The sequence below is a fragment of the Neoarius graeffei genome, chromosome 2 (assembly GCF_027579695.1).
Source record: "Neoarius graeffei isolate fNeoGra1 chromosome 2, fNeoGra1.pri, whole genome shotgun sequence".
NCBI classification, from domain to species: domain Eukaryota; kingdom Metazoa; phylum Chordata; class Actinopteri; order Siluriformes; family Ariidae; genus Neoarius; species Neoarius graeffei.
Window position 1 is genome coordinate 15,664,966 of NC_083570.1, and position 72,089 is coordinate 15,737,054.

Genomic DNA, 72,089 nt, shown 5'->3' on the forward strand with positions numbered 1-72,089 from the left:
GATAGTGAGAACTGGCAGCCTGGACTTTTCCATTGGCTAGCGCACTCGACTCCCAATCCAATGTTGCTTTGGTCGGCCAAAGTTATGAGGTTGCTGTGGGGCACTAAGACTAGACTAAATAACAAAATTAAATGATTCAGACATCCCTAGTCTCCCGGACGCTCTGGGAGTCTCCTCGGGAGCATGTAGACAGAGACAGGAAAGGCAGGAGAAACTTGATCTAAGTCCTATTTGGAAAGTTGTAAATTAAATTGTAATGACTAGCTATTGCTGATATGTGGTTTGATGTTGTGACATGTAAGTAAGTTTAGCAAACAAGTGATTTGATTGATGTAGATTTATGGTGTGAGATGTGAAGAACTATTGTTAATATGTGAATTGATGGTGTGAGATGTAAACAAGTAATGCAAATAATAGAGTAGATTGATGAGATGTAAATAAATATTGCTAATATGTGAATTGGTTGTGTATATTGTGAATAAGTTTTACAAATTACAGTGTGGGGTGGCACGGTGGTGTAGTGGTTAGCGCTGTCGCCTCACAGCAAGAAGGTCCGGGGTCAAGCCCCGTGGCTGGCGAGGGCCTTTCTGTGTGGAGTTTGCATGTCGTCCACGTGGGTTTCCTCCGGGTGCTCCGGTTTCCCCCACAGTCCAAAGATATGCTGGTTAGGTTAACTGCTGACTCTAAATTGACCGTGAGTGTGAATGGTTGTCTGTGTCTACGTATGTGTCAGCCCTGTGATGACCTGGTGTTAATGCATGTGATCTCATATGTCATGCGCACTACATGCCTATTAGTATAAATGCGCTGGTACCAATAAAGAAGTCCCTTTTTTCTGGTCTACGAGAAACCGATGTGAGCAGTGTGATTATTTCCTCCGTACAAAATGATATAATTTATTCCTACATAAGCATACAGAAAATGGCTGCGTCAATAGGTTATGGGCCCAGGCCGAGAGATGTAGGAAGTAGGTGGTATAGGTTGTGCTTTGACGGAGATGAGAAGAATTACGAACTTTGGGAGACCAAGTTTTTAGGCCATCTGTGCCTGCTAGGATTGAAGGATACCATCCTGAATGAGCCCGCCTCAGACGATGAGGACGACGAAGAATTTGAAAATGACAAAAAGAAAAATTAAGAGGTATATGCAGAAATGATTTAGTTTTTGGACGATAAAAGCCTCTCGTTAGTTATGAGAGATGCAATGGATGACAGCAGAAAAGCTCTTCGGATATTGAGAGATTATTACGCAGGAAAAGGGAAACCTAGAGTGATTAGCCTGTACACAGAGTTAACGTCTCTCCAGAAAAGTGCAGATGAAAGTGTTACGGATTATATTATTTGGGCAGAAATGGCAATTACAGCATTTAGGAAAGCTGAAGAAAGACTGAGTGATGGACTTTTGATTGCAATGATTCTGAAAGGTTTGCCAGAGTCATTTAAGGCATTTGTTATCCATGTTACGCAAGGCGACGAGAATTTGACTTTTGCTGAATTTAAGACAAAACTGAGAAGCTTTGAAGAGACTGAGAAATATCATGCCAGCTCGGATGATAACGTGATGAAGGCCAGTGCTACGTCTCGAAGGAGAGAGATCGCTACAGGCCCCGACATTGTCTGTTACAACTGCGGAGTGAAGGGACACAAGGCTCGGGCATGTCCAAGCGAACGACAGAAAAGGCAATGGTGCTCATACTGCAAAAGCTCGACACACACAGATGCACTTTGCTGACGTAAAAGTAAGGACATTGCAAAACACGTAGCTGATGAGGAAGAATGCGAACACGCATATGCATTCAGGGCCAGCCATCTTCAGCCAAGCGGACTGACACACAGAGACCTGATGGTCAATACCCGAGCAACGTCGCACATTATCACAGACATTGGGAAGTTTAAGAAGTTTGATCGCACGTTTCAGCCAGAGAAACACTTCATCGAATTGGCCGACGGCACCAGGGCAAACGGTGTTGCGCTGAAAAGAGGCGACGCGGAGGTGAACCTGATGAGCCGCGAGGGAGAAAGAGTCAAGGCTACACTGAGAGATGCGCTGTTCATCCCGACGTATCCACAGGACATATTCTCGGTGAAAGCAGCGACGACCAACGGAGCTTCAATCAAGTTCGAGCAGGGACATGATGAACTCGTCCATGAGAACGGTACAAGGTTTGAGATAAAAGAATATAATAGACTGTATTACTTGGACACTGTGAATGAAAGTGACAGTAATGATACCAGTGATTTTTGTAATGGTTGTTACGATATTCAAACTTGCCATGAAATACTAGGTCACTGCAATTATGATAATGTTTCCAGGTTGCAGGAAGTAGTAGAGGGAATGCAGGTTAAGGGAAAGTTTGACAAGTCCAAATTGAATTGTGAGATATGCACACAAGGTAAATTTGTGCAGAGCAGAAACAGAGAAGCAGATGCTCGTGCAAAAGCAGCACTTGAACTTGTTCATACTGATTTGGCCGGTCCTATAGACCCAATAGCAAAAGATAGATTTAGGTATACTCTTGCTTTTACAGATGACTACTCGGGTACAGTGTTTGTATATTTCCTGAAAGTTTAGAGTGATACAGTACTGCAAAAGCCACAGAAAGATTTCTTGCTGATGTAACCCCTTATGGGAGAGTGAAGTGCATTAGGTCAGATAATGGCACTGAATTCACAGGACAGGAATTTCAGTCCTTGCTTACCAAGAATAGCATTAGACATGAGTCCTCTGCACCATATTCGCCACATCAAAATGGCACAGCAGAAAGGAATTGGCGTACACTATTTGACATGGCGAGGGGCATGTTGATTGAGAGTAACCTACCAAAAGAGTTGTGGACGTATGCTGTAATGACAACTGCTGTGATATGCAACAGATGCTTTAATAGTAGAACAAAGCAAACGCCCTACTACATGCTTACAGGCAAGAAACCCAACTTGCCTAGGATGAGAGTATTTGGATCTGTGTGCTACGCATACAAGCATGACAAAAAGAAGTTAGACTCAAGATGTGATAAGGGACTTTTCGTAGGTTATGACAAAAATAGCCCGGCATATCTTGTGTACTACCCTGACACAAAGAAAGTTCTGAAACACCGACTGGTGAGGTTTGTCACGAAGAATGTATGTGAGAAAGAAACTCAGACAGACCCAATGATTATTGATGATTTTCTTGAGAAAAGATATGCGTCACCTAGACCAAGCGTAACTGTAAATAACCAGAAGGAAGGGAAGACAAATGAACCACAGGGAACTTCTGATAGCCAGGATATGACTGATACAGCTCAGATTGAGGAAATTGAGCCTCGTTACCCCAAGAGAGATAGGAGAGCCCCACAGTACCTCTCTGAGTATGTCACTAATACAAAGTCTAATGATCAGGCATTAATTAGCATTGACTATTGTTATAGGATGTGTGATGTGCCACAAACATTCAAAGAAGCTATGAGCTCACCTAAGGCAGAGATTTGGGCTAAAGCTATGAAAGAGGAGATGAATTCTCTTCAGGAGAATGATACATTTACACTGACTACCCTACCAGAGGGCAAACATGAAGTGGGGGGTAGATAGGTCTATGCCATCAAAAGTGATGCAGATCAGACAGAAACCTATAAGGCCAGATATGTTGCCAAAGGTTATAGTCAGGTGATTGGAGTCGACTACCAGGAGACTTTCTCTCCAACTGCCAATCTCGCCTCAATACGTGTTCTAATGCAAATCGCAGCACAATATGATCTTGATTTACACCAGCTAGATGTCAAGACGGCATATTTGCATGCACCTATTGATTATGATGTGTATATGGAACAGCCAGAGGGATTTGAGGTGAAATCTGACACAGGTGAAAAGTTAGTCTGTAAACTGAACAAGTCACTTTATGGTCTCAAGCAATCCGGTAGAAACTGGAACAAAATGCTTAGTGATTATTTGACTAAAAATGATTTTGTACAAAACCCTGCAAATCATTGTGTCTATACAAAAGAAATCGGAAATGAGAGAGCAATACTTGTAATTTGGGTTGATGATTTACTTATTGCTGCTAGCAATGATGATTTGTTGAATGATGTGAAGAAGACACTTGCTGTAAAATTTAAGATGAAGGATCTTGGAAAACTGAGACATTTTATTCGGATTGATTTTGAGCAGGATAATGGGAGTGTAAAAATGAGTCAGAAAAAGTACATAACAAAGTACTGGAAAGATTTGGCATGTTAGATTGCAAACTAAGGTCAACCCCATGTGAGCAAAAGATAGAGTTCAACAGTGATGCTGACCCTGTTGATGTTCAGACTTACCGTGAGGTCGTAGGAAGTCTGATTTATGTCATGACATGTACTAGGCCTGACCTAAGCTGGATTGTGAGTAAATTGTCTCAGTATATGTCTGAACCAAATGAACAATATTGGTTAACAGCTAAGCATGTGATGAGGTATCTGAAAGGTACAATTGATCATGAGTTATGCTACAGAAAAAGTGAAACGGATCTGAAACTTGTAGCATACAGCGATTCTGATTGGGCAGCTGATTTGAATGACAGACGAAGCACCACAGGATATTGCTTTAGTCTTACTGAAGAGGGTCCACTGATTTCATGGAAGTCCAAAAAGCAGGCCACAGTTGCTTTATCAACATGTGAAGCTGAATACATGGCGCTAGCCGCAACCACACAGGAGAGTTTGTATCTTATACAACTGATGAATGGGATGGAGAAACACTGTCAGTATGCACCAGTGAAAATCTTTGAGGACAATCAAGGTACAATAGTGTTGTCGAAAGATCCAGTTTGCCGCCAAAGATGTAAGCACATTGATATTAGGTATCATTTTATTCGTTCAGCAGTTACTGATGGGAAAATTCTGATTGAGTACTGTCCTACAGTGGATATGGTGGCAGATGTCATGACTAAGCCCATGACTAAGGCTACATCCACACAACAACGGCAACGAGATTTTTTTTTTAAATATCGCGTCCACATGGGCAACGGATCAGTAAAATATCAGGTTCATATGGCAATGCAACGCTTGCTGAAAACGATGCAATACACATGCCACACCTCTACGTGCGCTGTAAGATGGTCCCATCGGAGACACCAGAACAATAGAAGAAGAAGTAGGACGCATGTGCATGTAACGGGTTTATTTTTTTCCACTTGCCATTGTGTGTAGTGGTGGGGAAATTCTGCGCTGGCCCTTTAAGAGCGCAGGTAGTTATGGGAACGAGGCGCTGGCCTCTTTCAGTTCGTTTTGGAAATGTAAGCGCCAATGCCACTGGACGTTTGCAGCCCATCCTCAGCAGTGTATTTGTGTCTCATTTCTTCAGAATAAAAAGACTGGTGAACAACACAATGCAACGTCTGTTACACGCATAAACCCCTTCTTCTACCCGGTGTGAAGCACTCACAGGAACAAACACACAACAACAAGAAGAAGATGGCTGCGACTACACGAGGAAATTGTGCCTTCTGTGTGTACAAATTAGTTTTATTAGTGTGCATAGTTTTATATAATTTAATTTTCTTATTGTGTGTGAACATTTTGAAAAGCATTTTTATATAATTTATATAACTTTTTATATTGTGTGTGAGGTGGCACGGTGGTGTAGTGGTTAGTGCTGTTACCTCACAGCAAGAAGGTCCGGGTTCGAGCCCCGTGGCCGGCGAGAACCTTTCTGTGCGGAGTTTGCATGCTCTCCCCGTGTCCGCGTGGGTTTCCTCCGGGTGCTCCGGTTTCCCTCACAGTCCAAAGACATGCAGGTTAGGTTAACTGGTGACTCTAAATTGACCGTAGGTGTGAGTGTGAATGGTTGTCTGTGTCTATGTGTCAGCCCTGTGATGACCTGGCGACTTGTCCAGGGTGTACCCCGCCTTTCGTCCTTAGTCAGCTGGGATAGGCTCCAGCTTGTCTGCGACCCTGTAGAAGGATAAAGCGGCTAGAGATAATGAGATGAGATGAGATATTGTGTGTGAACATTTTGAAAAGCAGTCTTATCCAATAAAAAAAAAGAAATTCAATAAATGGTTCAGTTACTTGTTTATTTAAAAGAAAAGCTGTATACAAAAGTGAATGCAGTGCAGTGGTTCATACAAAACAGTCTGTTGAAGGGTCTTCTGACCCTTTTCCCCTCTGCCTCCCTTAGGTAACTGTTGCTTTGTGTGGAAGGCTGTACTTTCTGTTCATCAAAGCAGGTGTAAATTGTCTGTCTGGCAGGTCAGTCAGGTTAATGTGTAAACAATTTCAATTTCTGTTGTTACGAATGATGCACGCGAGAGTGCTGCTTGTTCTAGTCATGTGGTTGTGACGTCATCATAAACAAATCCGTTCTACTCATCCAAACGACTTTGCAATGGCACCGTTGCCAGATTTTTTCACTCTGGAACCCGTTCTCAAAAGATTTCGTTTTGGGGCACCCAAAACGCCGGTGCCGTGTGGACGCCGGGCCGAAACGATAAACAATTTTATCAGATTCACCTGAATCCGTTGCCGTGTGGACAGGGCCTAAGTTTAAGATGGAGAAATTTGTGAAATTTATGTTTGGTGTGTAACAGGTAAACTCCACCCAGATATGAGATAAGAATGTGTCTGTTAGACTGTTACAGTAGTAAGTATGCTGTGTTGTATGAGTTTGATGTTTATGATCTGAATTGTATGAGATCAAGTGGGGGTGTTAATGCATGTGATCTCATACGTCATGAGCACTACATGTCTATTAGTATAAATGTGCCGGTACCAATAAAGAAGTACCTTTTTTCCAGTCTACAAGAAACCGATGTGAGCAGTGTGATTATTTCCTCCGTACAAAATGAGATAATTTATCCCTACATAAGCATACAGAAAATGGCTGCTTCAACACCTAGCGACTTGTCCAGGGTGTACCCCGCCTTTCGCCCTTAGTCAGCTGGGATAGGCTCCAGCTTGCCTGCGACCCTGTAGTAGAGCCCTGCACTCCCGCGGGAGTCCCGCGGGACTCGTGGGACCCGCCGCCGCAAAGCAGTGCGGCACGGGACAAATTTTGAAAGCTCATTGCGGGTGCGGGCGGGACCGGAAGTGCACATATGCGCACGCGGGCGGGAGCGCACATATGTGGCGCGGGTGGGAGCGGGAGCGCACATATGTGGCGCGGGTGGGAGCGGGAGCGCACATATGTGGCGCGGGTGGGAGCGGGAGCGCACATATGTGGCGCGGGTGGGAGCGGGAGCGCACATATGTGGCGCGGGTGGGAGCGGGAGCGCACATATGTGGCGCGGGTGGGAGCGGGAGCGCACATATGTGGCGCGGGTGGGAGCGGGAGCGCACATATGTGGCGCGGGTGGGAGCGGGAGCGCACATATGTGGCGCGGGTGGGAGCGGGAGCGCACATATGTGGCGCGGGTGGGAGCGGGAGCGCACATATGTGGCGCGGGTGGGAGCGGGAGCGCACATATGTGGCGCGGGTGGGAGCGGGAGCGCACATATGTGGCGCGGGTGGGAGCGGGAGTGCACATATGTGGCGCGGGTGGGAGCGGGAGTGCACATATGTGGCGCGGGTGGGAGCGGGAGTGCACATATGTGGCGCGGGTGGGAGCGGGAGTGCACATATGTGGCGCGGGTGGGAGTGGTGATAAGCTGCAGTCCCGCTAACTAAAAACCTGCTTGAAATAAAATTTATAAATTATTAATTTAGGTTTATCATATATAATTTGTGTTGAATATTTTATTTGACATTAATAAAAACATTTTAAGATGCCTAAATTTGCAGAAAAAGTCAGATTGCATGAGACATAACATCTTAAACTTACCATTGATCATTCTAATGACTCACAGTTCACACCCAGCTAGCAAGAGAACCATGAGTGAATTGATTTACTTGTTGCGTTAGTCTACAACTTTAATCAGAGAGACAGGTTACACAGTGACGGTAGGATTGACTCAATGCTATCCCAGAAATCCTTCCTGTAATATGCAAATTTGGCTGTCCAATCAGAGGCGGCCAAATTTGCATATTACAGGAAGGATTTCTGGGATAGCATTGAGTCAAGCCTACCGTCACTGTGTAACATGTCTCTCTGATTAAAGTTGTAGACTAATGCAAGCAGTAAATCAATTCACTTCTTTTACTAGCTCTGCTTTGCAATAATAAAAAAAAAACAACACACACACACACACACACACACACACAACACAACACAACACAACACAACACCCTTGGTATAAAGCAAGCCCATTCACTTTTTTATGCTGATCAGAGAATTACAATGGTTTTTCATGTGATAAAAATATGCAATTTGTGATTAAATATTTTAATCATTTGACAGCACTAATTATTATTATTAGAGATACTATATGCTGAATTCAGAAACAACGTAAACAATAACAAACGTGAGCTGTAGATATTTATGCTCAAATCCACTCAAAGTAGGGGGCGGGGCACCATCACGCTGAGTCAAGACAAGAACTTTACTGAGAAATAACGCGAACGTCTGCATCATGCGGGATTTGCGGGCGGGATTTGCGGGCGGGGCGGGGCGGGGCGGGGGCGGGGCGGGGGCGGGAGCGGGACTGAAAAATCCAACCCGCGCAGACCTCTACCCTGTAGAACAGGATAAAGCGGCTAGAGATAATGAGATTTTATATATATATATATATATATATATATAAACAAAAAAACCCCTAAATTCTTCTTGCTAATTGTGTTTCCCTTAAATACTGCATTAGAGTTTAATTATTTTAAACTTAGATTTACCAACCCATACTTCAACCACAATCACTTCAATTCCTTTATTTATGTTTAGAGCCCTATAATTAAGACCTTGTTGAATAAATGTGGCTACCCTCCCCCTATTCCTGGGTTTCTATCCTTGCGTACTGCTATATATCCATAAATAATAAAATCAAGTGATGGTTTTAACCAGGTTTCTTGAACACAAATAATGTTTGGTTTAACATACTGCTTTTGAGTAAAATGTTAAAATTCTTGTCCATTAGCGATTAAGCTCCTGGCATTCCACTGTAATATGGACAGTACCATCAAACTCCACCACCACATGATTGCTGACTTTCAGACATCCCTGCTATTAATACTGCATTGATTGACTCAAATGATAGTTCCTCTATCTCAAGGTACTTTTCTGCTGCTTTTGTGATGATCTTGATTCTCTCTGTTCTGCTGTCTGTCTGTGCTGAGCAATTAATAACTTCCACTATAAAAGCAACAAATTTCTTCTTCTCTACAATCAAGGTATCTTCAGAGATTTTGCAGTTAAAAGGTTGTGCAACTATTTGAGCTGAAGGTTGAGACACAGAAACTGCTTTAGCATTAGGGCGTTCTTTACTATCTCTAACTTTTTGATTGCATCAGCATAGGTAAGTTTCTCCTTCACCCTTACATTTTGAATCTGCACTGCTCTTTTATGCGCCTCACATCCTTTATAAGCAGGAGTGTGTTCCCCTCCACAGTTACAACACTTTATTTTAGTTCCTTTGGTGCATTTGCCATAATCATGCTCCCCTCTGGACTTAGCACACCAGGCTTTAGCCCTACAGGCTGCAGCAATATGCCCAAACCTTTGGCATTTAAAACACCTTGTTGGTGGAGGAATGTATGGCCGTACTAAGTAACTCATCTCATCTCTAGCTGCTTTATCCTGTTCTACAGGGTCGCAGGCAAGCTGCAGCCTATCCCAGCTGACTAAGGGTGAAAGGCGGGGTACACCCTGGACAAGTCGCCAGGTCATCACAGGGCTGACACATAGACACAGACAACCATTCACACACACATTCACACCACCGGTCAATTTAGAGTCACCAGTTAACCTAACTTGCACGTCTTTGGACTGTGGGGGAAACCGGAGCACCCGGAGGAAACCCACGCGGACACGGGGAGAACCTGCAAACTCCGCACAGAAAGGCCCTCGCTGGCCACGGGGCTCGAACCCAGACCTTCTTGCTGTGAGGCAACAGCGCAAACCACTACACCACCATGCTGCCCCCTGCTAATATCTATTCAGTTAAATATAAGGTTTTCCCCCCTTCATTTCAAACCTTCAAAGCATAAAGTCATGCACTGATCTTTTGACGAAGATGATGATGAATTTCCATTAGCGATGGAAATGTAAAGTGCACACTGAACTACTGAAATCATTTATTTCATTTTTTTACATTAAAAAATCAGATACAAACACGAGAAAACAGTCATGTGACTTTGATAGAACTTCTCATCTCATCTCATTATCTCTAGCTGCTTTATCCTATTCTACAGGGTTGCAGGCAAGCTGGAGCCTATCCCAGCTGACTACGGGCGAAAGGCGGGGGACACCCTGGACAAGTCGCCAGGTCATCACAGGGCTGACACATAGACACAGACAACCATTCACACTCACATTCACACCTACGGTCAATTTAGAGTCACCAGTTAACCTAACCTGCATGTCTTTGGACTGTGGGGGAAACCGGTGTGGGTGCATTTGGGTAATTGAGTGATCAATTTCATTAAATCAGTCTCATATTAAATTTGAAGGTTAATAATTAAATTGAATCAGTCTCATTTGAATCGTTTAAATTGAATCATTTAAATTGAATCATTCAAGTGAATCATTCAAGTGAATCACTTAAATTATTATGATCACTTACCGTATTACATAACTTATATGCACCTTTCTGAATTCTTTGGGAGATTGGGTGACTTCAAGTATATTAAGCTCAACAAATAAATACACACAGTTTCAATAATAAATGAATTTATTATAACAAAGATAAAAATGGATAATAGCAGATGGAATATATACAAACAGTGAGGTGTGTGTGTGTGTGTGTGTCTGTGTGGGTATGAGAGGCCTTGTGTGGGTGTGGCCCACACAAGAGAATTAGCTTTGTGTAGCTAACTCCACGTGTGTTTGTGGGGGAGGAGTTGACCAGGATGTCTTGTATTCTGGTAGTACTGTAGTACTGTTTTAGTCACCAAGTATTTGTCAAAAAGAGATGAAAATTTGAGTACTGAGCCATTAAAAACAACAATAAAAAGTCATGTCCATATTTTGAACACATATTGTTCATGTATGACAATCTACCCTAAAAAGTAGTATACCACTGGAAAGAGCAGGTCATATTTATCATAGGCACACAATATGAAGTTTGTATCTTCAAGCAAAGTAAATTTATTACGGGATCAAATATACCTTGTTTTACTACAGACAGAAATGTAAACTAGAGGCACACTGCTTATAATACAATCACAAAACTATATCAGAGAACTAATATGTATTTTATGTCTAAATATTCAATTTCTTTATTCTGTTATCACCAGGACTAAAATTTACACAGATTACAGTGTCAGCAAAACCAAAACCTTTATGAAATCGTGTCTGCTTGAAGAGTTTGAACAACACGCTGATTTGCTTTTCCACATCAGATGGAAGTTTATGCTGCTTGACAGCTGATGTAAGTGGGGCATCAATGATCTTCAAGATATGTACAAGAGGAACCTGACATATAGGGATAACTGTAAATCTTAGCGGGACCATGAGGATGTGTGAATGTTATCTGTACATCTTGTTCCTCCTGTGATGGTGCATGAACATTGCCGATCCACCAAACGACATATTTCTCAGGAACTGTATCTCTAAGAGAGACTGTTGATTTCACAGCAGTTTGATTCATTACTCATGGACGATCCACACTCAGATCCACAATGAAGCTCAGACCACCTGACATTTGTTTTAAATTTATTATTGATCTGATAGTTTTGTGAATGTATTATAAGAAGTCTGTCTCTGTTGTACATTTCTGGAAGATCTTTGAAAGTATGAAGCAAATCTGTTATGGTCAGGCAGGAACATTTTCTGAAATCTGGTGATTTGAGGTGGATTTTCCCAACACTCAGTCATCACTTTCACTTGAAGAAATATGAGAAACATTTTATTTTTTTCTGCTGTTATTGGCTGCATCACAAGCTTTGAAACAATTTTGCCTGTCTGAGTAGAAACATCATTTGACGAAACCACAGAACTCGAACTGTGTGCTGTGCACTTACCACCATACTGCACAATTATTAAACAGTAGCTGTGCAGGATGCAGTGTGTTGCTCTGTTGGAAGCATTTAAAATAGCCTTTAAAAATAACATACAACTGCACAACTCTTTCACTTTGACTGTCCAGTTGGGGTGTCCAGTGAATATTAGAAAGTTATTACATTTTGTGACTCATGGACTTCAGTGAGTGGTAGATGTTAGTGAGTTGTAGAGTTCCAGGTTGTCTGTAGTTCTGTAGAGTTGCTGCAGATGGTGAACTGCTCATTAACACATCATTAACTGCTGTGTTCCTACAGGCTGCAGTCTGGAAGGAAATGAATACTTAATAGAAATCACTGCATCCACAGGAGACTCAGTACTGCTGCCCTGCTCCTGCACTGACCTCCACACCACACCTGAGACATTCACATGGAAGAAACACATAACAAATGAAAATGATTGGGTAAAGATATCTCCTGAGAGTGAACAGTACAAAGAGAGATTTCAGCTGGTTAATGATCGCTCTTCAGGAAATCTCTCTCTGCTCATATCAAACCTGACTGAAGAGGATGGAGGATGGTACAGGTGTAGTGTTAAAGGGAGTCAATACAGAGACATCAGCCTCACTGTTAAAGGTAAGGCCATCCTTAAAAAAATCTGTTTTCTGTCCACCGGGTGAGCAAAAAAAATTTCAGTAGGGAGGGAGGGATTTTTTTTTAATGGATGGATAAGAAATCACAATGCTGTGTTTGTTTTTTCTTTCAGTACTTTTTTATTACAAAAGCAGACACATTTAATAAAATGACAGTTTAATCAACTGAAACTTGTACAAAAACTTTAAGTTAGCATTTTAAATGCTGACTGCAACATTTGCAACAAAGGCACTTAAAATGTCCAACACACGGACTTTTTGTAGTTCTAAATCGACCGTTAGGCCTAGTTCGGATGAAATTACACTATTAAAATGATGACTGAATGATTTGTTTTTCTGAATCTTTACTATTTTATTGTTTGCTAGAATACCATTTTGCGATTTCACACTTAAGCAAATGTTTGAAAACTCCGGATCTCCTTCCTTCATGGTGGCTGCCATTTTTTTGTGCTGCACGGCGCATGCGCAGAGCTGATTCAGTTCTATATTCTGCGCGGAATGCAGGGCTTTCCACAAGCGCCGGCTGCTGGCCACACAGCCGACTACACAATTAAGTCCAGCCGGCTACTTTAATGACTATTATTTTTGTAGCCCACAGGCTCTAAATATTAATTTTCGATTTTAATAAAATTAAATGTTTATCTAACGGACTGACAATAATGTCAAACTGAACCGCAATCATTTAAGTTGTGATTCGCGCTGTTTGTACCGATAATAACCACAAATTCCCTGCCGACTTCGTTGATCAAGGGAGAGTAACTCATCTGCGGCCCCTACATGCGGTGTATGCACGCGCACTCGGCGGAGGCAGTAGTGTGTCGGGGCCGTCGGAGGCGACATCGGAGGGAACAGAAGCAGAGATAACGCTTATTTTGTCTCCGGTAAACCAGTCTTCTCTCGTTCAATTACGTGCTGGAATCAAAAGACACCGTTGGTTGTAAATGAAACCAAACTGAGTCGTTGGAGTGTATTTTCATACACAAATGGAGAAATGTTCGCTGAGTGTTTGTGTAGCCACCACTGCAGACCGTTGTCGTTGTTAATTCATAGCATGCTCAGTTGCGTGAATGTGTCATGCTCCGAAAATAAGAGATTTACAAGCCAGGAACGCCTCATGATGCAATACGCAAGAAAAGAAAGATGATTTACTGTCACGGAACAGACAAGAGAGGAGATCAAATGCGCTCAAACCACAGTTTATTAATAATAGGGGAAAGGGGAGTTGGAAGAATGTGTGTGAAGTCCGGTGGCAGGAAAACTGAGAGGCAGGGATGGCTGGTGGTGACGTCTGAGGTCTCCCATCCAAGTACTGACCAGGCCCAACCCTGCTTAGCTTCCAAGATGAGACAGGACCAGGAGTAGTCAGAGAGGTGTGGCTGTAGGGCTGAGTGAGCTGGAGATCAGGCAAAGGTACAGGAGGAGCAGGCAAGAGGCAGAGTCAACAGAACAGAAGGCAGATCAGGTTACCGGGGCTGGAGAGCAGACAGAGTCAGACAGAACAGGGGATCTTCAGGAGTCAGAGTAGTAGGAACACAGAGCAGGTTATCAGGCTGAGAGTTGCAGACGATCTGACACTGAGGCTAGGGAGAACTGCAGCTTAAATACACCCAGAGGGAAGCAGGTGATCGGCAACAGCCAATGACAGTCACAAAAAGTTAATAAGAGGAAGAGAGTGCGGGCGTGGCCGGTAATGCTGAGTGGAGATGTTACCTGATGAGAGAAGCCCACAGGTAGGACCATGACAGAACCCCCCCCCAAGGGACGGCTCCAGAAGTCCCTAGCCACAGATCACCAAAGACGGGCGGGAGGAGGGGGAATACCGGTGGAGGGCCAGAACTCCTCAGACCGGTCGGAGTCCAAGGCCTCAGGATCTGATTCAGACTCAGGGACAGTAGCAGTGGGTGCATCGTCATTCCGACAATGCCCCTTTTGTCGACCCCTCCGGTTGGCCGGCTGGTTCGGATGCAGGCGAGGAGGAGGAGGAGAAGGTGCAGCTGGGACCAGCGGGCTCTCGTGCACTGGCTTAATCTTTGAGATGTGGAAGGTGGGGTGCACTCCCATAGACTTGGGCAGTCGGAGCCGGACAGCAGACTGGCCGATTATCCTCTGGATCAGGAATGGTCTGACGAACCGAGGTGCCAGCTTACGAGACTCCACCTGGAGGGGCAGGTCCTTGGCAGACAACCACAACTTCTGGCCCACCCAGTAAGTGGGCACAGGCTTCCTCGGCTGGTTGGATGGCTTATTTTGATTACAGGGGTAAGGTAGGACGGGAGCCGGAGCCTTGGAGGGGGCAGGGCTGGCAGGTGGAGTAAGGGGGGGTAGAGTGGCGGCTCGTAAGCAGGTCCGGTGGCAGTCCTTGTCCCATCCTCTTATCGCTCCAGTGGCCTAGTCGAGGTGAGGACTGTGCTGGCGGAGCCATGGATAGCCCAGGATAAGGGGTTGGCCGGGGGAACGGAGCAGGTGAAACTGGATGGTTTCGTGGTGGTTGCCTGACAGAGTCATCGGGACAGGGGCAGTGAGATACAAACTCAGTCATCCATCATCATACATGGAGATGTTACCTAACGAGAGAAGCCCACAGGTAGGACCATGACAATTTACTGCCATTTTACTTTGTATTTGAGTAAAGTGAATAAATAAATGGTCTGTGGAAAATACATTTAATCCTGGGAACTGCGTGCACAGGAGTTTATTATTAGTGATGCAGTGCTATGCATTGCAAACTATTGACTCCCATATAGGGAGTCAATAGTTTGCAGTGCAAAGCACAGCAAAATCTTGTTCTTCCGTTTTTCATCTTCCATACAAATTTCGATTTCGAATAACCCAATAACCGTACATCGCACACAGACAAACATCAAAACGTGCAGCTCGATCGGACTCGCTATGCTATTACTTTGTTCAGCATTCTACGATTTTTTTCACGACGTATTCGCGAAAAAAATCACACAAAATTTCCCATTCATTTTCTATGGAATTAATTGAAAAAATCGCACATTTTCATGGTTTTTCAAACATCCGCTGCTCTGGCATGCTTTCACCTAGAGACATGATTCAAACTTTAAAACGGAGACAAAATTCTCCTGTGTGGATCTGGCATTCAACTTTTTTTGCTAGGTTCTATACTTTTTGATCAGTCACAGATCAAACACCATGAGCAAATCTGGAGAAATTCAGAGTTTATAATGGGTGTCTATTGCGTTACACACCAGTGGGGCTCAGGAATTTAGAGTGTAGACAACTTGAAAAAAAAGCTCTAACTTTCTCATTTAAACTGTGTTTTCAGCCACAATTTTCACTCTACATACATAATTTTCTCAAAAGTTGTAGTCACACTTGTCTTGATTCACACAATGTGTCTACCTGAGCGATAGGATTTACAGTTTTTGAATGAGAAGCCTGAAAGTAAGGAGAGGACAGGCGCGCTGCCCCATAGACTCCCATTATAAACCTGGCGGCGCTTTGACAGCAAAATCAGAAATGTCACTTGTTTTTAACTCGCTCTACTGTCCACATTTTTTAAACTAGGGACAAAAAAAATTACATCAATGTGTTCATGGGAGCCTTGTAGTGCTCAATGTGAAAGAATTTTGTGAATAGCTCCTTCCGTTTCCATGTAAATCACTGTTGTTCGAGGAGAGGGAACTCTGAGAAAAAGTGCTCTTTGCTTATTCCCTGCACCTGAGCACTGGTACCAAGGCGACGAGCTCCACTCAGGGAGCAGAGAGGGGAGGGGCTCCTCTCTCACTCTCAAATGCCCCCCCCACCCCCGGCTGGCTGCTTATTTGTCATGGCTGGCTAGTATGAGCCTTAGTGGAAAGTGAGCCTTTTTTTTTTGAGCCTTAGTGAGCCTTTTTTGGTTCTTTTTAATTTTTTTATTTCCACTGTGTGTGTGTGTGTGTGTGTGTGTGTGTGTGTGTGTGTGTGTGTAGCTTAATTTGTAATATTATTTATACTACTACCTAGAAAGTGTCAGACACTCAGTGCGTGAAGTAAAATAAAACTGGTTAGAGCCAACTGACGGTTAAAAAAAAAAAACTCCGACGACTGGCAGAGAGAGAGAGCGAGTGTGTAGCTTAATTTGTAATACTTATCCCACTACTACCTTTATTTTTACATGAATTACAGCAATAAAGTGTCAGACACTCAATGCGTGAAGTCAAAAAACTGTTTTTAACCGACGGTTAAAAAAAGAAGAAAAACTCTCCTACAGGCAGAGACACAACACGAGTCGCTTTCTACCAAGCACCACGTCTGAACGAACCCCCATTTACCAGAACTCTATTGGTTATAAGTAAGTACAAACTGAAATAAAAACAAACTTGAAGCTGAAGAAACCCGAAACATTCACGGAAAGAGACAGAGACCTGTTTGCTGTGTGAGTGAGCAGAGCGGTGTGTGTAGGGGAGGGGTGCTGTGACGCTGTGTGAGGATTTTCATTCAGTCCGAGCACAGATATTGACTTGTATTACTCGTATAATACTCGTACTCGGCAAAAGTGCTTTATCCATACCGGATACTCGTTTCAGCTGAGTATCCGGCTCAACTCTATCTCACACTCTTTATTTCTAACTTTTCTCTCCTTGCAGATGCACCAACAAAACCTTCAACATCTGCACCAGTGACCACAACAACTTCACCTCATTCCAAACCAGGTACCACACACCACTGATACACACTGGAATGAAAAGTGTTTATTTGTTTTTTAGTACATCAGCTCAGAGCAAGAATCTCACACTAACATTATCTGGTCTTTCACATCCTGTACAGTACATGTCACAACAGCAGCTACAAAATAAACCCCAGTGATTTAAAGACAAAACCCCTGCACCCGCTGAAACAGGCGCTGATCAATACACTACATTACCTTCTGTTCACTTCAGAAGCACTTACTGATCACCTTCTGTGTGAATTATATAACCCCAAATTAAAAAAAAAATGTTGCAACAGTATGTTGAAATTGAAATTAAATCTGAATACAGTATTAAGGTAATGTTCTGAGTGATATTGATGTCTCTCCAGAGCATCTTCCCTACGTCCCCTTTGCCGTAGTGACTGTGTTCTTTCTGCACATTATCATGGCTGTGGTCTATTACACCACCAGAAAGAAAGGTACAAACACTTTCTGGCTCTTTGTGGAAATGTATCATCCACGTCCCAAAAATGTCAGCTGCATGAACTGAGATTTTCTTGTGTGTTTTACTCTCCAGGTCCTGATACAGTTCATTACAGCAGAGCTGATGGAGATGGAACAGTGAGACTGTAGTTGAGAACTCAATGAGCTGATCCATCAATAAATTAATAAAGAGAGTTGTTCAGAAATAGTCTTGCTTAAAAACACTTCTCTAAATACTGTAGCTTCATTTTTGTTCACAATTTGTTCTTTTCAGCCCTTTTAGACTTTCAGCTTTCAATTTGATGCTGAATAATAATATTATTAACTAAATCACAGAATGTGTTTAGATTTCAACGTGTGTCATTTACAGTTTTATATCAGACACTCACATGCTTTTGAAGCCTGCTTCACTTTCACAATATTTACATCATTAAAAACGAGGCACATTGTATTTTTTTCCTCACATGACATTGTAATGTTCTTGGTCCTGTATTGTAAACGCTATCAGAACTGATGGATTCTGAGTAACGCTGGTGCGTTTTCCTTTTCTATTTTTAAAATTAAATAAAATTTTAAGAGATACACATTTCTGTATTTTAGCTTCATTTTCCACCACATTTGCCTGAATAAATAAATTTGTGTCACATAGATGATTGTAAACAACTTTCCTACCATTGATCAGTTTCATCAATGGAGTCCATCTTTCTCTGCACAGACACCCTCAGACACAATCCTGTCTCTAAATCACCTGTTACTTGATGGAACTGGAGGAAGAATTCATTATCACTTTGTTTTGCTCTCTTTCATCACTTTCACATTTTTTTTTTTTGCTCGGCATATATCCTTGACTTGTAAGTGACATCAAAGCAAAATAGAAACCCGGATGTCAGTCATGTTGGTGTATATACAAATGCAGGGTCAAGCGGTATTCCATAAAAAACATAATCACGCGTGCACAATTCTCTCTGTTTTTCCACTCCTTTAAGCGTTCTTTTAGCTATGCCATATCTTTGTGCTGTATTTTACGGTTGTGGTCACAACAGTACTCATGACCATGGCATGTTCCAATTTTTTAGAATTCCGTCCATGATTCGGAAAGAGGGCGAGGAAATGCTTAGGCTTAGTACGGAGAGGAGACGAGGGGATCAGGACACTTCATTGGCGGCATGTAGTGGTTAGCACGGTCACCTCAGGGCAAGAAGGTTCTGAGTTCGAACCCAGTGGCTGGCGAGGGCCTTTCTGTGTGGAGTTTGCATGTTCTCCCCGTGTCTGTGTGGGTTTCCTCCAGGTGCTCCGGTTTCACCCACAGTCCAAAGACATGCAGTTAGGTTGATGTGGGGCAGCCTTGGGCTGAGGTGCCCTTAAGCAAGGTACCTAACCCCTGACTGCTCCCCGGGTGCTCTGGTGTGGCTACCCACTGCTCTGGGTGTGTGTGTTCACTACTTCAGATGGGTTAAATCTGGAGTATGAATTTCACTGTGCTTGAAGTGTGCATGTGACAAATAAAGGTTTCTTTTTCGTCCAATAGTTAAGACATTCAGTCCAAAGCCTTTTTAATCCGCATTATCAATTATTTAATATTTCAGATATTCTGGGGTTTGCAAATAAAAGGCCCGTGAGAGCGCTGCTCCGCACCTAAAGATTTAACATGATCCAGCCGGCTTTAAAAATTAATAATTCAGCCAATGGAGCTCATAGCAAAGCCAAATTTTACAGGCACCTCCCTCTAAGCCTTCCCTTTCAAAAGAGTATGGTCTTAGGCTGGTAGGACCATGCCTTGGCCCAGTGTACACGAACAAATCCCCTGCAAGAGCACTGCTCTGCGCCTGAAGATCTAATATGATCCAGCTGGAAACATAGACATGCAAGCGAGCAGCCTGCAATGACAAGGGAGTTAACTCATCCCAGGGTCAGCAAGTGGCGCGCGCCGACATGGTTACCCCCCTTAGTATGCTCTTTAGTGTTGAAGCGCACATACTATGGTACTCATTTGCTTTATCAAAATGTGTTTTGCTTTGGTCAAATTCCATTGAGAATTCCTCCTTTTTTTGAATAAACAAATACCTGAAATATAAAATAATTGATAGTGTGTATGAAAAAGGCTTTGGACGAAATGACCTGTATTCATACTCGATGGTTGGTAGAAGCATCTTATCTTCAGAAAAGTCTGACTTTTTTAAATAATATGGGTTAAAACCACACATATCTATCTTCTCTTTGTATCGAATATTCGCTTGATCGTTCAAATCATGGTAATACTGAGAAAATTCAGCATTGTTTACAGACACGCTTTCAGTGACTGCCATCCTAGTTGCTTTGTATATCCACCATCAGGGCTGATGCTCATGACCGAGCACGTTTTGATCACGTGGTTGCAAGTCATCTACTCCTTAGTCCTTGTTACATGAGTTTACTACCTTGTCTCCCTATGGTTTGATGAAATAAAGTGAATAAACAAACCATTTACAGTTTATCAATGATATGAGTAGAGACCTTGTGGTGCCCTGTGGAGGGTGCTTTGGGAGTATGGGGTTTGGGGCCCACTGCTGCGGGCCATTTGGACCCTGTATGACTGGAGCAGGAATTTGGTTCACATTGGCAGCAGTAAGTTGGACTCGTTCCCAGTGCATGTGCGACTCCACCAGGGCTGCCCTTTGTCACCGGTTCTGTTTATAACTTTTATGGACAGAATTTCTAGGCGCAGCCAAGGGGCGGAGGGTGTCCGGTTTGGTGGCATCAGGATCGCGTCTCTGTTTTTTGCGGATGATGTGGTCCTGTTGGCTTCATCAATCTGTGACCGACAGCATGCGCTGAGATGGTTTGCAGCTGAGTGTGAAGCAGCTTGGATGAGGATCAACACCTCCAAGTCCATGGCCAAGTTTCTGTTCTGTGTTCTGCCCCTCATGTGTTTGTGTTGATGATTATGGATTATCTGAGTTTGAGTTCTGACCCGTTTTCACTTCTCACTGTGATTCCTGGATTGTCATTAATAAAGAACACACTGAGTTTACACACTTGTGTTCTGTCTTCACTCGCTGCATCTCACACTCTTTATGTCTAACTTTTTAAACCTTTCTCTCCTTGCAGACGCACCGACAAAACCTTCAACATCCATACCAGTGACCAGAACAACTTCACCTCATTCCAGACTGATCAATCCACTACATAAACTTCTGTTCATTTCAGATGAAGTTTCATGATGGTCTCCTCAGTGGTGCCTCCAGAAAATTGTTCCAGGGGTGGCCAGTGGGGGCCACAGCAAATCTTAGGGTGGCATACCAAACAAAAATCCATAATCTAATTTAATACTCTACTGTGCAGTATATAGTATAGTATGTGTTATATATTAAAAAAAAGAAAAAATCTTTCTTTTAACTTAAGCTTAATGTGTTGATCTGGTGTGGTTACATCTTACAATGTTTTTTTTTTCTTTTCATTTTTATGATTAGGCTACAGCTATGCATAGAAGTTAAGATTTTAATTGATGCCATTACATTACTGATGTTAGCGTATCTGAAATATCCATTTCAGTAGCAAGGATACCTATTTTATCTGTAACTTTACCTGCTGGCCCAGGAACCGTTGCTGACATGGCATCACTCTTCTATCCCTGGACACCTCTTCCAGTTCATTGCCTAGCTCTACCTCAGTCAGGTTATCATCTGGTTCCTCCTCATTCTCCCCTGGCTGTATCTCCCCTGTACTGGCATTTTTCTTTTCGAAAAAATTTGAAATACCCATACATTTTCGTTTCATCCTCTGCAAAGTGACACACCATATTCAGGATTAGTTGTTAGCTATGCTAACTTTCCCGCTTAGCAATGCTAGCGTGAATTCAGCAATAATAAATTATTAATAAAATATTAATAATAAAAACGTAATGAGTCAGTTGAGTTTTAAGAATGAAGTGTATGTCCTTTGGGAATTCACGATTGTGTGATATACGTACCCGCTATAGGTTTTCTTTTCGGAAATGCAAATGTTGTGCAAGCACTGTGCTGCGGTCTTCCATGCGTCATTCAAATCTGATTCATGCTGCCTCTGGTCAGCAAAGCAATCACCAACCAGCAACGTCAGGGAGGGAGGGGAGGGAGGATGTCAGCAAGAGCAGCGCCGCTGTATCTTGCTACAAAATCGTTTTCACATTACGAACTGTTGTGAATTTTAAAAAATCTAGCATACATTATATATTTACACTTAGTATGCATAATAAAAATTCTCTTAGGGGTGGCCTATGTGGTGGCCAAGAATGATTTTCGGGTGGCCGCAGCCACCACTGGCCACCCCATGGTGGCGCCCCTGCGTCTCCTGTTCTCCTAACATCTCCAGGAACAGAATTATCTCTTAAAACTACTCTTTATAAAAGACACAACTTTTTAAAAGCTCTAAAAATGATCCAGATGGTTTGTTAGTAAAGCAAGTAAAGCTTAAAATTAGTCTTTGGTTATCTGAAGCGTCCACCAGATTACAGCTTGTCAATGAGCTGTTACTATAAATACAATAATGTATTAGAACGAGCGCATTAATATAAACCTGTGACATTCAGTTGCACTACTGTCAGAGCTCGAAACTGATTCAGCACTGTTGATTAATCTGACCAATCAGAATGGAGAACTCAAACCTCCATGTGTCCTTTTCACTTGTGTTCTGTTCCACACAGAGACTCCCACAGACCTGAATCCTCGCAACATCATCATCATCTGTACGGCTGTTGGGGTTCTGCTGCTGCTGCTGCCACTCGGAGGAGTCATGTACTGGAAACACAGAGGTACACACACACACACACACACACACACACACACACACACACACACACACACACAGAGATTTCTCCAGTCTCACTCTGTCTGGTTTCATTCTGTAGCACAGAGACGAGGACAGACCGAGATAGGTGATGGACAAACAGGACAAAGGACACAGCAGAAGAAGCAGGTGAATACACACATCCATGTTCCAATAACAGGATCATCACATCTGGTGTATGTGTGTGAGAGAGAGAGAGAGAGAGAGAGAGTCTAATGTAACTTCTTTTTCTACAGAATGATTTGGATGTTCTGTACACAGCTATAAATCCACAAACTAAACGCAAGAAAGCAGAAGAAAAGGTGTGTATCATTCTGGATTTGTGTAGCTTGTGTGTGTGTGTGTGTGTGTGTGTGTGTGTGTGTGTGTGTGTAAAAATGTTTATGTTGTATTTCTGCAGGATGATGTGACGTACTCGACTATAGTCCACAGCAGCACTGTGAGAGCAGCACACACTCAAGAGGCATCAGGAGATACGACAGTATATGCCAGCATCGAAACTAACTAACACACACACACACACTTGTGCTATATTTATGAGGATTTTGCATTGCATTATTCCAAAGTGTCTACCATTTGAAAAAAAAAATCAATCTTTTTTGCATCCTAATCAAAATTTACTATCTCTAAAGAACAATGTGACTTTATGTTTATATATTCAGCTTTTTTTTTTTTGGCGTAGTTATATTTTGCATCATCTTTTGATCTTTAAAACAGTGATTTGATCCAGAGATACAACTTCATGCTCTCTGCTGAAACTGTGTATATATCATGGGTTATCTTTGAGGAAAACATTTAAAGCTGAAGAAACTCTTTCTCGGCTGGGGCTGAGGTGATTTCCGGGCCGTAAAAAAAGAGAAACCTAAAAATGAAACTGTGCAGATCCGACTGCAAGGCAGAATTGTGAATTAGAGTTGGTATAATATATTTGAAGTTATATAATTTTTTTGAAGGTCTGTATAAACCTGTAAAAATGAGAAAGCTTACAGCTGTGGATAAAGTCGTGTTCATTGTTTTTTCCTGCAACAATTTTTGTGCATGTTTATTTCTATTTCATAAATAAATAATCAAAGCTGAAAAGCTCACTGTGGACTGTCTTCTTATTCTGCATTTTTATCCATAACACAGAGTTCGACAGAAAAATGACCATTTACATGAGTTGAATCATTCACTGCAAGTAGCAAGAAAATCTTTATTATTGTTGAAATATTATTAATTATGAATGAACATTTCCACTCACAAAATATCCGTGGTCCAAGTTATTTGCTCTTTCTTGATTAAGATTTGGATTCATCCCATTTATTTGACAAAATGAAAGCAGGAAATAACTGCAAGAACTCAGTCAGCAATATAAAAACTTTGATGGTTAATGGTGGGTTTTGATTTCCATCACTGTAAAATACATCAAACTGTTTGACCCCACTTTGGGAGGCAGTGCTCTAGAACATTATCATGTGATCAGTAAGTGCCTGCAGTCATCATCTAGATCATTGTAGGCACTGCCGGATGTACGGTATGTGCAGGGGAGAGCAAACTTGAAACAAAGCCAAATCACAAAACAAGAAGCTTGGGCAAAGGGCAGGCAAGGGCCGGTCGATCAGCAAACAGGGCAATATAGAAACGACAAGTAACGTAAATGAAGAGAGATAGCAAGGGTCAAAAATACTAGAGTCAGGTAGAAATAGAAAGGCTTGGTATGGACTAGAAAACACAGAACAATTGAAGTTATGTGAGAGAGATGCTTAAGTAGTGTGGTTGATTTCAATAAGCCAGTGACAGGGGACGCTGTGCTTTTTGGGAGTTGTAGTTCTGAGTGGCCATGTTTGTAGTTTGGCTAGTGTTGTCATTCTCAATATCTTTACTGACAACATAGATACCATGTGACTGTGTGATGCAGTGTGTGTTGAAACACATATAAATTGGAAATAGCAAAGGAAGTTGAAACAATTCACTTGAAAATCAGTCAAAACGATTGCTACATTACATGTGGGCTGTGTGTGTGTGGGGGGGGGGCCATGGAAGAGAGTGGGTAAGGCTGCATTTAAAATGATTGTGTCTTTGTGTCTGTGGTCATTACTGCAGTGTGGACGTTAGTGAGCTGTTTACATGAGAGCTTAATAATGCAGGTGTGTTTTTATCTTCTTCTTCTCCATGTCACTGCAGGTGAGTCTCCGGTTGTCTCACTCTATTTAATAATATCTATTCGGTTAAATATAAGGTTTTCCCCCTTCATTTCAAACCTTCAAAGCATAAAGTCATGCACTAGTCTTATGACGAAAATAATTAAGATTTTCCATTAGCTATGGAAATGTAAAGTGCACACTGAACTACTGAAATCATTTATTTCATTTTTTTTACATAAAAAATCAGATACAAACATGAAAAAACAGTCATGTGACTTTCATAAAACTTACTTCCGTTACTGAGAGAAGATATTTGTGGATTTTCACATTCATTAAAAAATAACTTTCTACCAGAGTTTTATTAATCCCCGTCTCTATCCTGGGTTCATGTAGAACGCTGACTCTCCTTCATCATGCTTGGGGTTCTGGTTGTTTCTGCCTTGTCCCCCTACAGTTTCCTCTTGCACTCTCATTGGCTGTTACTCATCGAGGTTCTCACAGCATCATACATGTGGTCATAGAGGCTTGAAACACTGCGGTGTGTCCACTGTTCACAGAATGGGAGGATGATGTCAGTAAACTGTTTATCCGAGTGCTGTGATCACACCGTCACTTCCTCCACCGGCAGTTGCCTCAAGATGAAAACAGAAGAGCCATGTTGCAGCTTTTAGAGCTTTATCTTAGATCTGTATTTTATTGCTGCTGAAAGTTAAATTCCTTGTAAATGTCAAATCTGGCTCTTGTTAAATTACAGTTAATTTCCTGCTGAACCTCCATATGCTTTGTTTTCAGTTAAAAGCACATGTGAGCGTTGTGTAGTTTGTGTTGTGTGGATTAACATTTGACCATCGGTTCGAAAAATGATAAGAGCCTTTTACAGTATATTCAAACTGACACTCAATAATCATTTTCACTTGTAGAAATGTGAGAAGCATGTGCTTTTTTCTGCGGTTATTACCTACATCACAAGCCTTGAACCATTTTTTGCCTGTTTCAGTAGAAACATCATTAGAGGAAACCACAGGGCTCTAACTGTGTGCTGAGCACTTACTGCCATATTGCACAATTATTAAATGGTAGTTGTGCAGGATGCAGTGTTTAAAAATAACGTTCAGTTGCACAACTCTTTTTCTTTGACTCGCCAGTTATGGATATGAGAGAATTATCAATTTGTGTCCAGTGGATGTTAGTGAGTTTTGCACATGACAGAGTTTTTCAACATTACTGCGCTGTGAACATTAATGAGTTGTGGAAATGAGGGAATTTGGACATCAATGGCTTCTGGACATTAGTGAGTTGTAGAGTTCCAGGTTGTCTGTAGTTCTGTAGAGTTGCTGCAGATGGTGAACTGCTCATTAACACATCATTACCTGCTGTGTTCCTACAGGCTGCAGGCTGGAAGGAAATAAATACTTAAGAGAAATCGCTGCATACACAGGAGGCTCAGTACTGCTGCCCTGCTCCTGCACTGACCTCCAAACCACACCTGAGACATTCAAATGGGAGAAATACATAACAAATGAAAAGAAATGGGTAAAGATATCTCCTGAGAGTGAGCAGGACAAAGAGAGATTTCAGCTGGTTAATGATCGCTCTTCAGGAAATCTCTCTCTGCTCATATCAAACCTGACTGTAGAGGATGGAGGAGTTTACAGGTGTAGTGTTAAAGGGAGTCAAGACAGAGACCTCAGACTCACTGTTAAAGGTAAAGGACTCATTTTTATTCACAATGCTACTTCAGTGACAATCTCATGACAGATTAATCTGATGTTGTAACAGCGATGCAATATGTTGATGTTTGTTCATTCTCCAGGTTGCACACTGAATCAACCAACAGTGACTGTGACTGGATACGTGGGACAGTCTGTCCTTCTGCCCTGCTCCTGCTCTGAACTACAAGCCAAACCACACGCTTTCACATGGACATTTTTAAATGGTTCTGATCACAAAGAAATCTTCCCAAAGGACCAGACAAATCTCTACACAGACAGAGTTCAGCTCTTTAATGATCATCTTCCAGGAAATCTCTCTCTGCTCATATCACACCTGACTGTAGAGGATGGAGGTTGGTACAGGTGTGAGATCAGGAACAGAATTTCAGATGTCCATCTCACAATAAGAGGTAAAATGACCTTCTGTATATAAACCATGTGTGAAGCTGACTACAGTATGTAGCTAAATAAAATAAATATAAAGAAAAAGAGGAAAAGTGCAACATAAAATCAGAAATAAAATGTAATAATCAGATGTGAAACGTTTCTGTTCTGTGTTCTGCCCCTTGTCTGTGTTTGTGTTGATGATGATGGATTATCTAAGTTTGAGTTCTGACCCGCTTTCACTTCTCACTATGATTCCTGGATTGTCTTTAATAAAGAACACGCGGAGTTTACACACTTGTGTTCTGCCTTCACTCGCTGCATCTTACACTCATTTCTAACTTATTAAACCTTTCTCTCCTTGCAGACGCACCAACAAAAGCTTCAACATCCTCACCAGTGACCAGAACAACTTCACCTCATTCCAAACCAGGTACCACACACCACTGATACACACTGGAATGAAAAGGGTTTGTTAGTGTGTTAGGACATCAGCTCACAGCAAGAATCTCACACTAACTTTATCTGGTCTTTCACTTCCTGTAGGTGTCACAACGGCAGATACAAAATCAACCACAGTGATTAAAGACAAAACCCCTGCACCCTCCGAAACAGGTACTGATCAATACACTCCATTAACTTCTGTTCATTTCAGATGCATGTACTGTGTTCTCCTCACCTGCTAACATGTTCAGGAAAAGAACAGTCTCATGATAATCTTCTGGGTGACTTACATAGCCCCAAATTAAAAAAAAAAATGTTGGGACAGGATGTTGAAATTGAAATTAAATCTGAATACAGTGTTAAGGTAATGTTCTGACAGATATTGATGTCTCTCCAGAGCATCTTCCCTACGTCCCCTTCGCCATAGTGACTGTGCTCTTTCTGCACATTATCGTGGCTGTGGTCTATTACACCACCAGAAAGAAAGGTACAAACACTTTCTGGCTCTTTGTGGAAATTTATCATCCACATCCCCAAAATTTCAGCTGCATGAACTGAGCTTTTCTTGTGTATTTTACTCTCCAGGTCCTGATACAGTTCATTCCAGCAGAGCTGATGGAGATGGAGCAGTGAGTCTGTAGTTGAGAACTCAATGAGCTGATCCATCAATAAATTAATAAAGAGAGTTGTTCAGAAATAGTCTTGCTTAAAAACACTTCTCTAAATACTGTCGCTTCATTTTCATTCACAATTTGTTCTTTTCAGCCCTTTTAGACTTTCAGCTTTCCATTTGATGCTGAATAATATTTTAACTAAATCACAGAATGTGTGTTTAGATTTAAAAGTGTATCATTTACTGTTTTATATCAGACACTCACATGCTTTTGAAGCCTGCTTCACTTTCACAATATTTACATCATTAAAAACGAGGCACATTGTATTTTTTCCCTCACATGATATTGTAATGTTCTTGGTCCTGTATTGTAAATGCTATCAGAACTGATGTATTCTGAGTAACGCTGGTGCACTTTCCTTTTCTATTTTAAAAATTAAATAAAATTTTAAGAGATACACATTTCTGTCTTTATCATTATTTTGCACCACATTTGCCTAAATAAACAAATCTGTGTCACAGTGATGATTGGAAATAACTTTCCAACCATTGATCAGCTTCATCAGTGGATTCCATCTTCGTCTGCAAAGCCGGATGTCCTGTCCACCTCCCAAAACCTTCCTCCTCCTCCCTCAGACGCAATCCTGTCCTTATATCACCTGTTACCTGATGGAACTGGAGGAAGAATTTATCATCTCTTTATTTTGCTCTCTTTCATCACTTTCACATTCTTTTTTGCTCGGCATATATTCCATTAAAAAAAGATTCCTGCACTTGATCATTATCAGGTGATCAGCTGTACAGAAAAATGGCGGCGCGCATGAGTGCAGCGGCTCTTCGCTCTCCTAGTTGGTACTTGTTTGTGTGTTTTTGGCTGTTGTTACTGATCGACCTATATCAGTCAACACAGCACTATAGTCAGCAGGAATTGATAGACTTCGGAGTTGCCCATAGTAGGGCAATAACGACGTCATTCCAGCGGACTCACAGTATCCCTACCACTATCGCTAGAGCTCCGGGCACCCCGTGGATTACCATCCCGGAAAAGCGACGCAGCTGCTGGAGAGAGAGGAAGCAGAAGTGGGGCTGCAGGGCCGGCATCCGTGCTAGGCTACGGAAAGACACACATAAACCATCAATTCCCAGCCTCTTTTTCTCAAACGCCAGGTCCATCACCCACAAGATCAGTGAACTGGAGCTTCTTCTAGCCGCTAATAACACCTTACGGAATATAAATGCCATGATCTTTACAGAAACATGGCTCAACTCTTCCATCCACTGCCGTTGAGCTAGCCGACAGGACGCTACACAGACAGGACAGATCCAGCGACACCGGTAAGAGCAGAGGAGGGGGGCTAAGTGTGTATGTGAATAATAACTGGTGTATACAGAGCCGTATTATTGACTGTCACTGCTCCTGGGATCTGGAGTCTCTGTCAGTGTTATGCAGGCCCTTTTACCTGCCGAGAGAGATAAGTGTTGTTATTCTGACTGCTGTTTACATCGCCCCTGATGCTAATGCTAGCGCTGGACTTGCCCATCTTCACCAGCTCATCAGCAAGCAGCAGAAACCGCACCCTGAGGGGGTACATGTGATTGCAGGGGACTTTAATCAGGCGAGCTTAAAGTCAGTACTCCCTAAATTCACTCAATATGTGAATTGTGCTACCAGGGGAAACAATATTCTTGATCATGTTTATTGCAACTTAAAGCATGCCTACAGAACAGTGGTTCTCCCCCATCTGGGCCTCTCAGATCATCTCTCTCTGCTCCTTCTCCCTGCTTACACCTCTCTAGGAGGACAGCTAAACCCTGCATTAAAACCATCACAACATGGCCCGACAATGCACTCGCACAACTCCAAGACTGTTTCTCAAATACTGAATGGTCCCTGTTTGAAAATTTGGATCTTCAGGAGTACACAGTAACTGTCCTTTTCTATATTAACACATGCATTGACAATGTAACTGTAAATAAACGAATCTGGGTATTTCCAAATCAAAAACCATGGATGACATCGCAAGTCCACCAATTCCTCACAGCACAGGACAGAGCCTTCAGATCAGGGGACAGAGCACTTTACACCATTGCTAGGGCTGATTTGAGGAGGGGGATTAGAACGGCCAAGCTTGCATATAAAGATAAGAGTGAAGATCTGGTCACGGATAACAATCTGAGGAGAGTATGGCAGGGGCTACAACATCTTACTAACTACAGAGGCAGCCATACAGCAGCTACAGAAGCAGATGGAGCCCTGCTGGCAGAGGAGCTAAATAACTTCTTTGCCCACTTTGAGACCAGAAGCTCCTCCTCCACAACACCCCTGGACACCACAACACCTGCCTTCACCGTTGAACAGCTGAGGTGAGGCAAGTCTTTAAAATGGTGAACTCCAGGAAGGCTGCTGGCCCTGACAGGGTACCGGGGAAGGTACTCAAAGCATGCTGCAGTAAACTCACTCCTGTCTTCACCAACATCTTCAATCTATCTCTCTCCCAGGCTACCGTCCCCCCTTCTCTAAAGTCAACAATAATCATCCCTGTTCTGAAGAAATCATCTGCAAACAGTTTAGCAGACTACAGACCGGTGGCCCTTACCCCTCTCATAATGAAGTGTTTTGAAAGACTGGTGCTAAAATACATTAAAACCTGCTTCCCTTCATCCCTGGACCCATATCAGTTTGCTTACAGAACTAACCGGTCCACAGATGATACCATTTCCATTATTCTCCACACTGCCTTGGAACACCTGGAACACAAGAACAGTTACGTCAGGATGCTTTTTGTGGATTACTCTTCTGCTTTTATCACCATCATCTCAGACATCCTGATTCGTAAATTGCTGATCCTTGGCCTCCCTCCATCCATCTGTGGCTGGATCAAAGACTTCCTGACTAACCGTCCCCAGTTCGTCAGAGTCGGCCCTCACATCTCATCTTCAATTGCACTCAGCACCGGCTCACCTCAGGGCTGTGTGCTGAGTCCCCTCCTCTATTCACTATATACATATGACTGTACATCTTCATCTCCCTCCATTTCTGTCTTTAAATTTGCAGATGACACTACTGTGGTTGGACTCATTACAGGCAGCGATGAGTCCGCCTACAGGAAAGAAGTCCTGTGCCTGTCCGAGTGGAGCTCTGCAAACAACCTCATCCTCAATGCCACAAAAACAAAAGAACTGATAATAGACTTCAGGAAACACAACATAAACCATCAGCCTCTCCTCATTAATAACGTGTGTGTGGAAACAGTGAACTCATTCAAACTTCTGGGCATCCACATCACAGACAACACAACATGGTCACTAAACACACAGGCAACTGTAAAGAAAACTCAACAATGTCTTCACTTCCTGAGAATACTCAGGAAAAACGATCTGTGTCAGAAGCTGTTGGTGTCTTTCTAAAGGTCGACAATAGAAAGCATCCTGACATACTGCATCTCTGCGTGGTTCGCGGGGTGCTCTGCTGCCGATAAGAAAGCTCTGGAGAGAATCATAAAGACAGCAGAGAAAATCATCGGCTGCCCCCTTCCCTCTCTGTCAGACATCGCACACTCCCGTATTCTCTCCAGAGCACGAACTATCATCAAGGACAATTCTCACCCAGGTCACCAGCTGTTTGAACTGTTGCCCTCTGGCAGGCGTTATAGGTCCATCAAATCCAGAACCACTAGATTCATAAACAGTTTCTTCCCATATGCCATAACATACCTAAACAAACAGAAACGACAACTGCCTAAGCCACCCTTTCACTTATGAACTCTTCACGTTGTACTTTTTATTCTTGATTGCATTTGTATAGATGTTGTTGTTTTTCATTGTTTTATTGTTCTATTATTTTACTTTTTATTGATGGTATTTAGTACCGAGTTGGAGTAGCAGCATAATTTCGTTGTACTTTACGTATAATGACAATAAAGGCATTTAATTGAATTGAATATTCCATTAAAAAAAGATTTCTGCACTTGATCATTATCAGGTGATCAGCTGTACAAAGATCATAATACACAGGAAAAAAATAATCACCACCCACCTTGAGAAAAGATTCTCCACTCTCAGAATCTCATCATCCTCACATCTGCACAAAACCAAACAGGAATTCTTCTCCAACTCCTGCTCGTGTGTGAGAGTTTTCTGTTCACCCAGCTCTCTCTCTCTCTCTCCAGATGGACACTGAACAGTCTGCCTCTAAACCTCTGCATGTGATCACACTGCTGCTCTTGTGTTCTCCTGCACCACAAAGTACTTCCTCTTTACTGCATTCATCCATCAGCTGGTTCTTCACCTTCATTTGCTTCTTTTTCATGGAGAGATTTAACTCCCTTGTTGGCTATAAAATAACAATTGATAAGCAAATAAAAGCCTGACATGAGCGTACAGTGCATTGTTATATCCAAACAGCACCACACACAGAAACAGTGCAGGTTCTCTGCAACAGGTGAACGGAATTACAGAATGCGCACGTGTCCCTTTTCTCCATCGCCAGCCAGCGCGCTCCCGGTGGAGTCACCTGACCAGGTGCACACTTTTGTCCCACAGTTTGTCCACTTTTGCTGCCCATTTACTGTTGATGTCCATCCATGAGAATCATCCCATCTCTCTATTCAAACATCTCATTTGCGCCCCCTTGAGTCTGTGTGTGTTACTGCATCAGCGGGTTTGTGTCAAATAAACTGGTCTCAAATATCTGATTGATAATATACTGTGTAGTGAGTGTAATAACACAAGATAATGTTAGGACCTTGGTGATAAACAACAACAGGGAAGATCAATAAAACACCTCATAGTCACACAGGATATCATTTAAATACAGACAACAATGTGAACAATATAATAATCAACCAACACCAGGGGAGCCATTAAGTAGGTAAGGAAGGAAATGAATGAATGAATGAATGAATGAATGAGTATTTTATGGAATCCTGAAGTGTAAAAACTGCTGAAGCAGAGAGAATGAAGGAAGTATATGGAATACAGAAGTGCATAAAATACTGAAATGAATGGAAGAGTACATATTACTGCCATGTATGGAACACTGAAGTATATGGTCTAGTGCTCTCCTACTTTATTTAAGTTTTGTCCTGTTCTTTGTAATGGACACTGTCTGCATTTAATCAGACACTATTTTCAGGTGAAACATTAAAATTGCAACTGTTTGTCAATTTGTACTTTGTTTGAAATGAAATGTCATATATACATGCATACATAGCTTTATTGTGGTGCACTAACCCTGAACGACCAGTAGATGGAGGTCAGGTCAGTAATGCAGGAGACTGCAGATGACTGCCATTACGTCATGTACAGTGCCTTGCAAAAGTATTCATCCCCCTTGGTGTTTGTCCTGTTTTGTTGCATTACAAGCTGGAATTAAAATGGATTTTTGCGGGGTTATCACCATTTGACTTACACAACATGCCTACCACTTTAGAGGTACACGTTGTTGTTTTTTATTGTGACACAAACAATAATTAAGATGGGAAAAAAATAGAAATCTGGAGTATGCATACGTATTCAGCCCTTCAAAGTCAATAGTTTATAGAGCCACCTTTTGCTACAATTACAGCTGCAAATCTTTTGGGGGTATGTCTCTATTAGATTAGCACATCTAGCCACAGGGATTTTTGCCCATTCCTCTCGGCAAAACTGCTCCAACTCCTTCAAGTTAGATGGATTGTGTTGGTGTACAGCAATCTTCAAGTTATACCACAGATTCTCAATTAGATTGAGGCCTGGGCTTTGACTAGGCCATTGCAAGACATTTAAATGTTTCCCTTTAAACCACTCCAGTGTAGCTTTTGCAATATGTTTAGAATCATTGTCCTGCTGGAACATAAACCTTCATCCCAGTCTCAACCCTCTTGCTGACTCAAACAGGTTTTCCTCCAGAATTGCCCTGTATTGAGTGCCATCCATCTTTCCTTCATTCCTGACCAGTTTTCATGTCCCTGCAGATGAAAAACATCCCCACAGCATGATGTTGCCACCACCATGCTTCATTGTAAGAACGGTGTTCCCAGGGTGTTGGGTTTGCGCCACACATCGCATTTCCCAGAATGGCCAAAAAGATAAATTTTTGTCTCATTTGACCAGAGTATCTTCTTCCATGTGTTTAGGGAGTCTGCCACATGCTGTTGGGCAAACTCCAAACGTGATTTTTTTATGCAATGACTTTTTGCGGGCCACTCTTCCATAAAACCCCGCCCACTCTGTGGAGTGTACGGCTGAAAGTGGTCCTATGGACAGATACTCGCATCTCTGCTGTGGATCTTTGCAGCTCCTTCAGTGTTATGTTTGGTGTCTTTGTTGCATCTCTGATTAATGCCGTCCTTGCCTGGCCTGTGAGTTTTGGTGGGTGGGGCCTTCTCTTGTCAGGCTTGTAGTGGTGCTATATTCTTTCTATTTTGCTATAATGGATTTAGTGGCACTCCCTGGGATATTCAAAGTTTGGGATATTTTTTATAACCCAACCCTGAGCTATACTTCTCCACAACTTTGTCTCAGACCTGTTTGGAGGCTCCTTGGTTTTCATGTTGCTTACTTAGCAGTGTAGCAGAGTCAGGGTCCTTCCAGAACAGGTTGATTTATACAGACATCATGTGACAGATCATGTGACACTTTGATTGCACACGGGTGGCTCTTAATCAACTAATTATGTGACTTATGAAGTGAATTGGTTGGACCAGCTCTTATTTAGGGGTTTCATACGAAAGGGGGTGAATACTTATGCACACTCCATATTTCTGTTTTTTTTTCATCTTAATTATTGTTTGTGTCACAATAATAAAACAATTTGCACCTTTAAAGTGGTAGGCATGTTGTGTAAATCAAATTGTGCTCACCCCCAAAAAATCCATTTTAATCCCAGCTTGTAATGCAACAAAACAAGACAAACACCAAGGGGGATAAATACTAGTGCAAGGCACTGTACAAGCTCATGTGCAAAATGTAAGACACAATAAAACGCATGTTTTCCAAGAAGAAAAGAGAAATGCAAAAATTTGCTTTTGTTTAGTTTGAAGCATGAAAATGAAGAATAGTTAAGATTTTATTGGTGTTGGATGATTTATTCCGAACATAGACTCAGTTCTGCTGTGCAACAGATATGAGGGATTTTTTCACATCCACGTGGTCAGTGGCAAACTGCTCAGTTTGTACTTCCTGTCTTAACTGTAAGTGTCTAGATGTGGCTTTTCCTGTGTGTTCATTCTGATGAGACACGGTGTAGCAGTAGGTCAGTGTGTTTCACTCCAGTTCTCTCTTGGATTAATGTGTGTGTTTGGGTCCTCAATAAGAATGCAGGTGTGTTTTCTTCTCCTCCTGATACAGCTTCATATCACTGAAGGTGAGTCTCCTCTTCTCTTCTCTCTCTCATTGAATAATACATCAGGAAATACTACATGTAAGATTTTACGAGGGCAGCACGGTGGTGTAGTGGTTAGCGCTGTCACCTCACAGCAAGAAGGTCCTGGGTTCGAGCCCCGGGGCCGGCGAGGGCCTTTCTGTGTGGAGTTTGCATGTTCTCCCCGTGTCCGCGTGGGTTTCCTCCGGGTGCTCCGGTTTCCCCCACAGTCCAAAGACATGCAGGTTAGGTTAACTGGTGACTCTAAATTGACCGTAGGTGTGAATGTGAGTGTGAATGGTTGTCTGTGTCTATGTGTCAGCCCTGTGATGACCTGGTGACTTGTCCAGGGTGTACCCCGCCTTTCGCCCGTAGTCAGCTGGGATAGGCTCCAGTTTGCCTGCGACCCTGTAGAAGGATAAAGTGGCTAGAGATAATGAGATGAGATGAAGATTTTACGATTTAAAGCCTTTAAAGCATAAAGTCATGCAGTAATCTTACTGGTGATGTGGAAATGTAAAGTGCACACTGAAGAACTGAAATTATTTCTGGAAGTTTTGGAGTTTTTCTGTTTGCCATTAAACCAAATATAAACGTGAGAAAATGATCATCATGTGACTTTTATAAAAGCTGCTTAACACTTATTAAAGAAGAACTTTCTGCCAGACTTTTATTAATCCCCATCTCTATCCTGGGTTCCTGTAGAATGCTGAGTTTCATTCATCATCATTGGGGTTCTGGTTGTTTCCTCTTGCTCTCTCATTGGCTGTTACTCATCGAGGTTCTTACAGCATCATCCATGTGGCCAAAGAGGCTTGAAACACTGCGGTGTATTCACTGTTCGTAGAATGTGTGGTTGATGTCAGTAAACTGCTTACCCGTGTGGTGTGATCACACCGCCGCTTCCTCCACTAGCAGTTGGCCTCTTTGGCGGTGTGTCATTAATACAGAAGGAAGTTTAGCTGTTCAGATTAAAATACATTCAGAGTTTCAGGGCCTCAATGTAACACAAAATACAACAGAGTTGGTGTGTTGCAGGTTTGAGAGCTTTGTGTGTATATATAATCATATTGGTATGTATGGACAAATACATACAGCTCTGGAAAAAAAATCAGAGACCACTGAAAAATTCTCACTACCTCTGATTTTACTAATATAGGTATGCGTTTGAGGAACATGAACAATTTTGTTTTATTCCAAAAACTATTGACAACATTTTATCCAAATTCCACATAAATATATTGTCACTTAGAGAATTTAATTGCAGAAATTGACTCTGGAAAAAGGGTGGCTTGGTGGTGTAGTGGTTAGTGCTGTCGCCTCACAGCAAGAAGGTCCAGGTTCGAGCCCCGTGGCCGGCGAGGGCCTTTCTGTGCGGAGTTTGCATGTTGTCCACATGGGTTTCCTCCGGGTGCTCCGGTTTTCCCCACAGTCCAAAGACATGCAGGTTAGCTTAACTGGTGACTCTAAATTGACCGTAGGTGTGAGTGTGAATGGTTGTCTGTGTCTATGTGTCAGCCCTGTGATGACCTGGCGACTTGTCTAGGGTGTACCCTGCCTTTCGCTCGTAGTCAGCTGGGATAGGCTCCAGCTTGCCTGTGACCCTGTAGAACAAGATAAAGCGGCTAAAGATAATGACATGAGATGAGGTAATGTTTGAACTGAGAATGTGTTCAGAAATCGATATTTGGTGGAATAACCCTGACATTCACATAGCTTTCATGCGTCTTGGCATGTTCTCCTCCAGTCTTTAACCTTGATTGGGTGACTTGATGCCACTCCTGGCACAAAAGTTCAATTTACTCAGCTTTGTTTGATGGCTTGTGACCATCCATCTTCCTCTTGATCACATTCCAGAGGTTATCAATGAGGTTCAGGTCTGGATATTGGGCTGGCCATGAAAGGGTCTTGATCTTATGGTCCTTCATCCACACCTTGATTGACCTGGCTGTGTGGCATGGAGCACTGTCCTTCTGGAAAATACAAGGCAAGACAAGACAAACTTTTTTCAGTGGTTAAATTTACAAACCTCAGAGTTAGGAAATACTGACAGAGAGTAGAGTGAAGCAAGTTTTCTTCCAGGATAACCTTGTCCATGGCTCAATGACTCACGTGTCCTTCACAAACAAAAATCTGCCCCATTCCAGCCTTGCTGAAACACCCCCGGATCATCACGGATCCTCCACCAAATTTCACAGTGGGTGCGAGACACTGTGGCTTATAGGCCTCTCTAGGTCTCTGGCTAACCACGAGACAACCAGTTGATGGGAAAAGCTGAAAGCTGGACTCCTCAGAGAAGAGGAACTTCCTCCGGTCCTCTACAGTCCAATCCTTATGGTGTTTAGCAAACCTCAGTCTGGCTCTTCTTTGCTTCTCCTTGACGATGAGCTTTTTTTTGAGCTTTGCACAACTTCAGCTCCAACTGGAGGAGCCTGTTTCAAACTGTCCTTGCTGTGCACTTCAACCCCAGCTGCCATTTGCCCTTTTTTTTGTAGGTCACTTGATGTCAGACGATGGTTGATGAGTGACAATCGAAGGAGTTGACGATCATCCCTGTTAGTGGAGTCATTTTCACCCTCTGCCAGTCTGTAACTTTGTTATCCCCAATGTCTGCTGCTTGGCCTTGTTCTTATGAACTGCCATCCTTGAAATTTTCTGGAGGGAAGCAACCTGATGCTCACTGTTTCACTCTGCCAGTAAAGCCAGAAGTGAACCCTTCTTTTTCTCACTGAAAACTTATCTTTTTTAACTCTTTTGGCATGATGAATAGCTATTTTTGTATTCCAATTAAATTTATGGTACTAGTAGCACTGATTTTGCCATCCTGATGGGTCCTATTGCTAGAGGATAGTGATGAATGCTATCGAAAAAAAACTCTGAAGTTCCATAAACCATAACTTTTGAACTATTTAAGCGAGATGCATGAGCTTTTCAGAAATGGTTCTTAGGTACAAGATATCTTTAAATACTGCAACCAAAGATCCACAATTGCATATTTAACACTTTATGTCCTGTTGAAATCTGTGAAAAAAAAGCTTTCAAATTCCGGTATTTATTTCTCATATTCTAGTACTATTTTACTAACTATGTATTTGTCTCAAAGAGCTCAAACTTTGAGTTATGAGCCAATAAAAAAAAATCATGCCATGGCCATATTTCAAACACATATTGCTCATGTATGACAGTCTACCATAAAAAGAGGTATCCCACTGGAAAAAGCAGGTCTTATTTATCATAGGCACAAAATATGAAGTTTGTATCTTCAACCAAATTAAATTTATTATGGGATCAAATATGTCTTGCTTTACTACAGACAGAAATGCAAAACAGAGGCACACTTCTTATAATGCAATCACAAAACTGTATCAGAGAACTAATACAGTGGTGCTTGAAAGTTTTTGAACCCTTTAGAATTTTCTATATTTCTGCATAAATATGACCTAAAACATGATCAGATTTTCACACAAATCCTAAAAGTAGATAAACAGAACCCACTTAAACAAATGAGACAAAAATATTACACTTGGTCATTTATTTATTGAGGAAAATGATCCAATATTACATATCTGTGAGTGGCAAAAGTATGTGAACATTTGCTTTCAGTATCTGGTGTGACCCCCTTGTGCAGGAATAACTGCAACTAAATGTTTCCGGTAACTGTTGATCAGTCCTGCACACTGGCTTGGAGGAATTTTACACCCATTCCTCCATACAGAACAACTTCAACTCTGGGATGTTGGTGGGTTTCCTCACATGAATTGCTCGCTTCAGGTCCTTCCACAACATTTTGATTGGATTAAGGTCAGGACTCTGACTTGGCCATTCCAAAACATTAACTTTATTCTTCTTTAACCATTCTTTGGTAGAACGACTTGTGTGCTTAGGGTTGCTGTCTTGCTGCATGACCCACCTTCTCTTGAGATTCAGTTCATGGACAGATGTCCTGACATTTTACTTTAGAATTCACTTGTATAATTCAGAATTCATTGTTCCATCAGTGATGCCAAGCCATCCTGGCCAAGATGCAGCAAAACAGGCCCAAACCATGATACTATCACCACCATGTTTCACAGATGGGATAAGGTTCTTATGCTGGAATGCAGTGTTTCCTTTCTCCAAACATAATGCTTCTCATTTAAACCAAAAAGTTCTATTTTGGTCTCATCCATCCCCAAAACATTTTTCCAATAGCCTTCTGGCTTGTTCATGTGATCTTTAGCAAACTGCAGACAAGCAGCAATGTTCTTTTTGGAGAGCAGTGGCTTTCTCCTTGCAACCCTGCCATGCACACCATTATTGTTCAGCATTCTCCTGATGGTGGACTCATGAACATTAACATTAGCCAATGTGAGAGAGGCCTTCAGTTGCTTAGAAGTTACCCTGGGGTCCTTTGTGACCTCGCCGACTATTCCATGCCTTGCTCTTGGAGTGATCTTTGTTGGCCGACCACTCCTGGGGAGGGTAACAATGGTCTTGAATTTCCTCCATTTGTACACAATCTGTCTGACTGTGGATTGGTGGAGTCCAAACTCTTTAGAGATGGTTTTGTAACCTTTTCCAGCCTGATGAGCATCAACAACGCTTTTTCTGAGGTCCTCAGAAATCTCTTTTGTTCATGCAATGATACACTTCCACAAACATGTGTTGTGAAGATCAGACTTTGATAGATCCCTGTTCTTTAAATAAAACAGGGTGCCCACTCACACCTGATTGTCATCCCATTGATTGAAAACACGTGACTCGAATTTCACCTTCAAATTAACTGCTAATCCTAGAGGTTCACATACTTTTGCCACTCACAGATATGTAATATTGGATCATTTTCCTCAATAAATAAATGACCAAGTATAATATTTTTGTCTCATTTGTTTAACTGGGCTCTCTTTACCTACTTTTAGGACTGGCATGAAAATCTGATGATGTTTTAGATCATATTTATGCAGAAATATAGAAAATTCTAAAGGGTTCACAAACTTTCAAGCACCACTGTATGTATTTTATGTCTAAATATTCAATTTATCTTTATTCTGTTATCCCTGGTTCCAGATGTTGCACAAATTACGGTGTCAGCAAAACCAAAATCTTAATGAAATCGTGTCTGCTTGAAGAGTTTGAACAAGGCGTTGATTTGGTTTTCCAGATCAGATGGAAGTTTATGCTGCCTGACAGTTGATGTAAGTGGGGCATCAATGATCTTCAGGATATGTTCAAGAGGAACCCGACATATCTCCTCTCTTCTGGGATAACTGTAATTCTTAGAGGGACCATGAGGATGTGTGAATGTTATCTGTACATCTTCTTCCTCCTCTGATGTTGCATGAACATGGCCGATCCACCAAACAACATATTTAGCAGGAACTGCATATCTAAGAGAGACTGTTGATTTCACAGCAATTTGATTAATTACTTGTGAACAATCCCCACTCAGATCCACAATGAAGCTCGGACCACCTGACATTTACTATTAATTTATTATTGATCTGATACAGTTTTGTGACTGTATTATAAGAAGTCTGCCTCTATCATACATTTCTGGCAGATCTTTGAAAATATGAAGCAAATCTGTTATGGTCAGGCAGGAACATTTTCTGAAATCTGGTGATTTGAGGTGGATTTATCCAACACTCAATAATCACTTTCACTTATAAAAATATGAGAAACATTTGCTTTTTTTCGGCAAAATTATTAAACAGTAGCTGTGCAGGATGCAGTGTGTTGCTCTGTTGGAAGCATTTAAAATAGCCTTTAAAAATAACATACAACTGCACAACTCTTTCACTCTGACTGTCCAGATGTGAATATTAGAGAGTTATTACATTTTGTGACTCGTGGACATCAGTGAGTGGTAGATGTGAGTGAGTTGTAGAGTTCCAGGTTGTCTGTAGTTCTGTAGAGTTGCTGCAGATGGTGAACTGCTCATTAACACATCATTAACTGCTGTGTTCCTACAGGCTGCAGTCTGGAAGGAAATGAAGGCTTAATAGAAATCACTGCATACACAGGAAGCTCAGTACTGCTGCCCTGCTCCTGCACTGACCTCCACACCACACCTGAGACATTCACATGGGAGAAATACGCAACAAATGAAAAGAAATGGGTAAAGATATCTCCTGAGAGTGAGCAGTACAAAGAGAGATTTCAGCTGGTTAATGATCGCTCTTCAGGAAATCTCTCTCTGCTCATATCAACCCTGACTGAAGAGGATGGAGGAGATTACAGGTGTAGTGTTAAAGGGAGTCAATACAGAAACATCAGACTCACTGTTAAAGGTAAAAGACTCATTTTTATTCACAATGCTACTTCAGTGATAATCTCATGACAGATTAATCTGATGTTGTAACAGCGATGCAATTTGTTGATGTTTGTTCATTCTCCAGGTTGCACACTGAATCTACAGACAGTGAATGTGACTGGATACATGGGACAGTCTGTCCTTCTGCCCTGCTCCTGCTCTGACCTACAAGCCAAACCAAAAACTTTCACATGGACATTTTTAAATGGTTCTGCTCACAAAGAAATCTTCCCAAAGGACCAGACAAATCTCTACACAGACAGAGTTCAGCTCTTTAATGATCATCTTCCAGGAAATCTCTCTCTGCTCATATCACACCTGACTGTAGAGGATGGAGGATGGTACAGGTGTAGGATCAGGAACAGAATCTCAGACGTCCATCTCACAGTAAGAGGTAAAATGACCTGTATATAAACCACGCGAGAAATTGACTACAGTATGTAGCTAATCTAAAGAAGTATAAAGAAATTGAGGTAAAGGGCAACATAAGATCAGAAATAAAATGTAAGAATCAGATGTGAAAATTTCTGTTCCGTGTTCTGCCCCTCGTCTGTGTTTGTGTTTATGATTATAGATTATCTGAGTTTGTGTTCTGACCCGCTTTCACTTCTCATTATGATTCCTGGATTGTCTTTAAAAAAGAACATACTGAGTTTACACACTTGTGTCCTGCCTTCACGCACTGCATCTCACACTCTTTATTTCTAACTTATTAAACCTTTTTCTCCTTGCAGACGCACAGACAAAATCTTCAACATCTGCACCAGTGACCAGAACAACTTCACCTCAATCCAAACTGATCAATACACTACATTAACTTCTGTTCATTTCAGATGAAGTTTCATGATGTTCTCCTGTTCTCCTAACATCTCCAGGAACAGAATTACCTCTTAAAACTACTCTTTATAAATACAGAACGTTTATAAGCACTAAAAATGATCCAGATGCTTAGTTAGTCAAGCAAATAAAGCTTAAAATTAGTCTTAGCTTATTTGAAGCGTCCACCAGACTACACCTTGTCAACAAGCTGTTACTTTCGATACAATAACGTATTAGAATGAGCGCATTAATATAAACCTGTGACATTCAGCTGAACTACTGTCAGAGCTCGAAAGTGATTCAGCACCGTTGATTAATCTGACCAATCAGAATGGAGGACTCAAACCTCCACGTGTCCTTTTCACTTGTCTTCTGTTGCACACAGAGACTCCCACAAACTCGAATCCTCATAACATCATCATCATCTGTACTGCTGTTGGGGTTCTGCTGCTGATACTTGGAGTCATGTACTGGAAACACAGAGGTACACACACACACACACACACACACACACAGATTTCTGTAGCCTCACTCTGTCTGGTTTCATTCTGTAGCACAGAGACGAGGACAGACCGAGATCTGTGATGGACAAACAGGACAGAGGACACAGCAGAAGAAGCAGGTGAATACACACATCCATGTTCCAATAACAGGATCATCACATTACATGTGTGTGTGTGTGTGTGTGTGTGGGGGGGGGGGGGGGGGTCTGTGTGATCTCATCTCATCTCATTATCTCTAGCCGCTTTATCCTGTTCTACAGGGTCGCAGGCAAGCTGGAGCCTATCCCAGCTGACTACGGGCGAAAGGCGGGGTACACCCTGGACAAGTCGCCAGGTCATCACAGGGCTGACACATAGACACAGACAACCATTCACACTCACATTCACACCTACGGTCAATTTAGAGTCACCAGTTAACCTAACCTGCATGTCTTTGGACTGTGGGGGAAACCGGAGCACCCGGAGGAAACCCACGCGGACACGGGGAGAACATGCAAACTCCACACAGAAAGGCCCTCGCCGGCCCCGGGGCTCGAACCCGGACCTTCTTGCTGTGAGGTGACAGCGCTAACCACTACACCACCGTGCCGCCCGGTCTGTGTGATATGGTCTAATATATGTTCTTTTTCTACAGAATTATTTGGATGTTCTGTACATGGCTATAAATCCACAAACTAAATGCAAGAAAGCAGAAGAAAAGGTGTGTATCATTCTCGATTTGTGTAGCTTATATGTGTGTGTGTGTGTGTGTGTGTGTGTGTGTGTGTGTGTGTGTGTGTGTGTGTGTGTTTACACACACGTGTCTGTGTAAAAATGTTAATGTTGTATTTCTGCAGGATGATGTGACGTACTCGACTGTAGTCCACAGCAGCCCTGTGAGAGCAGCACACACTCAAGAGGCATCAGGAGATACGACAGTATATGCCACCATCAAAACTAACTAATGCACACACTTGTGCTATATTTGTGAGGGTTTTGCATTGCATTATTTCAAAGTGTCTACCATAAAAAAATCCATCTTTTTTTGTCTACTAAACAAAATTTACAATCTCTAAAGAATAATGTAATTTTTTTATATATTCAGGTTTTTATTTTTTTGGTGTAGTTACATTTTGCATTATCTTTTGATCTTTAAAACCCTGATTTGATCCAGCGATACAACTTCCTGCTCTCTGCTGAAACTGTGTACATATCATGGGTTATCTTTGAGGAAAACATTTAAAGCTGAAGAAACTCTCTCTCGGCTGGGACTGAGGTGATTCCTGGGCCGTAAAAAAAGAGAAACCGAAAACTGAAACTGTGCAGATCCGATTGCAAGGCAGTATTGTGAATCAGAGTTGTTATAATATATTTGAAATAAATAAATAAATAAATAAAAATGTATGTATGTGTATATATTATACAGGTCTGTATAAACCTGTAAAAATGAGAAAAAGCTTACGGATATGGAAATGATCACTGTTTTTTTCTGCAACAATTTTTGTGCAGGGGCGGCACGGTGGTGTAGTGGTTAGCGCTGTCGCCTCACAGCAAGAAGGTCCGGGTTCGAGCCCCGTGGCCGGCGAGGGCCTTTCTGTGCGGAGTTTGCATGTTCTCCCCGTGTCCGTGTGGGTTTCCTCCGGGTGCTCCGGTTTCCCCCACAGTCCAAAGACATGCAGGTTAGGTTAACTGGTGACTCTAAATTGACCGTAGGTGTGAATGTGAGTGTGAATGGTTGTCTGTGTCTATGTGTCAGCCCTGTGATGACCTGGCGACTTGTCCAGGGTGTACCCCGCCTTTCACTCGTAGTCAGCTGGGATAGGCTCCAGCTTGCCTGCGACCCTGTAGAAGGATAAAGCGGCTAGAGATAATGAGATGAGATGAGAATTTTTGTGCATGTTTATTTCTATTTCATAAATAAATAATAAAAGCTGAAAAGCTCACTGTGTACTGTCTTCTTATTCTGCATTTTTATCCATAACACAGAGTTCGACAGAAAAATGACCATTGACATGAGTTGAATCATTCACTGCAACTAGCAAGAAAATCTTTATTGTTGTTGAAATATTATTAATTATTCATGAAAATTTGCACTCACAAAATATCCGTGGTCCAAGTTATTTGCTCTTTCATGATTAAGATTTGGATTCATCCCATTTAATTGACACAATCAGTCAAAGCAGGAAATAACTGCAAGAACTCAGTCAGAAATATAAAACTTTGATGGTTAATGGTGGGTTGTGATTTCCATCACTGTAAAATACATCAAACTGTTTGACCCCACTTTGGGAGGCAGTGCTCTCGATCATCATGTGATCAGTTATACAGAGATCTATCAGAGTACAAAGATCCAGCATGTGTCAGTAAACCCGTTGAGAAGAACCAAACTACAAACATTGACTCTTTGAACTACAACTCCCAAGAATCACAGCGGCCCCTGTCACCGGCCTATTGATTACAGCTGCCACTCCTTCCACTACCTATCACACTATTAAGCTCCTCAGTCATGCTACTCCAATGTGAAGTATTGTTCTGTGTTTCTCCAGATCATCTCAAGCTTTTCATTCTCTGTCTGCCTCTTATTATTTTGACCTCTGCTTACTCTATGTTTACTTTATCTGTCTTGCTTCTACTACTCTGTTTGCTGATTGACTGACCCTGACTAGTTTCCTGATCACACCTCCTGTCTTATGATTTGGCTTTGTCTAGAGCTTGCATCCCACTCTTCTCTGCACATACATCCACAAGTGCCTGCATTCTGACAGCATGATACACAGAAAGAAGAAGCATCTCAATCTCACCATGCTCCTTCTCCTCACAGCTGCAGAGAACCAAAACTGACTTCTCCAGCCTACAGTCATGGCTGACACAGACTACAACTCCCAGCGACTTTCTCTTGCTGTGTCTCATTCACTTTGTTTGCTCGTCACCTGATTATTGCCTGCTTACTGACTACGAATGTAGATCACATTTTTAGATTTGTGAAACCGTTCATGAAAACTCCAACAGCAATTGCATCCACATTCAGTGTCTACCTGACATCATATTTCACCATCCTAATGGATGCAGCAGGTGATGTGAGCTGGTAAAGCCCCAGAGCACGGAAGGCTTGTTGGAGAACAACACAAGTGTATGGGAGAATTGGATGCAAAAATTAATCTTTTGTTCAAGTTCACCTACATATTCTTTAGACACACCAGGACTCAGTGTACTCACAATCACAGCACAGCTTATACACACACACACACCACAACAGCTCAGTGTGTAGTATATGTTCTGTGTTGGTGAAGCTCCTGTATGTTGCCAAACCAATTTATTGTCATGAATGTTATTCTGGTTTTGACTCTCGTTCTGTTTCATGGTTTTGATTATTGCTCCACCTCATACCCATTGTTTGCTCATTGCCTGATTATTGCCTGCTTAATGACAATGCTTCTGGATCATGCTTTGGATTTGTTGAACTGTTCAGTAAATGACTGTTGCACTGCGAGAGCGTCCACCTCCTGCGTATGCCTGACAGCTAAACAGGGCTGGTTTTGTCTCGCACATTTTGCAACCCTGGTTACACAAAGCTATTCCCCTGTGTGTATTGAACGACATGCTGTGTTTTGGGGAGAAACATTGTGCATGAATGCTTGAAATATGTGTATTCTCAATTATTTCATATATTTCTGACATTTTTACCATTTTTTCCCCTTTTAGATCTGAATACAATGCTGGACTTTTCTTACCTTTCTTACTTTTGGATGTTTGTGGGAGGAAACCAGAAATCTGGAGTGGTACTTTTCATTTGCAAAACATAAGACAACACAGAAGGTAGGTTTTCTGAGGAGAAAAGTAACCCTTTCTATGAACTCTTACTTCCTCAGTTGACCTGTTAATACTCCTTTCAGAACAGTTTGCCCCAATTTTCCTGTGTCAAGGGCTTTTAAATTATATCAGTGGATTCCCCTCATATTAAAATTTTCTACTCATGATTTGCATTTATTCTTATAATAAAGTGAGTTTTGTGATTATTTGAATCAGATCTTAGTGCATTGCCTGATTCTTCTTGAATTTTTTTTTTTTTTTGACTCAGCAAAATGTATTTATGCACTTTGGATGTTCGTGCACTTGTTTGTGAATACATTTACATGAATAAATTTGAACTTGCAATTCAAGAGAGATGTACAATAACAAGGGTTTCGTTCTGTTTACGGCTTTGGAAATTTATTTGTATTAAATACTTTATGAGGATAGATGCTCAATTTTTTTAAATAGATACATACATAGATACCATGTGACTGTGATGCAGTGTGTGTTGAAACACATGAAAGAGGAAATAGCAAAGGAAGTTGAAATGATTCCCTTAAATCAGTCAAAACGATTGCTACATTACATGTGGGCTGTGTGTGGGCATGGAAAAGAGTGGGTAAGACTGCATTGCCTGTATTACCTGATTCTTCTTGAAATAGCTCTTTTTTTTTTTTGCTCAGCAAAATGTATTTATGCACTCTGGATGTTCATGCATTTGTTTGTGAATACATTTACATGAATAAATTTGAACTTGCAATTAAAAAGAGAGATGTAAAATAACTGAAGGGTTTTGTTCTGTTTACAGCTTTTATTTCTTGGTATTAAATTTATTGGTATTAAATACTTTGAGCATATATGCTCAAAAAATAGATACATACATAAATACCATGTGGCTGTATGATGCAGTGTGTGTTGAAACACATGAATGAGGAAATAGCAAAGGAAGTTGAAACGATTCCCTTGAAAATCAGTCAAAACGATTGCTACATTACATGTGGGCTCTATGTGTGTGTGGGCATGGAAGAGTGGGTAAGGCTGCATTATACTGATTGTGTCTGTGGTCATTACTGCAGCGTGAACATTAGTGAGCTGTTTACATGAGATCTTAATCATGCAGGTGTGTTTTTATCTTCTTCTCCACGTCACTGCAGGTGAGTCTCCAGTTCCCTCGGTCTTATTTAATAATATCTATTCAGTTAAATATAAGTTTTCCCCACTTCATTTCAAACCTTCAAAGCATAAAGTCATGCACTAATCTTATGACGAAGATGATGAAGAATTTCCATTAGCTATGGAAAAGTAAAATGCACACTGAATTACTGAAATCATTTTATTTTTTGTACGTAAAATCAGATTCAAACATGAGAAAACAGTCATGTGACTTTCATAAAACGAGGGTTATGTATATAACCGCGGTTCTATGAGTTTCGGATGACCGCCAGAGGCGGTGCTTTCAGCACATGGATATCCATCACACGAACGTGCAGGTCGAGTAATAGTAACAACAAAGTCACGTGTGACCTGGGTGATGTCACCCCGTGACCCCGGCACAAAAGACCGGTGAACCCAGGAAGTGACCTCTTGGCAAATCTTCTCGTGTACACTCCGAGTGACTGCCAAGCTCTGGCGGTCATCCAAAACTCATAGAACCGCGGTTATATACATAACCCTCGTTCTATTTCGTTTCTCCTGACCGCCAGAGGCGGTGCTTTCAGCACATGGATGACTAATACCAACCAGGTCATGAGGAGTGCCTACCCGTACTCAGTGCTGCTGCGACAGGCCTGGAATGACGGCCGTCGCCACAGGATTATGTGGGACGACATTAAGACGGTAAAACCTGGTGAAGATGCAGCTGGATGCCCAGGAGGCTGCGCTGCATATGTCTGAAAGGGGTACACCCTTCAGTGATGCCCATGAGGCCGCCACGCCCCGTGCAGAGTGCGCCCTGACAGCCGGAGGAATCGGGGAGCCACTGTGCCTGTAGGCATGTAATATGGCCTCGACTATCCACTTGGATAGCCTCTGTTTAGAGAGTGCCAGACCCCTCCTCGGCCCTGTGTGGCACAGAAACAGGGCGTCACTCCTACGGAAGCCCTCCGTACGGGACACGTACACCCTGAGGGCGCGAACTGGGCACAAAAGTTCCGACCTCTCACCATGGCCCGCCTCGAACACCGCAAGGCTAAGGGGCTGGTTGACAAAGGTAGCAGAGAGGGTCTTCGGGAGGAAAGAGGGGTTAGGCCACAGAGTGACCCCACTGTCGCCGGAGTGCCACTGCAGGCACTCCCCACTGACTGACAGCGCGTGTAATTCCCCGATGCGCCTCGTCGATGTAATGGCCAGAAGAAAAGCAGTCTTCAGGGAGAGCCATGAAATGTCTGCCATGAGCAGGGGTTCAAACGGTGCGTCGCAGAGAGCCTGCAGCACCAAGTGAAGATCCCATGTGGGTACCCGGCTCCGTCGGGGGGGTCTCAACCGGAGAGCACCCTTCAAGAAATGTGCCACCAAGGGGTGGGACCCCACGGTCCTTCCCCCAACTCTGGCATGCTGAGCAGAGATGGCAGCTGCATAGACCTTGATGGTGGAAGGAGTTAGACCCTTGTCAAACAGGGACTGGAGGAACAGTAGAATGGTCGGCAGGGGGCAGCATGTAGGCTCCTCCCCCCGAGTCAAGCACCAGTTGGAGAAAAACCTCCATCTGTTGGCATAGAGGGCATTGGTGGAGGGTGCCTGAGAGCTTGCAATGGTGTTGACCACTGCCGGCTCACAAAGACCTAGTAGGGGGTCCGGCCCTTCAGCGGCCACACCCAGAGCTGCAGACGGGCTGGATCCGGGTGCCAGATCTGCCCTCCCAGCTGTGATAGCAGGTCCGTCCTCACTGGCAGGCACCAGGGGTCGCCGTTCAGAAGTTGCAGCAACTTGGGAAACCGCACTCGGCCCGGCCACCGAGGGGCGACAAGCAGCAGCCCGTGGTGGTCCATCGCAACCCTGTGTAGGGTTGGCACGATCAGCGGCAGAGGGGGGAAGGCATACAGCAGTTGCCTTGGCCAAGCATGCGGCAGCGCGTCCTGGCCCAGGGAGCTGGGGCCGTGGAGGCTGAACCACAGAGGGCAGTGTGTCAACTCCTGGCAGGCAAAGAGGTCCACCTCTCCCCTGCCAAAATGTTCCCAGATGGTGAGAACCACCGCTGGGTTGAGTCTCCATTCCCCGGGATCGGGGTCCTGGCGGGACAGCAGATCCGCTGCCCTGTTGGCAGTGCCTGGCAAGTACATGGCACGCAGGCTCAAGAGATGTCGATGGGCCCACCGCAGAAGTTGGCCGGCCACTTCCAAGCACTGGAGGGACTTGGTGCCTCCCTGGTGGTTGATGTAGTACACTACCGTAGCGTTGTCCGTCCGCACCAGAACGTGTCTGTCGGCCAGGCCTGGGAGGAAGTGCTGTAGGCCGAGGAACACAGCCCCTAGCTCCAGCACGTTGATGTGCTGCTGTCGCTGCCCTGGACTCCAGCAGCCTCTGACGGTCCGGCATTGCCAGACTGCACCCCAACCTCCCAGGGAAGCATCCGTGGTGATGACCTCCCTCTGGGAGGGGATAGCCACCAGCGGAACACCCTGCAGAAGGTAAGCCCTCCTCCTCCATGGACGGAGGAGCCTGCAAAAAGTATCCGTCACCTTCACAAGCCTGTGCCCGTGCAGCGCTGGGTGGAGGTGGAGACCGTTGAGCCACCTCTGAAGCGGACGTAAGTCCAGGAGCCCCAGCGGGACCAGAGAGGAGGCTGCCGTAAGCATGCCCAGCAGGCGCTGAAAGGTCTTCAGGGCGAGTGACCTGCCCCGTCCGAAGCGGCCAAGCAGCAGGCGGATGTTGTGGATCCTGGTCTGGGAGGGGGTTGCCATCAACGACCTCGAATCCAGGTGCATGCCCAAGAAAATCGTCTCCTGGCTGGGCACCAGCAAGCTCTTCTTGTAATTCACCCTGAGCCCCAGCTCTGCGGCATGTGAGAGCACAGTCGCGATGTCGGTGTGGGCCTGAGCTGCTGACCATGAACAGACGAGCCAGTCGTCCAGGTAAGGCAGGACACGCAAACCCCGTGCCTGAAGTGGTGCCAATGCCGCTGCCACACACCTGGTGAACACACGGGGTGCCAGCGATATCCCAAAGGGGAGAACATTGAACTTGAAAGCCTGGCCCTCGAAGGCAAACCGCAGGAACTGCCTGTGGTGTGGCGCAATGGGAACATGGAAGTAGGCATCTTTCAGGTCAATGGTGGCAAACCAGTCGCCCGCCTGGATGTGGTGTAAGACATCCACTGTACGCAGCATGTGGAATCTCATGGTCTTCAAGTGGGAGTTGAGGGACCTCAGGTCAAGGATCGGGCGGATACCGCCGTCCTTCTTCGGAACCAGAAAATACCTGGAGTAGAACCCACCTTGCTGTCTCTGCCTGTCGACAGGAGAGATTGCTCCTTTCTCCAGGAGGGTGGCGATTTCCTGCCGGAGGACGAGGGACTTCCCCGGATGGCTCACGGTGGTGTGTTTGACCCCATGAAAACGCGGCGGTCGGCAGCAGAACTGGATGCGGTAACCCTCAGTGAGGGTCACCAGCACCCAGGGGTCTGGGGTCAACGCTCTCCAGCGTTGGAGCTGTTTGCTGGAAAAGCGGCCGACCGCCGGCGCGCTGATGTCAGCACCGCCCCCGTCGGTCACCAGGGGGGCGACGAGGAGTGGACTGGGTGTAGGGGGCGGCGCCGTGGGTCCGGGAGGTGGTGGGGCGACGAAAGTCATCAACCCGTCTGGTCTCCTGGCGGGTGCGTGGCCAAGACGGAGTCGGTGTGGGCCCCCTGAAGGACTGGGCAGCGTTGCCGTGGTGGTAGACCTGGCGGAGGCCAGCGAACTGCTGTCACGCCTGGACTACCTGGGCACTCCGGTCCAGGGCTTGTTGAGCGGCCTCGCCAAACAGCTCCCCGGGGACAACAGGGAGAGAGCGCAGCACACGCCGGTCGGGCTCGGCCAGAGGGGACTGCGCCAGCCATATCTGCCAGCGGGCGAGGGTGAGATATGACATCAGCCGGCCCAGTTCCCGCGATGAGTAGGCAAAGGCCTGGAGAGCCGCGTCGCACAGCTCCCGTGATGCCGCGCTCGTCCCCTCCAGCGTCTGGGCGAGGGCCAGCAGCAGGTGGGACATGGAATTGTCAATACGACCCATTCGTGCTGCCATGTCGTATCCCCGCACGATGAGGTCGTCGGTCACACGGCATTGAGTGCGGGGGCATCGGGCGTCAGGCCGCAGAGCCTCGTTGGGCGAAAGGACGAGGGCAGCCATGGAGGGCTCAATGTTGGGCATCTGCTGGAGGCCGTAGGTGGGGGCATCCTGCATTGCTGCCAGGGCCCTGCAGTCACTAGGGAGGTGGGAAAGGCGTCTGGGGTCCGCCCAACACCTCTGTAACTCCTCGATGTATGGGGCCGAGGGCGGAACAGACGATGAGGAAGGCTGTGTGGAGCCTCTGAAAAAAGCGCTCTGATGCTGGGCCACCGGGGGCGTGTCCAAACCCAGACGGGCCAATGCAGCCCTCAGCGTTGGCTGGATGGATGAGCGTCCGCCTTCCGATGCTGCCACGGTGCCATGGCTGGTGGCCTGGGAACCGGCCGGAGAGGTGGAGTCATGACCGTCAGACCCACCGCAGTCAAAGCTCTCCGACGCCTGGATCGACAGCTCATCCAGGCCGCGTGCATCAACGGCCGGTGGCAGAAGCGGTGGTGATGGCGAACGGTCGGGCTGCCAGGCAGATGGGGTGGTTGCGGGAACACTGCTACCCTGTGGCGGAGGCTGGAGATTCGCCAGCAGGGCCTTCATCTCCTCCAGCTCGGTGGACCTCCACCTTCCGAGCCAAATCGCCCGAGCGCTTCTTTTTCGCCTTGGAAGCGGAGACGCGTGGGGGAGCCCCACGGCGCTTGCTGGGCCCCGCTGCTGCAGCCGGCACCATGTCCTGTCCCCCCGAGGCCCGGGGGATGTCAGACGGAGGATCCATCCGAGCCAGCCTGGCGGTCCGCACTGCCATGCTCAGGCACATGCAGTCTGCGCAGGCCATGTCCGTCAGCCCCTGCAGCAGATGATCAATACCCAGGCACGAGGGGCACTCGCGGTGGCCGTCCTCCGGCTTGAGGGGGGCCCGGCAGTTGGCGCAGCAAGAGAATAGGTCCATGACACCTGGCTGGCAGAAGGGAACTTAAAAAATAGGGCGAGAACACCCCAATAATTAGTAAGTAACACAAAATAAACAGTCAGGCGGCAACGAAAAACGACCGGGCAAACACACCCGTGGTCGGAAAAAAAATGGTGCGAGGGCCTAAGCAGGAGCACCCGGACCTCGCGAACCGCGAGCCTACTGCCGCGGGTTTAAAAGACAGCTGCAACTAAACAATCACTCACTAGCATGAGAAGACATCATACACCGCTAAAACACACAAGACAGCTAGCCCGTGAACAGGCCGGAGGCAAGGCTACACAAAACAATGCGGTCGATAATACTAACAAAAATAGGCGCCGTGCGCCACAGAGCTGATAACAAAACAGCGTCGAGAAACACCGCTTTAATTCAAATGAAATGAAAACCACTTACCTGAACGAAAACAAGCCGGCCTCCAGCGGCGAGGACACCGCCTCGGAGGGCTAGTCAGCTAACTCCACCGAGCGAGAGCACTCAGCTAACGGAGTAACAAAACAATACGAATACAACGACAAGAGAAAAAAGAATTGAAGGACTTAACGCAGTTTCTTGGGGGATGGGTAAGCACAGCCCCAACCCCACGGGTAACGAAACTAACACGGCGCTTTGTCCAAAATCCAAATTCCAATGCAACTCGCAACCTGCAAAACGCAAGAAGATGCAAGAGGTCACTTCCTGGGTTCACCGGTCTTTTGTGCCGGGGTCACGGGGTGACGTCACCCAGGTCACACGTGACTTTGTTGTTACTATTACTCGACCTGCACGTTCGTGTGATGGATATCCATGTGCTGAAAGCACCGCCTCTGGTGGTCAGGAGAAACGAAATAGAACTTACTTCAGTAACACTGGGGCAGAGGTGGACGAAGTACACACATTATGTACTTGAGTAAAAGTACAGATACCTTGCATCAAATATTACTCAAGTAAAAGTCAAAGTAGTCACTTCAGGTTTTCACTTAAGTAGAAGTACAAAAGTATTTGCCTTCAAAAATACTTAAGTATTAAAAGTAAAAGTAAAAATAAGAATTATGGTTCGGAAGGATTTTTGTTACCTTCATATCAAACCCCCTACTCAATCAGCAGGTTAACAATGAAACAGTGCCTTATATGTGCTTATCAAACACAAAATACTGAAAAATGTTCTATTTAAGTAAGACCACGAAAAAGCAAGTTTCATTAATTTTCTTTTTATTTTACAAAGTCAAAAACTAAGCCCTCTTCAGCCTCAGTAACAGCAAAATGCCGATACATAATCTAGGAGTGAATATAGGAAGTAGTCCACCCCTCCACAAGATGTGTTTCACTGGAACATAAACAGTGGACTAAAAAAACAGTCCTTAGTAAAAAAAATAAAATAAAAAAAGTCCTTAGTAAAATGTATTAAAATTAAACTTGAACTTAAAGTGCTTTGATTACACCAAAGGTGGAAAACATTTGTTTTACTACTGATTAAAACATTGAAAAGTGGCACATGGCAGAAACAGCCTAGTGGCTACATAGATTGAATATTAACACTCTAGCAGCAATCTAGCCTAAAGCATTCAGACCATAGTACCATTCATGTCAGGCTATACTGCTAGAACATTATGTACATATTGTAAACAAGAATACACGCACACGAATACACATGCACGCATGCCATTACCATTTGCTCAAAACGAAATAGGAACAGAAAAAAAAACAGTGGCCTAAAAAAAACAGTCCATAGTAAAAAAAAAGTAGTACTTAGTAAAACTTATTAAAATTAAACTTGAACTTAAAGTGCTTTAATTCCACCAAAGGTGGAAAACATTTGTTTTACTACTAATTAAAACATTTAAAAGTGGCACATGGCAGAAACAGCCTAGTGGCTACATAGATTGAATATTAACTCAACTCAAATATTTTGCATTTCTCTTTAACAAGAGCTGGTTTTCGAAATTGGTCGCATCCAGCCTTGCTCTGCGTGGACTGAAAATGAGTCCTGCTGCACTGAATAGGCGCTCACAAGCTGCCGATGCAGGCAAGGCTGTGTTCACCTTCAAAGACAGCTTACATACAGCAGGGTAGGACCTCAAAATGTCATTATCATCAACCTTTGAGGCAAGATAGCCCTCTAATTGCTTGACACATTCCTGACCAGACGACATTTTTAAGCTGGCAAAGAAGTCCTCCTCATCAGATCCACTTGATCCATTAGCTGGGGACAGGCAGGTAGGCTCTTCTTCAAGATGGTCCTTGATGTAGTCCAAACCTGAAATAGACATTTCTATTAACAATTAATTTATTGAATTGGTCTTTTATGAGACTAGTAAGCATTACTCCGGTCCTGACATAAAAATCGATTAATGTTGCCTTACCGAGTTGAATGATTCTTTCCTCACTCGTCCAGGTGGTTTTGAATTTTGGGACAAGGATGGCCGCAGCAATGAATTCGGGTTCCACAAGCATGTCTGCAAAGCGGTGCTGCAGGCCCTCTTGAACAGCATCCAGCAAAGGTCTGCAGTATCTGGTAGTGATGCGGAGTTTGTCAAGCTTTGTGATGAGGAGCGTCAAAGTAGGCAGGAGCCATCCCATCTGAACATCACTTTCTCCTTGAAGAATGTTGAGGGCTTTGCCGACTGGTCCCATAGTTCTGGCATACTCCTCCAGAAAAGCCATTTCAACGGCGCTCAACCTAACAAACAAACAAAGAAAAAAAACATGAATTCATCAATAAATGGGGTCACATTTTTACTGTGTGTGTGTGTGTGTGTGTGTGTGTGTGTGTGTGTGTGTGTGTGTGAGAGAGTGAACTATTTCCTAAACTTCAGTTTAACCATTTTTATGGCACAGCTGAGGAACCTTGTAAGTTCACAAGCAGCCTGCACCGCACTACAAATGATCTCAATTCTCAGATAACAGATCTAAGTCATAGCGCTGCTGGGTAGCTTATTCTATGAACAATGAAGAGTGGTTTACGTGCTTATAGCGTTCCTTTAAAAATGTGTCTACTATACTATAATGCTGTGTATTGTTGTATGTGATGTGATGCCTTCCTTGTGAACCTCAAGTCAGTAATACATTTTAAAATAGCCTTGCTTGTGCAGCACAATTCTTACAAACAGATTATGAAGAATTTCACAAACGAAATGCATTTGAAGCTGAAAATGCATAGAAAACAGTAAAATATAATACTTACACGGGCAACTTCGGTGCAGTGCACAGGGTTCTCAGAGCTTCGTCTCCCTGATCTTTTGAAATTCTTACTATTCTTTCAACTGCCATGAGCAACGAGTTCCACCTTGTGGCATTGGGGCAGATGAGGTTAATCTTGCAAATTTCTTCGACCATCTCAGCAGCTGTTGTGGATCTTCCAGACTTGTTCCATAATGCAGAGCATTTCGAAAATGCTGATCGTGATAACTTTTTGTATGCCTCATTTGAGGTTGCCTTTTCTGCATCCACGGTTGATACGAGATTCAGCAGATGGCAGGCACAGCGATGGTGCTTTGGCAGCTGGAACTGCAGACCATCATCTTCATTTAAGATGGATGAGACATCGATAACATCAATACCCTCAAGATGTTGGTCTTCATCCCCCATCTCCTCATCATCATCTTCAGACCCATCGGAGACTGTGGAATTGTTGTTTTCATCCTGTTTGCCATACACCCTGAATGCCTTTACAAAATTGGACCCACTATCTGTAGTAGTTCGGACAATTTTGTGTTGAATGCCAAATTCAGTGTGGATCTCGTTTAGTGAATTTCCCAGAACATCAAAAGTGTGCGAACCTTTCAGCTGTCTGCATGCAAGAGCCACTGAGCATCTCTCCAGAGTACTGGGGTCCAGCCAGTGCGCAGTCACTCCTAAAAAGCCCCTTCGCCTTGTGCTCCAACAGTCTGTTGTTGTGGCAATAACATCGATTGTGGACATTGCTTCTTTGATGTTTCTCTTCATCTTAAGGGCGGCATCATCAATCCTTCTTCTCAGTGTTGTCCTGGACATCATAGAGGCATTGGGCTTGAGATTTTTCAGGAGATCCTGAAAGGATGGCTGGTCCACCACACTGAAGGGCTGGAGACTCTGCACCACAAAGTTGATAACAGCATGATCCACACTCTTTTGATTCACCAGAGGCGCTTCATTCAATTTTAACTGCTTCGTAGGCTTTGGTGATGCACCATCCTCAGATTTGGCTTTCCTCTTCCGAGGGGCTGTCATGGCCATGTACCTGGGGAGCTGACTTGCATGTTTTCTCTGAGGGGGGGAAAAAAAGAATCTTAAGAACCACACATAATGCCAAAATTGATAGATTAACACTGAACATCCCAAAAAATAACATTAAAGTTGGTGTTCATTAGCATGTATATCAAAAGGTAACATGGTAGATGTTCTGATGGGATCTGACATTGATTCTGCTCCATGTAAAAACAATTATCTTGGCATCAATGCATTCCATTTGATTGGCTTCTGTGGATTCAGAGACTGCTGCTACTCTCAATGTGGACTAAAGACATGCAGTGACTGAATCATGCATGTATTTCCACTTACTATCATTATTAGATAGTACACTTCAAATATAATAATAATATATTAACACTACACAACAATACCAACATTTAATACATAATATACAATGATATCTAGACTCCACACTGTGTAGTCAAGGCTCGTCTACATTAAAAATTAGGCAATTCCACCTAAGTAAAAGGTAAACGCTCAACTGTTTGAACCACTGAACTGTTCTAGTGGTTTGTACTGTCGGAATCGTTTTGTCGGTTACCACAACTCGGCCTTTACGATTTACAATTGTGGCCAGATCTTGCAAATCATTTCAGATTCTCTCTACAGCTACTCATAAACGATCAGCAGCAGTGCATGGGTATGCCTACCGTATAAGTTGTGGTGACCGTGCAGAACTTGCTTCAATTTGTCCTAAGCGCAGCTGACCACATACCAGTACCTCTAACAAAAGTCAGAATGTATTCATATTCAATCATAGTTTCGTGGTTGGCAGTGGAACCACGAACGCCCAAAGGCTTACTCATACCAACTCAAACCTTTTTACTTTTGGCGCGCGAGGCTCCTGTGTTAAACTGGCACTTAGCAGTAGCACCCCCCAAAAGATAGCCATTTGGAAACTAGCATATTGCTTCCGATAAAAGCGTCAGTGCAATGCAATGTATCGAGATATGGTATAGTTCACTGATATAGGCTATCTGGACTCATCTTTGCTTATCAAATGGCGAACTTACCTCGACGTGTTTCTTCAAGTTCGATGGTGAATTCTTGAATGATGAAAGCGAGGTGGTCTTCGGTAGGCAGAGAAGACACTTGAAATAATACGAGTCATTTCTCTGTTCTTTAAATTCAAACAATTCTGCCAAATACGGCCAGGGGTGCTGGGACAAACTATCTGCCTGCACCGCCATCATAGTTTTTGCATTAAATCTTAAGTCATTTTAAAGCTCTCTCACCCACATCTCATCGACCACAATCCTATTCAACTATGACGAGACGACAGGAAGCATAGCTAATACCGCGCTGGGCTCTGATTGGTCATAGTCTGTCACGTCACGTTACACTTTGACCTTTCAATGTTTATAATTGTTTTTAGCGTTTAAAGGTTTTATTTTAGCGTTGATTTAAAAAATGGAACGAGAGGGAAATTAAAATGTAACGGAGTGAAAAGTAATAATTACCACTTAGAAATGTAGTCAAGTAAAAGTATAAAGTCTTAACAGAAAAAGTTACTTGAGTAAAGTACAGATACATGAATTTTGTACTTAAGTACTGTAACGAATTACATGTACTTCGTTACTGTCCACCATTGCACTGGGGTGTGTCCACTGTTCACAGAATGGGAGGATTATGTCAGTAAACTGTTTACCTGAGTGCTGTGATCACACCGTCACTTCCTCCACCAGCAGTTGCCTCAAGATAAAAACAGATGAGCCATGTTGCAGCTTTTAGATCTTTATCTTAGATCTGTATTTTTTTGTTCCTGAAAGTTAAATTCGTTGTAAATGTAAAATCCAGTTCTTGTTAAATTCCTTCTGAACCTTCACATGTTTTATAATCAGTTAAAAGCACATGTGAGCATTGTGTAGTTTGTGTTGTGTAGATTAACACTTGACCATGGGTTCGACAAATGATGAGAGCCTTTTACATTCAAACTGACACTCAATAATCATTTTCACTTGTAGAAATGTGAGAAGTGTTTGCTTTTTTGTGCAGTTATTACCGACGTCACAAGCCTCGAACCATTTTTGCGTGTTTCAGTAGAAACATCTCATCTCATTATCTCTAGCCGCTTTATCCTTCTACAGGGTCGCAGGCAAGCTGGAGCCTATCCCAGCTGACTACGGGCGAAAGGCGGGGTACACCCTGGACAAGTCGCCAGGTCATCACAGGGCTGACACATAGACACAGACAACCATTCACACTCACATTCACACCTACGGTCAATTTAGAGTCACTAGTTAACCTAACCTGCATGTCTTTGGACTGTGGGGGAAACCGGAGCACCCGGAGGAAACCCACGCGGACACGGGGAGAACATGCAAACTCCACACAGAAAGGCCCTCGCCAGCCCCGGGGCTCGAACCCAGGACCTTCTTGCTGTGAGGCGACAGCGCTAACCACTACACCACCGTGCCGCCCCAGTAGAAACATCATTAGAGGAAACCACAGGGCTTTAACTGTGTGCTGTGCACTTACCGCCATATTGCACAATTATTAAATACAGTAGTAGTTGTGCAGGACACAATGTTTAAAAATAACGCTCAATTGCACAACCCTTCCTCTTTGACTTGCCAGTTATGGATACGAGAGAATAATAAAAATTTGTGTCCAGTGGATGTTAGTGAGTTTTGCACATTCCAGAGTTGTTCAACATTAATGAGTTGTGGAAATGAGGGAATCTGGACATCAGTGGCTTCTGGACATTAGTGAGTTGTAGAGTTCTAGGTTGTCTGTAGTTCTGTACACTGTAAACCCGGATTTCATATAAAATCACAAAGTTCATTGCATTGTACTTAAATGGTTTAGTTTTAAGGCATTACTAACAAACATAATTACACGTGACTAATTGGAGTTACAATACACTTACATTTTCAAGTTTTTCAATAAAACAAACTGTTTAAGCAAATTGTACGTGGCTTGGTGAGTCAAGTGGATTCGACATGGCCTATCATCCCATTTCGTGCACGATTCGGTGCCCCCCAGCAGATCCAATCCTCCTTAAAATTACAAGGTTGCATTACCTAAATATTGCATTGTTGCATTGTTCATTCATGCAGTCTACACTTGAATTCTACCAATATATAATTTGTATTTGAAATTCCATAGTGACAGCCGTAATTTTGGAAAATAATACTTGAAATGCCAGCCCGACATTTCTCTTCCATGTTGCATGCAGGGATTTTGCAAAATGCACGTTCCCATTTTTTTCCCACACTCTGCACTACAGGAGGGGGCTGTCCTCGTGGCAGAGTCAGATCAAGTTGGAGCAACGCTGTGAGGTGTCGTGTCGTTCATCTTTGACTGCGTTTGAAAACGTTTGACTTGCGCTTCTTTACAAGTGACCATTTTGCCTCAAACAAGTGAGCAGTCTGCAGTTTCGCCTCAAACAAGTGAGTGAACTGTAATACATGTGACCTAAAAACTTGTGGCTAATCTAAAACTCTCGCTACGTTGGTGGGTCAATTAACATGTAGCTAGATTGTAGTGCTAGAGGTTAACGTGAGCTAGGCCTACATGGTAAATCGTTTTACTCGGGATAATGTTCGTTTCACTCAGGATATTGTTAAGGTGTCAGATCTGAGTTTTAATGTGTTGAATTATTTCGTCTGTAGTCTGTTCTCTCGCTGTTTGCTAACGTTTACATTGAGGTAGTTCTAAGGTACCATTCAGAGGCTAATCCAAAAACCCGGTGGTCAGACATTGTTGGTTGTATTTGAGTGTGATGGAGACACAATTTAAGAAATGCTAACCATTATTTGGAAGCCAATGTATATACACAGTACACTTGTTAAATACGTCTGAGCAAATGAATGAATATTAATGTAAAACTATAAGGCAAGCTAATGAAAGTAATTCGTGTACCGACTCTAATGAAGTATTTCATTTATTTTTTCTTGCAGATGTGTTGAAATTGGAAATGACGATTTGGAAGTGTAAGTATTGCTCCATTAGCTGTGAGAGAAGGGAACATCTATTTAAACACTACAGGTTAAAACATGGTAGTTATTCACGAACGGAACCATTCCCTTGTTTACATGAAGATTGTTTGTGTACATTTAAGTCACTGAATGCACTGAAAGTTCACTTAACCCGCCATCACCCCAAATCTCTGGTGAAGCAACCAAGTATGCATGTACCAGATAAGTTTTGCTGTCTATCATGTGGGTTTGCAGAGACTTGTTCTGAGACTGAGTATATGCGCCATTTGTACAATGCACACTTAAAGGTAAAGCATCAGGTGAGCTGCCCTTACATGGGCTGCAATTTCAACAGCAGTGTCTATGCCACATTCAAAGCACATAAGAGCAAGTTTCACAAGGAGCAGGACTGGAAGAGTTTTAAGTTAGAAATCATCGGTACATGTGGTGTTGGTGGTGGTGGTGGTGATGATGATGATGATGATGTGATCCAAGAGAACATGTCAGATGATTCTATTGATCTAGATGAGTTTGGTGAAGAAGGCAGCATAGGTGATTTAGCACATCAGCTTGAGCACAGCTTTGCATCTCTCCTTTTAAAGGTACAAGCTGTTCTTCATGTAGCTGAGAGTACTGTGCAAGAAATGGTACAACGGCTTTGTGAACTTGACAAGATGTCAGAGCCACTGATGTGTAATAGAGTGAGGGCTGTCCTAAAGAAATATTATGCCGATATCGATGATACCATAGTCAAAGAGGTTACCAGTGCCGTGTCCGAGAGTAACATTTTGAGATTCTGTGCCAGGGATGGGCCCTTAGGGACTAGTAAAAGGAGAGCAGCTTATGTGCGTAGGGAGTTTGCTCAGGTAAGCCCCATAGAATATGTTGTTGAAAGGGGCAAAAAAACATTGGCACATGTCCCCATTATACCCATGCTCCAGAACATACTTAATAAAACTGACGTGTTGCAGGAAGCCATGGCAAAGGAAGTACATGTCCCACAGGAATACAGATCATATAAAGATGGGCAGTACTTTAAAGAAAACACTCTACTTGCAACAGATGAATTCACGATTGCGCTTGGCCTCTATGTTGATGATTTTGAACTGGCCAATCCATTGGGTACATCAAAATTGAAACATAAAATGTGTGCAGTCTATTGGGTGATTGGGAACATACCCCCAAAATACAGGTCAGGTCTTAGCTCAATCAACCTTGCTCTGCTTTGCAATACCTCAACAGTAAAAGAGTGTGGATATGCTAGAGTGCTACAGCCCCTTTTACTTGATCTCAAATCATTGGAACAAAATGGGGTTTACCTGGAGAAACTAGGTGTCAGTGTGAAAGGCACAGTATTGTATGTTTCTGCTGACAATCTTGGTGCTCACTCTGTTGCAGGATTTCTGGAGAGCTTCATTGTGGAGAAATTCTGTCGGTTCTGTTTGGCCAGTAAAAGTGAAGTGAAACAACATGAGGTATGTTCTTCACTCTTTGAGAGTAGAGACAAAGATTCTCATGATAAACATGTCAAAGAGGTGGAAGAGAATCCTGAATTGAGTCGGGCCTATGGCATCAAATCAGCTTGTCCCTTAACAGCTAATCTGGAGTACTTTCATGCCATCACCGGTTACCCCCCTGACATCATGCATGATGTCTTAGAAGGGATCGTTCCTATCGAGTTGTCACTGTGTCTTAAAGACCTAATTGCCAAAGGATATTTCACGCTAGATTTATTGAATCAGTCTATCAGGCTCTTTAAATACTCATTTTCTGACAAAACGAACCATCCCCAGGTGATTGCAAAGGGTTTTGCCAACAACCAAATGATTGGTGGCAATGCACATGAAAACTGGTGCCTTATCAGGCTCTTGCCATTTTTCATTGGTCATGCTGTGCCCGAGGGTGATGATACTTGGTATATCTTAATGTTGCTTAAAGACATTGTGGAATTAATTGTGTCACCAAGACACACTGAAGACACATTGCAGTTTCTGGAGTGTAAAATATCAGAGCATAGAACAGCATTGCAGTTGAAATTTCCAGACTTTCATCTGCGGCCAAAGCATCACTTCCTCGAGCATTACCCCCAGCTCACAAGGAAATTCGGTCCCCTGTCTCATGTTTGGACCATGCGATTTGAGGGCAAGCACAAGTTTTTTAAAGGGGCAATTCGCAATTCTAAAAATTTCAAGAATGTTGCCATGAGCCTTGCTACTAAACATCAGAAAGCGGTGACTTACCACCTTGACTCAGTCTCATATTTCAGACCATCAATTGAGTTGACAAAAGTAACCCCCCTTGTGCTTGCTGCATTACCTCTGAATGTTCAGAGGGAAGTCACAGAAAGCATTGCAACCCCCGGTTGCGCATTTGATGCATTGTCAGTCAGTGTGGACGGTATTCAGTATCATCCAGGAATGGTACTCTCAACTGGCGCCTGCTCAGGTCTCCCAAGATTTGTCCGGATTCATAAAATTGTAGCAGGAAACAAGCAAATATGCTTCATTTGTCACAAAATGACAGCATGGTACTCTGAACATTTGCGATCTTATGAGCTTGAAGGTTGTGATATCCCCTCTATGTCTGTGGTTCAGCTCTCAGGGTTGAATGATGTCTTCCCACTATCAGCCTATAGGATTAATGGAAAGCTGATGGTAACACTGAAACAATATATTATTTGCTAAATCTCTCACACACACACACTTTCCCTCTCTCGCTCTCTTTCCCCTCTCTCAGATGGCTGCGCAACCATTGACTTTACGGATTGTCGTTGGGGAGGCCGACATCAGGATGGTCACCACTACAAGGCCAGACACGGTTGAAGATTTGATTGTGTGGATAAAAAATTTCCTACAAGCAAACTACAGCTTCATTCTTCAATATGAAGAGCCTGAGTTTAACTATGCCCTGTGCAATTTGACCAATCTTGCTGACTTGCCTGACAAGGCAACAGTCAAAATAATCCCAGTTGTCGAACTCCAACCAGTGACACTAGAGACTGAACACAGTGATACAGTCAGTGAAGCTGACACTGAAATCCTATCTTCTCCTGGGTCCTCCAATAGCAGAACATTGCAGTGGCCGGACGAGTTTGAGACACCGAAGTTCTCTGTTGATGTGGAGTACCGTCTTCGCCAAGGGAACCTGATACATCTCAGAGATGGAGCTTATCTCAAGGTGACCAAAGAACTTAAACACGACATTTTACAAAAATTGGCAGAGACTATGTATATGTTTACACCCTATCCAACCAATCAAAACTTTGAAGAGGTTGCAAAAGCCTTAGTCCAAACTCACCCGTGTCTGAGAGAACAAGGGTCAACAAGTGGCTTTGCTGGATGGGTCAATAGCCTGAAGTTCAAAATGGGCAACTACCGCACCAAATGGGGAGACGTGACGTGACCATTAATAGCGGGAGGCGTGGCAGGACATCTACAGATGGCGAGTACCCACACAAAAACATCAAGAAAGCAAAAAAAGGTGAACTTAACTTCTTACCTGACTTCCCAGAAGGGATGGACGAGGACAAGCTGGAGGAGCTCCGTCAGCACCTCGTACATGAAATGAAGAAGGCCCATCCCAATACGGCCATTGTGAAGAAGTACATGGACCTGACCTTTGCCTTACGACGGAAGGAAGCAGTCCATGACAAGCCGCCAATTGCCCAAATATTGCAGAGATGGCCTGCCCTATTCACAGAGAGTCAGGTATGACATTCATAGTGAAGATGAATGCGTTTTTCAATGTAGTTCTTGGTATGTTTTGGTTATTTATGTTTAGCGTATTGTTAAGCATCTCTTTAAATGTGAATGCTCTATTTTCTATGTTTCAGATCTGCAATGAGTTCAACAGAGTTGTCGGCAAGAACCTCAGCATCATTTTCTTGCAAGCCCTTGACCAGATCTCCCCCCACATGATTGAGATTTTCAAGAAGAAAACCGGTACCATTGGCCAGAAGCTGAATCAGCTTGTTCAGGAGACCAAGGTGAGTTTTACATTAGTGTACTTCATACTGTTTCTTTATTTCTTTCTCTCTCCTGTTTTTTCATCTTTCCTTTATACTTAAAAAACAACACAACTCCAAGTCAACCATACTTCAGTGAAACCAGCCTGCCCAGTTAGGAATCAACACCTATTGCGTTGTAGACATATGTAGGTTTAGTTTCAGTTGTTAAAATATACTGCTATATTTGTTATTTTGATACATCTTGAGTTATGAAGAAATTGTTTAGCTAAGGTTAAATGTTTATACTTACCTGAATCATACTTACCTGTAATTATTTCCAGATTATTTGGACACACCCCCTTAGATGTGACGGTAGGGCGAAACCTGGTGTTTAACTAGTGCTTCCAGTTTTGTTTGGCAGGATGGCAGTAAGCAGGTTTTCAGACTTTGTAATGCTGTGTCTAAAACACCAAGTGAGGATGGAAGCAAGTTTCCCCAACCCGCAGTTCAGATTAAAGCAGTCACAGAGAGAAGAAATACAGTTGGTGTTGAGTTTTATTCTTTACAGTCCATTTACTTTTCCAAGGAAAACCAAAGCAGTAAAATACTGTAAGCATCAATGTTGATTACATGCGTTCTTACCCACCTGAAATACTTTAACTGTTTGCTTGCCATGTGACTTTAGACACATTCCCTTAGATGGGCCGGTGGTGCGAACCCTGGTGTTTAATTAGTGCTTCCAGTTTGTGTTAGCTAAGATGGCAGTAAGCAGATAACGTTTAGAGACAGTAATAACACGTGGTATGGCTACATTTTATGTTTATTTTACAGCTTTTTTTTACCTACTGTTGTGCAAGTTTAACAGGTAGAACTGAGAGGTAATTAAGTAAAATATTTCTCCTCACTCACACTTTACTCACACCTCACTTCGTTTCATCTTACACTCTGTTTGTAGTAGGGGTCTCACCTTCACGCTGATTCAGACGTTGACTTGCAAAAGCTTGTGTTCGGGACAAAAATGACTGGAACTGGTAGTAGTGAAAAGGGGGGCTGATGGTGTCCATGGGCCATTTCTCTTTTTCATTCTTTCTGTCTTAATGTTTTGCTCACATTTGCATTACATTAGTGTTCTACCCAGAACATGAGGTGGTGTCTGAGCACCCACTGAAGTGCTCAAGTAGTGCTGCTCATCCAAGATGGTACATTAATGTGAGCTGTGGTAAGAAGGTTTGCAGTGTCCCAGAGCAGGGTCCAGAGCATTGAGGAGATACCAGGTGACACGTCAGTGCACCAAGAGACATGGAGGCAGTTATAAAATGAGCTTTGCAGGCAACTGGTGTCCTTGTTTCTGCTCAAATGGTCAGGAGCAGACTCCATGAAGAGGGTATGATGGCCTGACGTACATTGGAGTGATCTGTGCTTACAGCCCAAAACTGAGTCTATTCCTGAACATCTGAGCAGAAACGTGCACGTCAATGGCCTGGAAAGCTCATTTTGTAGGGCTCTGACAGTGCTCCTCCTGTGCCTCCTGGCTCAGAGAAGTAGATGGCAATCCCACTGCTGGGTTAGAACCCTCCTATGACACCTTTCCGCATCTCCTGGTGTACTGTCTGTCCCCTGGTATCTTCTCCATGCCAAGAGACACTGAAAACCTTGCTACAGCTGGCATAGATATGCCATCTTGGAAGAAGCAGGACTGCCTGAGTGACTTCAGTGGATGATGGACACCACCTCATGGTACCTCTAGGGGTGGGACAGTGACAATGCAGATATGATGAAAACATTAGCCAGAAAGGATGAAAAAAGAGAAATGATCTGTGGATACAACCTGCAAAATAACTATTTTTGTTGGTGTGCAGGATATTGTCTCTAATCTCTACCTATTGCATGTTGAATTTGCAGGTAAAAGAAACTCACAATTAGTATTGCTTTCTAATTGGACAGGCTGATTTCACTGAAGGATGATTGACTTAGACTTGAATTACATTGAGGTTCCTTTATTTTGGGGGTGGGCATGTGTGAGTGCTTTTGCAAAATAGCCATAATCTATGGCTTTATGCGCTAGTTGAGTGTCTGCTTGTATTATTATACACTTTTGCTTGATCGCTATGCATTTTCAGTGTTCTCTCTTCGACCTTGCCATGGTCATTCAGGGTTACTGGTGATCATTTATTTATTTATTTTTACTATTTGTCTACCATCTTCCAGACAACTGCACCAACTGAGAGTAGGTCCCTGGTTCTACGTGGACTGCCAGTCATCCTGGGCGATGATCCTGGGGCGTTTTTTAAGACCAGCTCCGTAAGTAATTCTACTTCATGAATTTATTGCAAATTAACTCTTGCACATTTAATACAATCTAGAACCTGTACAGTGCAATTGAAAAACAAACTTTTTAAACCTTTAAAGCAGAAAAATATATAATAAATAACTTAAATAACCATGGTTGCATACAAATGCACACCCTTAAACTAAGACTTGGTTGCAGCACCAAAATTGAATTTTGAACTGAAGCTGTAGGCTTAGCAGATGCATTCCTAGACAATTTGGGTGAGTGTTGTGGGCATGTCCATATATGTTCTTAAAACCACCCTGAACATTTGTGTGAAAGTGAAAGAAGTCTTCTGACATGTTTTATATGGCATTTTGTGAATGAAAGAAAAAAAAATATTCACAAAATGCTACAGAAGCTATGTTTCCCTACAAAAATTGTTATGGAATACAAGTGAACACCCCATAACACTTGGTGAGTTGCACATTCTTGAAAACAAATGTTTAGTGTGGTTTTAAGAACAGATATGAACATGCCTGTAGACCACTGTTCTAAAGCCGTTTGAGACAAAATCCAAATTAGCCAAATAACAGCAGCAAACATCAAAGTAACTGTGAGGGGGACTCTAAAACATTGCGGACAACTCAGAAAAGGGGTGTAATGTTCAAAATAGTGCACTTGTCTTTTAAGCTTTCTAACAGAAAGCCAAATGTCTAGTGCCGACTAGTGCTGACTGTTCATAATTTCCTCCACAAGTCCCCAGTTCCAGCTGAAGAAAATCATGATGCTGCTACTGCCATGCTTCAGTATAGGCATATCCATTGTAAGTAAGGGTGTTGTGCAAAAGGGATTGGGACTTGGGTCTGTGGTGGTTTCGGTGCAACACTATCCTCTTTTCCTCTTTTGAATTTGCAGTGATGAAGTATAACGAAGTAAATAATTGACTAAAACAAGTCTATGAATACATTTTCTATTTCCTAGGATGCCACTGACGAAGTAGCTGAAACGTCAGTGGGAATCGTGTCCCTGGATAGCAGATTTGACGTTCCTCACCATCTTCAGCCACGACCTCCACTATCCTCGGCAGCGGGCATCATTTTGGAAGGGACTGTGGTTATGAATGACCTTGAAAATCTGCCTCAAGCAATTTATCTCCTCTTTGGTCTTATCTATGCCCTGCATTTCGATTATCCCAGGTACATGAAAAACACGTTTGCCTTCATCCAACATGTCCTCCTCAACATTGGTAAAGAAAAGCTGCCCGCAAAAGTTCAAATATTGAAAAATCAGCTTGCAATGTAGGGGAAATTGCCTCCTTGTTTTTTTTTTTTGGGGGGGGGGGGGGGGGGTGAGGGGGTGGTGGTGGTAAGATTTTAGTTTCCTACAGGATACGTGTTTGGACACACCTTCTAATTCAGTGTGTTTCCTTTATTTTCCTAACCATTCACAGTACATTGTAGATTCTCGTTGCAAGCATCAAAAACTATGATGAGCATATGTGGACATACTGTTCTTCACAAAATGGTGTGAAATAACTGTAAATAATTCTTATTTTAGAATCCTCAAAGTAGCCACCCTTTGCTTTGTTTATACCACTGCAAACCCTTGGTGTTTTTCAATGAGAAAAGTAAGGTAGTCACCTGCAATGGTTTTCACTTCAAAGATGAGCCTTTTAGGGATACTTACTACTTCAGGGTTACTTTTCAGGATTACTTCGTGGAATTTCTTATGAACTCAAAAGTTCGGACACACCTTTTCATTCAATGTGTTCTAATTTTGTGGGACTTGGGTGTAACTGGCGCCCTGTATTTCAGTATACCCTGTGTACTTCTTTCTTTTGCTTTGAAAATTTAGAGTAGAATCACTTGGGCATTCAAGCTTCCCCATTAGGGTATGTTTTACTGTATTTAGAGTTCAATGTTAAAGGAACAGTCCACCCTTTTTTGATTTTCACATATTTGCAGTATTTCCAAATATTACACATGAATGTGCATATCATTTTCTTCTCAGTGTCTTCAGTACTTAGATTCAGCACATAGAAGTTATTAGCACTTAGAAGTTATTAGCATAGCTTAGCATAATCACTGGAAGTAAATGGTAACTTTAGCATCAAGTTACCATTTACTTTAGTGATTATGCTAAAGTATGCTAATAACTTCTCAGTGCCGAATGTAAGTACTGAACACACTGAGAAGAAAATGATATGCACATTCATGTGTAATATTTGGAAATACTGCAAATATGTGAAAATTAAAAAACGGTGGACTGTTCCTTAAACCCCTTAAGATTCTGCCCCTGTAATAAATGTGCTGTTACTAGAATGGCAATGACGAAGTCGTAGTGGTGTAGTGCTATAGTAGTTAAGTGTTTTAAGTTAAGTTAAGTGTTTTCAGCGACTATTAAAGCGTCCCACTGGCAGTACGGGGAATGTTAAGGGGCTATGTATTAATCTGGTTAAAGAAAAAACATGTTTCATGTTTCAATGTTTATTGTGCACTTCTTGTTAATAAAATACAAATGCAATGGAAAAACTTTATACACTGTCATTTGTTTTATTGCTTTAACAGGTAAATCGAATTCTTGTTAAGTTAAAATGTAAAGTATAATCACTAAAGATGAATTCTAGGAAAGTTTAAATATTAAGTTCAATCAAATAAACATATTTCAGTTTAATGTACTATAAATTTCAAGGCAACCAGTTTCCCAACACTGTTTGAGTAAATACAACTTATCAGGCTTTTAAGTACCAAAAACTTAAAATGGTTAGTTCATGCTGCATGGTAAAGCAATTTACATTTACAAGACATCTGAAGTTTAATGTACTATAAATTTCAAGGCAACCAGTTTCCAAACACTGTTTGAGTAAACTCAACTTATCAGGGTTGTTGCTGCAGATGGTGAACTGCTCATTAACACATCATTAACTGCTGTGTTCCTACAGGCTGCAGGCCTGTAGGAAGGAAATGAATACTTAATAGAAATCACTGCATACACAGGAGACTTAGTACTGCTGCCCTGCTCCTGCACTGACCTCCACACCACACCTGAGACATTCACATGGGAGAGATACACAACAAATGGAAAGAAATGGGTAAAGGTATCTCCTGAGAGTGAGCAGTACAAAGAGAGATTTCAGCTGGTTAATGATCGCTCTTCAGGAAATCTCTCTCTGCTCATATCACACCTGACTGAAGAGGATGGAGGAGTTTACAGGTGTAGTGTTAAAGGGAGTCAATACAGAGACATCAGACTCACTGTTAAAGGTAAAGGACTCATTTTTATTACTTCAGTGATAATGTCATAAAAGATTAATCTGTATATAAACCATCCCAGATAGCAAGCTGACATTGAATAGATATTGATTTTCCATCTGAATCATCAGAATGGTCGACATTGAAATCTTGATGCAAAATAGATGTTGAATCACCATTGTTAAACCGATGTAACCCGACCTAAAATAAAGTTGACAGCAGTGATATTGAAACAACATTGATTCATAGTCGTCCTTATTATGATTGATGTATCATTCATATTTGGTTTACCGGGTGATAACAGTCATGTTGAAAAGTCATTGATTTTGTGTTGACCCGGAAATCACGTATGGTCGAAAAGCCATCAATATATAGTTGACCGGGAAAGATGATTGAAAAGTCATCGATCATTGTTGAACGGGACAGGGGACAGCGTGAGACAAAGACCGGCAGCGGCGCACAGGCACCTGTTCTCGGATCCGGGATCAATTACAGGTAAGCAGCACTTTCAGCATTTAATCCTTACACATAGTTCAATGTATAGTTCACGCGATACATAGACTGCCACAGCGTGCTGTCACAGCCGATTTCCTCCGATCAACTCCGATCAGCAACGCAAGCTGTCACTAGCCTGCTAGCAAGCTTGATAAACTGCAGGTTCTAGTTAGCTCAATGACTTCACTGGTGTCATAGTTGCTGTAACACTTAACACTTAATACACTTAATACATTGCCCACTTAATACAATTGTGTTGCACTGCAATGTAGATCCTAGTCCCTTTACCTAGGATCAGCGATCAAGGCGGAATGTCGATTTTGAATGAAACACTGCATGTATGACCGAGGTCATCCTGCGACAGTTCGCTCGAACTTGCGACCTTCTAATCAACGTCCCTCTGTCCGGCTTGAGAGCATCGGTGTGAAGCCGCTGAGCTAAAGGTCCGGGCCGATAGCTCAGCAGCTAGCCAGCCTATTACAAGTATTATGGACATTATCACAGTAATGTTATGCTACTGTCTGGGTAATTGGCAGACTGTCAAACACGATTCCGTCGGCTCGCTATGCTAAGCATCCACTGAAAACAATGCCATAGCGGGCTAAAAATTCACCAAAACATACATAATGACTTACATGAACTTAACACAAAACAGGACCATCTGATATCCCATATCGTATATCCCATAACGTCAAGTCAGGTCGTCATAATCCATTGTGTTATGATCAAGGATGTTTTCTGTGTTTTTCTGTGCAGAAAAAAAGTGTCAAGAGAGCAATCTTCGCCCATGCGCTTGATTGTTGCACGAGAGAATGGACTGACTGATGCGTGATTTCATTCAGTCTGAATCAATTCCGAGCCAGGCTAAAAAAAAAAAATCTATACATGCTCGTATTTTACTCGTCTATGTTATCTCAATTCAACATAGAAGGGGTTGGCAAAGTCTTTCACAAATGCTCAGTAAAGCAGGACAGACACAAGAAACCCCTAGCTCATTCTCCCCTTTATATTACAGCAAACTCTCAGAATGATACGCTTCCGCTCTATTCACAATACCAGAATGAACCGCACGTTTCCATGAAGTGCAAAGTTCCTGTACAAATAACAAGCAAACAAAAAATGAATTTACCCAGTCAACCGATTTTGGGTAACCAAGGAAAAGGAAATTTGGTATTAGTAAAATAGTTACATTTTAGCTCGTACTCGTAGAATATGCC

The 72,089-nt window shown here is 42.9% G+C and overlaps 3 protein-coding genes across 3 annotated transcripts in view; 2 read left to right on the forward strand and 1 right to left on the reverse strand.

Annotated features, from left to right (window-relative positions):
* The first annotated feature begins 1,350 nt into the window (after positions 1–1,350).
* LOC132869011 (uncharacterized) lies at positions 1,351–27,854 on the forward strand. Its single transcript, XM_060902379.1, has 14 exons — positions 1,351–1,679; positions 1,800–2,155; positions 12,294–12,611; positions 17,221–17,286; positions 17,654–17,743; positions 22,408–22,515; positions 22,612–22,679; positions 24,633–24,639; positions 26,061–26,378; positions 26,487–26,795; positions 27,137–27,202; positions 27,316–27,384; positions 27,611–27,700; positions 27,799–27,854. Exons 1-14 carry the CDS (start codon positions 1,351–1,353, stop codon positions 27,852–27,854), a joined length of 2,250 nt encoding a protein of 749 aa, XP_060758362.1.
* Positions 27,855–49,348: 21,494 nt separating this feature from the next.
* On the reverse strand, positions 49,349–58,178 carry LOC132869021 (uncharacterized; the record flags this gene model as incomplete). Its single annotated transcript, XM_060902384.1, has 5 exons — positions 58,002–58,178; positions 55,943–57,003; positions 55,122–55,438; positions 54,822–55,015; positions 49,349–51,163 (listed from the first exon to the last, which is right to left on the reverse strand). Coding segments are annotated over exons 1-5 (3,564 nt in total), but the record flags the coding sequence as incomplete, so codon positions are not given.
* A 6,245-nt stretch (positions 58,179–64,423) lies between these two features.
* The window catches only part of LOC132869030 (uncharacterized), a 16,079-nt gene continuing 8,413 nt past the window's right edge, over positions 64,424–72,089 (forward strand). The window contains exons 1-2 of the mRNA XM_060902389.1: positions 64,424–64,615; positions 64,741–64,893. Coding sequence (XP_060758372.1) covers positions 64,424–64,615; positions 64,741–64,893 — 345 coding nt within the window. The remainder of the gene's footprint in view (positions 64,616–64,740; positions 64,894–72,089) is intronic.

Bases quoted from the DNA above. Each gene is read 5' to 3' on its own strand.
- LOC132869011 (XM_060902379.1), top strand. From the start codon at position 1,351: ATGGCAATTACAGCATTTAGGAAAGCTGAAGAAAGACTGAGTGATGGA. The intron at 17,287-17,653 runs GTACCACACACC...ATGTCTCTCCAG, and splicing joins TTCACCTCATTCCAAACCAG to AGCATCTTCCCTACGTCCCC. The intron at 26,796-27,136 runs GTAAAATGACCT...CTCTCCTTGCAG, and splicing joins TGTCCATCTCACAATAAGAG to ACGCACCAACAAAAGCTTCA.